General features: G+C 42.2%; 1 protein-coding gene across 2 annotated transcripts; it reads right to left on the bottom strand.

The window, feature by feature from the left end:
• Positions 1-14105: 14105 nt before the first annotated feature.
• RAMP3 (receptor activity modifying protein 3) lies at positions 14106-69416 on the bottom strand. Of its 2 annotated transcripts, XM_074575653.1 has the most exons (5): positions 69216-69414; positions 51921-51950; positions 49065-49197; positions 19647-19747; positions 14106-15501 (listed from the first exon to the last, which is right to left on the bottom strand). In XM_074575653.1, the coding sequence occupies exons 1-4, from the start codon at positions 69265-69267 to the stop codon at positions 19687-19689; spliced, it is 276 nt and encodes a 91-aa protein (XP_074431754.1). In that variant the 5' UTR covers positions 69268-69414; the 3' UTR covers positions 14106-15501; positions 19647-19686. The 2 variants fall into 2 exon arrangements, with proteins under 2 accessions (XP_074431754.1, XP_074431753.1); XM_074575652.1 differs by lacking the exon at positions 19647-19747 and having other exon boundaries at positions 69216-69416.
• Between the last annotated feature and the right edge of the window lie 2673 nt (positions 69417-72089).

The raw sequence follows: 72089 nt of genomic DNA, 5'->3' as shown, positions 1-72089 counted from the left end.
TTTTTAGAAATGCCTGAGCTGTTTCCTTTGGAAAAAGATACTGAAACACAAGAGCCTGAGACCATCGGTGCTCCCTCAGAACGAAGGTCCATGTGGCCCAATACTCTTGTCTCCCAAGTGGTCACCCATCAAAGCCCCCAGGGGGGCGTATGAGCAGCGCAAGCCTCCTTCTGCCAGGGTGCTGGGGGTGCTCAGAGGCCTCCCCTGGGACCCCCACCCCCAGCGTCTGCTGCCCAGGGCCCAGGGGCCATGTCTCAGCTCCGCCCGGGGCCGTCAGTCCCTGCCTGGGGGATGCTGTAGGTGTGCCCGTCTCTGCCCCTGTCTCCTGGGTGGGCCTGGGACCTGCCCTGCAGAGAGCTGCTCTCCTGGATGGAGCCCTCAGGCCTAGGTCAGGGCCCCTCATGCACAACTCCAGGTGTAATAGAGCGTAATTGCTCTGTTCCGTTCCGTTCCGTTCCATTCCATTCCCTGTGCTCATCGTGAGTCAAATAACGACGACACTGTTCTTTGCCCGAAACGCCAGGGGTTTTGCAGCTCCAAAAACACTTTGAAGGACACACAACACAAAGGTTACAAGTGGAAACAGGATTTTATTTTATTTTGTTTTCTTTTACTTTGTTTAATTTTATTTTATTTCTTGTACTTTCTTTTACTTTGCTTTCTTTTTTGTTTTATGTTCTTTTATTTTTTGTTTTATTTTGGGGGCATTCTATATTTTGGGGGTTTTTTTGTTTTATTTTTTGTTTCGTTTGTTTGGGGTTTTTTGTGTTCTATTTTTTCTTTTACTTTTGGGGTTATTTTATTCGTTTTATTTTTTATATTATTTTTTGTTATATTTTTGGGGGGTTGTGGTTTTTTGTTTTATTTTTGTTTTATTTTATTTTTGTCTGCTTTGGGGGTGTTATTTTTTGTTTTTTGTTTTCTTATTTGTTTTCTTATTTGTTTTATTTTGGGGTTTCTTTTTGGTTTTGTTTTCAGCTCTGTTTTTTCTTTTGTTTTATTTTAGCTTTTAATGTTATTTCTTGTTTTATTTTTTTATTTCTTTTTTTGTTTTAGTTTGGGGGTTGTTTATTTGTTTTTTATTTTTTGTTTCATTTTCAGAAGTTGTTTTATTTTATCTTTTTTTTTTTTTTTTCCTTTTTGGTATTTTATTTTGTCTTTTTTATTTTATTTTTTATTTTATTACATTTTGGGGTTTTTGTTTTATTTTGGGGGTTTTTTTGTTTTATTTCATGGTGTTTTCTTTTTGTTTTCTTTTTTGCTTTATTTTTTGTTTAATTTTATTTTGAGGGAGTTTCATGTTTTGTTCACTTTTTAGGATTTTTTTTTTTATTTTGGGGCTGTTTTAAGTTTTAACTTAGGCTTTGGGGGTTTTTTTGCTTTATTGTTGCTTTCTTTTGGGCTTTTTTTAATTCTATTTTATTTTGTTTTACTTTTCTGAGGCTTTTTGCTCAGGTTTTTGTTTTGTTTGGGTTTTTCTTTTGTTCGGATTTTTGTTTGGTTTGGGGTTTTCTTTTTTTTTATTTTGGTGGTTATTTTACGTTTTATGATTTATTTTGTGTTTTATTTTGGTTTTTTGTGTTTATGTTTTATTTTATGTTTTATGTTCTATTTCTTGTTTCATTTTGGTTTATTTATTGTTTTTATTTTTATTTTTTATTTTATGTTATATTTTAGATTTTATTTTATGTTTTGTTTCATTTCTGTGGGTTTTTCTATTTTCGGGGGGTTTTGTTTCATTTTAGCAGTTTTGGTTTTGGTTTTGGTTTTTTTAGTTTTTTGTTTAGTTCTTTTTGGGTTTTTGGTTTTTATTTTTCTTTTCTGTGTCTTTTGGGTTTTTTTGGTTTAGTTTTTGTTTTGTTTATTAACATATTATTTTTTATTTTTATTTTATTATATTTTAAGTTTATTTTATTGCATTATATTTCATGGTATATTTTATTTTAGTTTTATTTTTCTGAATCAGATTCAGGGATTTTTTTGGTTATAGTTTCAGTTTTATTGTTTGTGTTGTTTTATATTTTAATCTTATTTTAGAGGTTTTTGCTTTATTTTGGTTTTTTTCTCTTGAGGGGTTATTTTAGGTTTTATTTTATGGAGGTTTTTTTGTATATTTTGGGGTGTTGTTTCTGTTTTTTATTTTATGTTGTACTTTATGCTGTGGGGGTTTTTTCTTGTTTTATTTTTTGTTTTAATTTTACCATTTTTTGGTTTGGTTTTAGTTTTTTGTTTAGTTTTTTTGTTTAGTTTTTGAGTTTTGCATGTATTGCTTTTTTTGTTTGTTTTAGTTCTTCTTTTCTCTGAATCCATGTCAGAGCCAATGCTTGCAAGCATGAAGACAATGCGCAGGTGTAGCCAGGAGCAGGCTGAGGTACTCTTGAGTTGAGCTTGAAGAAACATCCCTTGCAGCCTGGCAAAGGGAAGCCCCAGGGGCACGGAAAGAAGCAGCAGGAATACAGGCCCAGCACTCCCTGTTTCCTGGAGAACGAGAACTTGGAAGAATGAGCATCAGTACTGACCACACATGAGAAGAAGAAGAATGTGTGTGGTACGGTGGGGTATTTTCCAAAGTACGACCGTATCAATGACAACTATAATTTTGCCTTCCAAAACTCTCTGCGCCGCTGTGCTTCTTCTCCAGTGATGCCCGAAAAGCGCTCCCGTGCCTGCCCTGCGCTTGTATTGCCCACGGGGAGAGCTGAGAAGTGGCAGCTCCGGATGGTGCATCAAGCCTGGAGCCCTTCCAAGCAGCGTCTGTTTTGCCCAAGCAAGAACCCCATGGAGCCAAGGGAAGAGCGGAGCTCGCTCCTGCTCCAAGCTTGCCGTGGGCAAGAGAGCCCGAGAGAGCCAGGGCACGAGTGGTGCCTTGGAGGTGCAAGAGCAGCAGGCAAGAACCGAGCCGAAAGGGCCCCAAGGAGCCCTGACAAGGGGCTGTGCTCAATGCCACAGAGGACAAGAAGCAGCTCCAGGGGGCACCCTGGGGGCCCCCTGGGAGTGTAGAAAGCATCCGTGGAGCAGGAGCAGCAGGCTCCTGGCCAAAAGGGCCCAAAGGAGCCCTGGCAAGGGGCCCTGCTCAGTGCTGCAGAGGAAGGCAAAAAAACCCCCGGGGACATTTGCTAGCCCACCCTGGGGGAAAAAAAAGCCTTCCTCCCCCCAGCTGCAGGGCACGAGAGGCCATCTTCATGGTGCATGAGCAGCAGGCAGTAACCTGGCCACTATGGAGCAGAGGGGCCTGACAAGTGGCCATGCTCAATGCTGCAGAGGAAGGCAAAAAACCCCCGGGGAGCAGTGCCAATCTGCCCCGGGGGAAAATTCCTTCCTGACCCCAGTGCTGGCGATCGGCTATTCCCTGAGCATGTGAGCAAGACCTGCCTCCTCGTCCCGCAGGCTGGTCACGCCTCCCAAGAGATGCCCAAGCCCTATTCTCCCTCCACCTGGAGCCATCTCAGGGGCTTCCGAGAGTGGCCACGTTCCCCCGGCCTGATCGACCTTGGGGGCAAGAATCCTTCCTGTGCCTGGCAGGACACCAATGGGTGCTCCAAAGCCCTGGGACCCCTGGCAACAGCTCTGCATCCCATTTCTTACAGATACTGCCCGTGGCTCCAGGGGGATGAGGACAGCGAGCTCTGCGGTGCTCCTCAAGAAGGCATTCCCTTGTACTTGCCACTGCTATCCAGCTGAACAGGATTTCTGTCCCTCAGATGAGCTTTGAAGGTGGCCCCTCCGGGAGCTGGCCTTGCAGCGTAGAATGTCGAGCAGCCTTGTCCAGCCTCTGGTCTTCTCCCTCAGTTCCTCCAAGTAATTCCACCAACATCTCAAGGACTTCCTCTCAGATGTCTTCAGGCTGCCCCCAGGCCGTCTATGGCAGTGGGACAGAGGAGGATGCTCCCTTTTATCCTGCCCCGGGGCACTGTGACTGCTGCGTTGCCGGGGGCATTGTGACTGCTGCGTTGCCGGGTGGTGTCACTGTGACCTGGGGGTGATGGGGCCACACCTTAGGAAACATGGACTGTCAAAAAGGAGGAGGTGATAAAATGTGGTTCCTGTTGGGAAGACTAAAGCACTCTAAAGGACTTTTACAGGACTTGGAAGAGACTGAGCTAATGTTATTCTGCCCCTGACTTGAAAGCACGAAGACGCACAAGTTGGTCAATCTGGCGGTAACCTCTCCCCGTGTGTCAGGGAACACCAGAGGGCTGTCAGCTGCACTGTGTGGAAAATTCAATTCTAGCAGAAATTACAGGGGTATAGCCAGCAACACTAGTGAGACTGGACACGGACCAAAATATTAGAAAAACAGGGGACCTCAAAGCACAGAGAATTCTCAGGCCCACAGCACACCAAAAAGTGCTCCAAAGCAGAATTGATTAAAGCCATACACTCTTGGATAGGAAAGTGCCCAACTCTTTCGAAGGCCCTTGAGTACATCTAGCGTTTGACAGAGCATCAGGCCAAGCAAGCCCACATTGGGCTTGCCCAAACGCATCCTGATGATGTAGCCTCTTCTCTCCCTGCGATATCACTGAGTGGTTTAGCAAATGCACCAAATGAAGGGAGCAGAGAGGCTCCACACAAGTCAGTAAGGTCTGGAGCAGCAGGAGGGGCGATAAGTGGGAAAGGATGCTCTGGTGCTACCCTGATTTTTCCTTCCTTGTTAAGAGCCTGATTCTGCGATTGGCTACGTCTTTTCTCTGGTGCTATGGGGGCATCTTCTCCTGCCTGCACTATCTTCCTGTGCCATCATCTGCTCCCAAAGCAGCAGCTCCCCTCTATGTTTCCTGTGCCTTTCCTGCCACATGCCCTTCTAACAGCCCTGTTTCAAGTCTGTCCCTTAAAGTTGGAGAGAGGGAGAATTGGAGAGAGGGAGAAGAGCTGTAACTCTAAAATGGATGGCTCTTGCTTACTGCCCCTTCGCCTCTTAAAGGCAGGGAACTTAAATTGGAATTCTTCAATAGGTGGTGTGTTTACCCTATTTTACTCTGAAGGAGGTCAAACACTTTCTTACTGTGATTTGCTTTAGTAGGACTCTTGTTTCATCCTATTCGCTTCTCTGTGCATGCTAACATCAGCCAACATACAACGTGCTTGATTTTCATAAGGTTGAACAACACTTTTGTAAGCAACTTGCAGATAGTGAGATCTCCCTCAAGTGCCTTCCTGCTTAAGGTATCATCACCTTATGTTACTGCCTTGTTTGTCTTCCTTTGCATTATAAGGGAGTGAAGGATTTTAATACCTATGAAGGATGCTGGTTTACCTAACTTCAGAGAGATGAACCAAGCAGGGTCCTTGAAGAGGCCATAAGAATGAAAGCCCAGCCTTACAGAAGGGGCAACAGTTTGAGATTAAAAATCTCCCTCTAACCATCACTTTTGCCCTTCTCCAGCTGTGATTAGAAGAATAGATTCTGAGTGCAAATTTCTATCACAGAGAGCATGGTATATTTGGCACATTGGTTCAAGCCTAATCTTTTCTACATCTCCCTGCTTCTGTTTTCTGGGTCTGTGGCTTGGGTTTAACTGAGCATTTTTTTGTGCATCTTTTCAGCCCTTCAGAATGGGGTCCAGCACTGGGAAGCTTTTGGTGCCGAAATAGTCTAGCCCCTGCAGTGATTGAGTGCATGGAGATCAGGAACGGTTTTTAGAACTGTCTGCTTGACAGTTAATGCCCACATCTGTAGGCACTTAAAAAACCCAGCCCAGATAACTGAAGCCAATGTTTTCATAAAGCAGCTACAACCCCTCGGAGCGAGAGCATCTAACAGCACTGAGCTCAGCATTCCTACAGGAACAGTTTGTTGATTGAGGGTTCTAGAGGAGCTGTGCACAGGTGGGCAGATTTGTACCGAGGTTGAAGCTGTTCCAGCCACATGCAAGCTGAAGGGATATGAACGTTTTGGCAGCGATAACGTGGGTCTCCTTTATCATTTGCTGTGTTTGGGTGTAAAGTTCTGTTGAGTAAAGCAGTCACAAGTAGACGGAGAGATCTGTTGCTATAAGGAGATGCAGTGTGCTGGGTTTTTTAATTGAACCGGTGAAGCAGAGAATACGAGTGTGAGGATTAGGAAAGACTGTTTTTAGGAGTTGTGAAGGAAGAGCTTCTCGGACCTCACGAGCTCCTGTGGTCCCCACAGCTGAGCACCACTCACTACCCAGCGTGTTCAGCCGGGCTTGAAATGCTGCTGGCCAAGCCTGCCGTGCAGCTGGCCGTCGTGTTGCCTTGTCTGCGTGGCATTGAGGGGAAGCTTGGTGTATTGGGTTTACGTGGCAAGGTTTTGGTTAACAGGGAGGACTGCAAGTGTGGCTTCTGTGAGAAGATGCCAGAAGGTGCCCCCATGTCAGACAGAGCTTGTTCCAGCCAGCTCCGAGACGGAGCTGCTGCGTTCAGAACTCATCTGTGACTTTAACCTCGCTGAGGGTCATTTGCCTACCTCACTTTGTGGGAAGATGTTCAAATCTTGTCTTAAACCCTTGAAAATGTCTTTTGCCTTTAGGATTTGTTATTTTGAGTACCAAAAGAGTATGGAAGGCACTGTTCTTGCCCCCATTTTATACGTTAGTGCCAAAATTCACCTGTACATTCAGCCTCTGTAAATAAGGGCATTTTTACCACATACGTTTCTTTTGTTGTGCTGATGCCAGAGGTGAAAGAAAGGGGTTTGGTTTCCTCTGCATGAACTTTGCAGAGGTGTCGGGAGCGTGCAGGATTTCCTCACCATTCCTTAGCAATGCAGCAAGTGACATTTGCTGCTACACTCTTTATGGTGAGGTCGTCTCCTTGGAAAGAAGACCTGAGTGGTTTTGTGTTCGTGACCATATTTTCCCTTGCACTTCAATAGCTCTTTTCCTCCTCTCGGCTTCATCCTTGATACCTTTCTTGAAAGTGGTGGCAGCCCTCTCAGCCTTAGTCTTGCTCCTTCCAGGCATTGTCGTCTTCTGTAGGCCCTCTATGCCCCTAATCCACTGCTTAGTCTGTGTTCGCCTTCATCCCAGATGGAATCGATCTTTCTGGAACCCGAGGAATGAGAAATGTCCCTAATGGTGCAGGTGAGTTCTCACCAGGGCTTTGCACAATGCTCGCCTTTCCTGTGGAAATCTCTTGCCTGACACACCAGCAAGCATTTGCCTGTATCACATTTATGTCCCGTAGTCACCCTGTGACCTCCTCATGTCTCCAGGAACATTTGCCTACTCCAGTGTTTCCAAACGGGAGCAGAAACTCATGACACTCCACCCGACGTTGTGTTACCTGTTTTTATCCTGCAATTCTTCATATACGGTTTCTTGATGTAGGGGTTGTCTCTTTGGTCAGAGCTTCAGCTGGTAGGGATTATGGGGGCCGTAAACTATACCATGAGATAGAGCTTTTTTTCTGGCTCATGGATGCCATGAAATCCAGAATATGATGTGGAGAAGGAAGCCTAGATGTCTTGAAGGATGCTTTTCTGCAATCTGGATTCAAAAGACCTGACCGTGAACTTCACTCTTTCATGGATTTGATGGCACCAAAGCGTGAGGGGTGGAGCCTGAGAGATGTGCTAAGGGGGCTTTCACCCCCCAGTAGCCTGCTGGCGTCCAGCTCCACGCAGTCACGGCCAACAGATCCCGCCCTCCACCAGCCAGCTGAGCAATGGACAGGCTGGTGGAAGGCTCTGAAGAGGAAGCTGGTGCTGTCAGTCCAGCCACTTCCAAAATAAATATCTGTCTCTGAGGGAAGAAAATATTCACCCCTGGCACTAACTGAACTTCCCTTTTGGAAGTTTTGTTGGAGAAAGTGCCAAATCAGCCCAGGTGCTGAAGAAGCTCCAAGAGAGGAGACAGCGTTGGGTCAGTGCGATGCAGCGTGTGGCACTGCAGTCTGTGGGGATGTGCTTCACTCTCCCGCAGCGGGACTGAAGGTTGCTGATGGTTTTTTAACTGACTTCTGCAGGCATTTAGTGAAGAGGAAGGTTGTTGCTGGTGATGCTGGCATGGATAAGGAGGTGGCTGGCCAGGTGGCTATCCAACACTCTTTAAGAGGCCTTATGCGCCTGTAAGATAGCTGCAAAAAAGGACTGGAGATCTTGCTTTTTACGTGCCCACCTGAAACCATAAGAAAATGTTGGTGTGAGGAAATTGCTGATGATGTCATTCAGATACAAAGGAACTTTTTTTTTTAATTAATAAAAGAAATTGTGAAAAACAATCTTCTACCACACATGGTAGTTTGCAAAACTGGTGCAATGAATGCAGAAAGCTGCCAGACTATGTCTGTTCAGTTAAAGAATCTCAAAATCGTGAAGCAAGCTCAGTGTGATGAGACAGGCCCTTGCGTGTGTCCAAACGTGGATCTGACAGATCTGAAGGACTTCAAATGACAGGGGATTTATGAGCTAAGACCTGTGCTTCGAGTTATGCTTGAATATGAACTGGTAGCCAGTGCATTTCAAGGCCATGCTTTCCTCTTCGCAAAGGGCCACGCAAGGCAAATGAAGGCTGAAATAGCACCTCCTGAAATCATTAGTTAGAGCTGTACTAATTGCACTCCCGTACTGCGGGGGATTGATCTCCACAATTTAAAAAGGACGTTAAGGTCCTTGAGCGCATCCAAAGGAAGGCAGCAAAGCTGGTGAAGGGGCTGGAAAGAATGTCTTCGGCAGAGTGTCTGAGGTCTCTGGGTTTGTGTAGTTTGGAGAGGAGGAGGCTGAGGAGCGACCTCACTGCTCTCTGCAGCTTCCTGAGGAGGGGAAGGGGAGATGCTGAGGCTGATCTCTTCTGCCTGGTACCCAGTGCCAGGACACCTGGGAACGGCTCACAGCTGCATGCGTCAGGGGAGGTTGGGACGAGGAAACATTTCTTTACCAAGAGGGTGGTCGAAGCCTGGAACTGGAGAGGTTTCCTGGAGAGGTGGTCAGTGCCCCATGCCCATCAGTGTTTAAGAGACATTTGGGCAATGCCCTTAATGCCATGCTGTAATTTTTGCTCAGCCCTGAAGTGGTCAGGCAGTTGGACTAGATGGTTGTTGTAGATCCCATCCAACTGAACTGCTCTCGTCTAGTGTATTCTTCCTACCTCCTCCTTTCCCTACCAGTACCTGCTGAGGCAATCTCTGGTGACATTTCTGCCCAGTCCTGCACTGGCAGGAGGGATGGAATGGGCAGCCATGTCCCATGCTAGGCATTGGCTCTCTCACCCTGTGGGATGGAGGCACGTACCTTCTCATGTGGGTGAGAGCTGTGCATCACCTTCAGATAATTGGGTCATGTGAACAAATTTGAAAGAAGCGTGTGTGAAGTGTGGTTTTCAAGTCTTCTGTGTTTATCCAGTCTAGTTGGGTTTGCACAGGGTGGCAAAAGCCCACACCTCTGACCCTAGCGACGCTCAAAGCCCTCACTCTGAAGCAGGACGTGCTCCTCAACTGAGTGGTTGCAAATCTTTGGGAGGTGAGCAATACCTGTTCATCTCCCTGTGCATTTTGCTTTTCTCCTTGTACTCATTTTTAGAAATGCCTGAGCTGTTTCCTTTGGAAAAAGATACTGAAACACAAGAGCCTGAGACCATCGGTGCTCCCTCAGAACGAAGGTCCATGTGGCCCAATACTCTTGTCTCCCAAGTGGTCACCCATCAAAGCCCCCAGGAGAGCATATGAGCAGCGCAAGCCTCCTTCTGCCAGGGTGCTGGGGGTGCTCAGAGGCCTCCCCTGGGACCCCCACCCCCAGCGTCTGCTGCCCAGGGCCCAGGGGCCATGTCTCAGCTCCGCCCGGGGCCGTCAGTCCCTGCCTGGGGGATGCTGTAGGTGTGCCCGTCTCTGCCCCTGTCTCCTGGGTGGGCCTGGGACCTGCCCTGCAGAGAGCTGCTCTCCTGGATGGAGCCCTCAGGTCCAGGGCATGGCTTGTCATACAGAACTCCAGGCATAGCACAGCATAACCTATTCTATTACTCTATTCTGTTCTATTCTATTCTATTCTATTTTCTATTCAATTCCCTGCACTCAGCATCACTTGAATAATGATGAGACTGTTACTCGCCTGAAATGCCAGGGGTTTTTCAACTCCAAAAACACTTTCAAGGACACATATCATAAATGTTACAAGATTTGATTTTATTCTGTTTTTCTGAATCCGTTTCAGAGCCTATGCTCCCAAGCATGAACACAATGTACACATGTATCCAGGAGCAGGCTGATGCATTCTTCAGTTTAGCTTGAAAAACATCCCTTGCAGCCTGGTGAAGGGAAGCACAGAGCCGCAGAAAGGAGCAGCAGGCATACAGGCCAGTCAGACCCTGTTTCCAGAAGAGTGAGAACTTGAAGAATGAGCATTATTAGCAAACACACACAAAAGCAGAAGAAGAAGAGGTGTGTGGTACCTTGGAATATTTTCAAAAGTATGACACATACTAATGACAAGCACACTTTTTGCCTTCCAAAACTTGCTCCGCCACGGTGCTTCTCGGCCAGTGATGCATGAAAACCTCTCTCATGCCTGCCCTGCACTTGTATTGCACGAAGTGAGAGATGAAAAGCAGCAGCTCCTGGTGATGCATCAAGCCTGCAGCCCTTCCAAGCACAGACTGTTTTGCCCAAGCAAGAACCCCTGGGGAAATGGAGCCAAGGGAAGAGCGGAGCTCGCTCTGCTCCAAGCTTGCCGTGGGCAAGACAGCCTGAGAGAGCCAGGGCACGAGTGGTGCCTTGGAGGTGCAAGAGCAGCAGGCAAGAACCGAGCCGAAAGGGCCCCAAGGAGCCCTGACAAGGGGCTGTGCTCAATGCTACAGAGGACAAGAAGCAGCTCCCGGGGGCCCACCCTGGGAGTGTAGAAAGCTTCCTCCCCCCGGATGCGGGGCACAAGGGCCACCTTCGTGGAGCAGGAGCAGCAGGCTCCTGGCCAAAAGGGCCCAAAGGAGCCCTGGCAAGGGGCCCTGCTCAATGCTGCAGAGGAAGGCAAAAAAACCCCAGGGACACTTGCTAGCCCACCCTGGGGGAAAAAAAAGCCTTCCTCCCCCCAGCTGCAGGGCACGAGAGGCCATCTTCGTGGTGCATGAGCAGCAGGCAGTAACCTGGCCACTATGGAGCAGAGGGGCCTGACAAGTGGCCATGCTCAATGCTGCAGAGGAAGGCAAAAAACCCCCGGGGAGCAGTGCCAATCTGCCCCGGGGGAAAATTCCTTCCTGACCCCAGTGCTGGCGATCGGCTATTCCCTGAGCATGTGAGCAAGACCTGCCTCCTCGTCCCGCAGGCTGGTCACGCCTCCCAAGAGATGCCCAAGCCCTATTCTCCCTCAACATGAAGCCATCTCAGTGGCTTTTAAGCGTCCAAATTCCCCCGGCCTGATCGACCTTGGGGAAAATATCCTTCCTGTGCCTGGCAGGGTACCAGCGGGTGCTCCAAAGCCCTGGGACCCCTGGCAACGTCTCTGCATCCCATTTCTTACAGCTGCTGCCCCTGGCTCTGCAGGAGATGATGACAACCTCCTCAGTGCTCCTCAAGAACGCATTCTCTTGGTCTTGCCACTGCTAATCCAGTTGAAAAGGCCCAATAGCCTCAGGCACTTCCAGATGTTGGTGGTTCTTATCATTCCAGCTGCCTCATTCAGCCTCTCCTGGTCTTCCTGCCTCAGCCTCCTCCAAGTAATTCCACGGGTTTCTCAAGGAATTCCTCTCCAGTGTCTTTGGGCTGCCCCTGGGCCATCTCTGGCAGTGAGACGTGGGAGGATTCTCCCTCTTATCCTGCCCCGGGACATTGTGACTGCCGCGTTGCCGGGTGGTGGCATTGTGACATGGGGGTGACGGGGCCTCCCTGTGCAGCCCCGCCCACCACCCCTCCACCCAGCATCCTTCGGAGGAAGGCCTTTGGGGTGCTGGCCCCAGGCAGTCCCTGTGCCCAGGAGGCCCAGGGGGCTGTCCCTGCCCTTGGTGGCCATACACTGGGCACAGCTGCTGGGTGTCCCTCTAAATTCATCTGGACGTTCAGACTATGTAAATAAGAGCATTTACACCAAATACATTCATTTGGTTGTGGGGACGCCAGAGGTGAAAGGCAGGCTTTTGGCTCCCTCTACAAGAACGTTGCAGAGATGTAGAGAGCACACAGGATTTCTTCACCATTCCTTACCAGTGCACCATGGGACATTTGCCCCTGCTTATGGTGAGGTCATTCTCTTGGAAAGAAGTCACAAATGGTTTTGTGCTCCTGACCATCTTTTTCCTTACACTTCAAGAGCTCTTTTCCTCTCCTTTGGCCTTCACCCTTGATAACTTTCTTGAAAGTGGTGGCAGCCCTCTCAGCCTTTGTGTTACTCCTGCTAGTCATCATCTTCTGTCAAGGTCTTTGCTGAAGCCCTTACACCCCACGTAAATAAACACTTTCCCAGTTATTCTTGAATGAAAAAAATTCCACAACTCACCGCAATTAAGCAATGTCGGCTAGCTGCTTAGCAAGCCTGTCACATCTCTTCTGGACTAACCGTTACTTGGGGTCAACCACGGTTCCAATTCTAGGAAGGATTTTAAACCAGTTACTTGCTTTCTATTTGAATCTCTGCCTATTTTCCTCTGAGACTCTGTTGTGATGTAGAATTAATTCACAATTACAAAATGAGCCAGATTCCTGGTCCCAGATGTGATTTTCTTGGCAATGGAAACAGGCTTTGGGGGAAAGGTAGCAAGCTCCATGCAGCAGAAAATAACCACTAACTCTCACTAACACATAGTACAAGTTATGTCAAAAGATCCAACAGTTACCATTCTGGTTCCCTATTAATGCACACAGCTGTTAAGACCTGGATACTGTGGTTGCCTTTTTCCTTAAAACACTATAAATGTTTCTCCAGATTTAACCACTGAGGCTGCATTAAATTAGCAGTGTTATTTCCCACGCACTGTTTCAACTTCTCTGCCCTTCTACCAAGGATATAAAAAAAAATAGTTGAAGATCATAGTTTGGACGAGGAAGACACTCCAAAAAAGATGAAGTTTTCACATCCAAAGCACACAGCAGCAATACAATCCTTCCCCTGCCCCCACGGCAACATGAAGGAAAAGCCACTACCTTTTATTCTTCGAATCTTACATTTCTTCGACTCTTTGAAAAGCTCACACTAGATTTTATTTTCAAATTAAACATCATTTGCTTAAACACAGCATTTTCTTAAAGACCACAATACACATTTAATAATATGATGTCATCAAGATGACAGTTTCTTCTCCACTTAGTACACAAGGCCAATCTATTTTATAATGAATTAGCCTGGCTGACATCTCTCAGATGACCTGTTGATCAGGTGAACGCAGTTTCAAATGAGCCAGAACTGGTCAAGAATTCGCACCAAATACAGCAATTAGATTGAAATTAATATGGTTTTGAAAAAGTCAAAATGTTCGCTATGTGGTTTCCAAGCTAAAGTTTTGAAACTTGCTTTGAAGCTTGTTGAAATTTAAAGTAAAATGAGGATTAAAATAAAACTCCATGCAGAAAATAAAATATTTTGGTTTGGGCCACAAAAAAATGCTTAGGCAAACAATCTTTTGGATCAAATGAATGGGTTTGGTTTGGCTTTTTTTACTTCACCACTAGTTTTGGTGGACCAAAACATTTTAATGCAGAAAATAATAGTTAAGTAGAAAACTAAACCAAAATCCTTAGTATATATGTCATTCCTCTTCTACAAAGAGCAATTTTCTGCTAGCACCTAGAAAACAAAAAACTATCTTTGGAAAAATACACAGGAAACACCTTAGAAAATGAATCATTCTAATATTAGGGTAACGAAAAACAAGCCAGTGCCTTCAACTCTTGTGAAAGGACGTTAAACCAAACCAGTATGGGTGTTACCTACCTATATATAAACAATTCTAGCAAAGAGCACACTTCTGGTTCAATTCAAGCCTGGAAATGCTTCTCATACACACAGACTTAAATCTCAAACACTGGGACAGAATCTTAAAGGAGAAAATCTAACTAGCAGAGATATGAAACACCATTACTTGGCCGTTCAACCTGTATTCTATTTGTGTGCATAAGGTATGGAAAACTGAAGAGTCACTTGTAATGGATATTGCTCACTCAAAACAGAAGAACGTTCAACTGAAAGGCATTTTGTGAAATGGCAGAAAAGAAAGGTTTACAACACAAACATACAAGTTGTTTTATTTTGGGCATATGAACTTTATTTAAATTGTTACATAGGAATAGCTTTATAGAATAAGATTTCTGAGAAGAATTTTTTGTCTTTCCTCCTATGTCTGTTCCAAGCTTTGATGTTCACACTTTAGTTCCCACACTCTTCATGGGACCAAGAACTGTTTATGTACAAAATTATACTCTGAAAGGCACCTCAATCAACATGATACCTTTATGTTTATTTGTAGGATACCGCTTGCACAAATTGAAGTAAGAGTGGGAAGTATACAGTGAACACAAGTCGTCAAGAATAATAACTATAAAAAAGGAAAAATAAAGAGTCTAGCATATGAAAATTTCTTCATTACTCCTTATAATCAACCAATGTCATCTCACATTTTCCAGCTCTGTAAAATAAGACCTGTATATCTTCCCAGAGTTTGTTTGTAAGCCATACAATTCCAAGTAGCCATGCTTAAAGGCATTTTATAAACTATTTTATAACGTGGTGTGGTATTTTCCCTGTGGGGATAATCACTGGACACATAAATTGTTCCTTTGCCAGAACAATACTTCCAATCCTTGATAACGATGTTCTTGACTAGCTTCCGGGAAAAGCTGCCACCTGGTTACGTCCACGTTCAGTTCCTTTGCCAGTGATCTTCTATCCAAGTCACAAGGTTCACAGATGAAAGCCTCAAGCGTCCTGCACAAAAACTCAAGAGATATCATCTCCCCCGCAGTCGATGTTACACCACGTGCACATACACTTATATACAGCTTTGCAAAACTCTGCTTACCAACCAGCTTTACCAACGGGAAAGTAACTTTACCCCTTTTACAGCTAAGGGGTCCATTTGCCTGGGGACTCCCCTGTTTCTGGGAGCTGCCTGTGAATTCCATGACAATGAGGCCCAAAAGGAAGCAGAGAGCTTTGCACCAGCAACACCGATGGCCAAGCTCAGAAGCAAAGACTTTTGGAAGCAGCAGCAGGCGGCTCTTTGTTCACAGAGGCATTGCCTCTGTCTCAGTATCTCACAGGTTCCGTTTTGGCAGATCTGAAACCTTTGTGTCAAGTTTCTCTCTTCGTCCCCCTTTCTTAGTGTTTTTGGAAGAAGGAAATAGAGGAAAAGAAAGCCCAGAGGAACAACTTACACCAGGATATCACTCCTCTTGCTGCACCATACTACCAGTGTTATCATGGCACATGTCAACATGACTGGGATCAAGATCAGAGTTATGAGAATTTCATCTGGTGGATCTTCCCAGTGAACCTTTTCTGAAGTACAGTTTGAAAAGAATTGTTTATGAATTCCAGTGATAAAGCCCTCTGCCAGGGGGTTTGGCCAAAAGCAATTTGCGTCGTTGGCTTCACGTTCTGTGCACTGGGTAAAGTTGTCATAATACCTAGGAGAAGAAGAAAATGATGAGAAATTTAAATAGAACACATATGCATATTACACTTACAGAAAGCAACATAGGGTGCCATATAGAATCTATAAGAGTGGGTGTATCATGTAGCTGCTCTGCTGAAGGACCTTTAAGGGAAGCTGTGTGTACCAAATACTACACAGTGAGCCAGAAGGAGAACTGACTCACACGTACTCACAAGTAGTGAGAGATTTCACGTGAAATCCTCAGATCCTGGATGGACAGTGTTCAAAATCCTGTCTTTTGGGTGCTGTTACCACAGCCAGGACGTCCTAATGCCACTTAAGTAAAATTAAAACCCCCTCAGTAGAGACAACTACAGTATCTTTAAAACACATACACACAAATGTGCCAAGAACAGGACATTTTGAGCAAAATATGGATAATTCATGCCTCATCTATCATTGAACGTGATGCTGTAGTGAAAATGATGATGTGACGCTGGGACAGAGCCACAACACGCATTACTGTGTAACAATTTCAGTTCTGTTGTACCCTCAGGCCACAAGAAGATAATGGGAAAATAAAAACACAAAGTTAGCTTTTGACGACCTTTATCTTGTTCCCAGCTCCAGCAAATGCCCAGCAGGAAAAAAAAAATAAATTCCTAATTACACACGTTCGCAATGCTCATGAAAAACTGGGAATGCCTTGTAATGTCTGACACTTGATTTCAACACAGCATGTGCTGAAATTTACCTGTCCACGGATAACTTATATTTATGAGAATTGGCTACCTCTCAGGACAAAAAAAGGAAACAATAAGCCTAAATGAGTAATCGGATGGGGTTTGTGGTGTTATCATAAGCCAAAGAAATTCAGGAAGCGAATGGAATATGGGGGAGGAGATTGGAAGTTAAGAAGACGAAGTGTGTCTGGTCAGTACATGAATAGGGCAAGAAATAAGGAAGCTGAATTATTGTCTGCTGTATTTTTAAATATTTCTTTGAGTTCTGTGTGACTCAATAAACTCACTTCAAAGGGAAATTAAAAATAGAAAGGAGAGAGCAAGAAGCCACATGACACCTCAAGGGATAGCATCCTGCACTATTATCCGAAGGCCCGACCCTGCCTTTCAGTACGTATAAATAAGGTAACTCCTCATGAATGACTCATTCTGACATTAAGTACCATAAGGGACTAAAGCTGACTCAATCTTTTGCTGTGATGTGCTACAGACACTCAGTGTTTAGGTCCAGACTGAAGCCCACTGTCTATGGCTTGCACACCAGGGGAAGCGTCCGCCTGCCCACGCTACAAGGACATAGTTGGGAATACAGGCTGCAGAGCACCTCTGTTCTCAGGGCCGCGTTCACGGAAGAAGAAAAAGCCTCACAGAAAGGCCCTTCTGCAGCCTCCTCACACTTCTCATTCTCTGGGAGTCTGAGTTGATACCACTTTATTTATAAGCAAATAGACCGGACGATCTGACAAGCCCGCACCCAGATGCTCTGGCACGCAGATGCATATATGCACAATGTACATATATTTTAAGCAAAGCAACTAGAAAGGAAGCTTTTGTGACAACGTCAGCAGCCACAGAGAAACAACAGGAAATAAGCTAAAAATAAAATACAAATATTAGCTGTTTATTATTTTAATAGTGCCATTCTTCCACGCGAGCCGCTGGCATCCATTCTTTATGACCTTGGACTAAATTAGAAGCTGAAGATGTCTAGCTGAATACGGGAGAGACAGTCCCAGAGGACCTGAAGAATAATACATCTAAAGACCTGCCTACAAGGTTCAACAGACTACAATGCGGGGACAGCAGAGCTAGTATCCAGTTGTCCCCAGACAGGTCAGTGCTCTGTCTAGCACAGGCACCAGGCAGGGCTACAGAAAGCATCGGGCTCTGCTCCAGCCCTGCTCTATGCCACGCGCTGGTGAGCAAGCTTGTCCCATCAATGGTTGCTTCGGCTCCCCGCTGCCACAGATACCTCAATTTGCCCATCCGTTCATGCAGAATAACAAAAACAATGTAAAGTCTCAGTGACCTGAGCAGACTTGAAAGATTTAATGATGTAAAACCTTTCTTTTTTTCTTTTTCTTTTTTTCTTTTTTTTTTTTTTTCTGGGTAGTTATCCTATAGAAAGTTCGCTGCTCTTCCAAGAATTCTGTAGAATTTTTTCATAAATGTTAGATGTTGTAAACAAAAACATTTCCCACTGATTTTGCATTTCAAGTACAGCATAGCTAGAAAAATCTGGTTAAATGTTGCCAAAAGGCCAAATAAAAATAATTAGGGAGTTATATTGTATTTGAAAGACTGAATCCTTAAGAGCCAAAATAGAATAAAAACGTTATCTTAATAGTTTGAATTCCTTACAATTTTCCCTTAATACCCTTACCTGCACTAAAACTGTTTTTTTTCACACAATTGTGAGAATGTAGATAAGAAAAAATCTCAACTATTTGAGAATTACATGCCTGCCAGGAAAGCTCAATTCACTTAAATATTTATGTACTTCAGTAATTTGGAGTTTATGCACTGCAACAGAAAGTTCACGTTAAAAAAAAAAAACAAAAAAAAAACAAACAAAAAACAAACACCACCTCTGCATGGTAGTGTGCAACAGCTGCCTCAGATGGGAGCAACTGAATCCTCATTACTGTGGCATGGGCATTTTATAGTTGATCAATTGCTTTGCAAGTTGTTGGGCTTTTTTTAAGATGGAGGTATAGGTTAATAGATTATTTAATTCCAGTTCGATTTTCCTATGCTTAATTCTTTTATGCATTACGGAATTCTCTTTATTCAAATCGCAAAGGCTAGAGTAGGCTAGTATTTTCATTCTGTATAATAAAATGCCTACCTCAAAGACACCCTGGCTTTTGACTGGAGGTACTTCAATACAAATGCATAAAAATTACACACTTCATGAAAGGAAAGAACACGAAATGACATTTTCTACTTATTCCCAGAACAAGTAATTTGAGAGCAGTAGAGCAGCACGAGTTATTTCACCTTTCGTATTATAAGGAGGTGTGGGAAGGTTATTATTCTCTGTGCTGAGTCACATTTTCATCTCTTTCAGGTTAGCTACAAGGACCCTAGTTAGTTAACGCTCAGAAAAGGTATATTCACTGAGAGCTAGGTCACAAGTTTTGTGATCAGTGGGCTGAAAAATTAACGTAGCTGTGAGTTTCAACTCGGTTCAGTAGGCCAGTACTGAAAAACAAAAACTAAGCATAGCCCGAGCACCAAAATTCATATAAAGATAGGCTTTCCCCTAATATGCGCAAGAGAATCATTGTAAGTTTTATTGAGGAACCAGCTACTTGGTCATACTGCGTATTACCGAAAATACTCACTTTCAGAGAACACTAAAAATACTTAATTCCTCTATGGAGCAATATCTGAGCTGTAACACATTTGTCTTGAAAGACAATTTTCAATATTCTAGAATAATACTTCATTTTCAAAGCACAAACACTTTTTTTCTCCTGTACTTTATGTTTTCACTAGAACAGATAATAACAATCATGTGTTTAGTTTTTGTAAAAACGGTGGGGAAAAAAAAAATTATTTTGCGAGTTACTTTACCCATGAGAAAATGTGTTTATATATATTCACGTATAACCAAGGACCTGGACAATGGGCAATTATCAGGGGTGCCAGCGCACACATGTGCCTTAATGGGACAGCATTTCACAGAGCAGCCACTCAAGCTATTTAAACAGACAGCTGGATGTATCCCATCTCATCCACCTCTGGGTACCCAGCTGCCTACCACTCAGGGCACTGCTCAGTGTAATTGGGGGCTTAAATCTCACCCACAGTTTCCCACATACCCAGGGAAGAATGTGGTAAATTCATGCTTTCTTCCTCAACGTCCCTGCACAGAAAAACTGCAGAGATGATTGGTTTGCGAACACAAAAAAAAAAAAAAAAAAACAAAACAAAAACCACCACAACTCCCTCCTCCAAATTTTCATTACCAATGAAACCAAGAAAACAAACAGATTGTTTGTTTCATTAAGAGTTTCAACAAATTAGCAGTTTCCAAAGAAAAAAATGTTCTTTCAAAAAAACAATTCTCGAAAAGCTGAGTACCATATATCATGTTACTGAAGACACACTTTTGAAGGCATTCACTGGCTGCAGCCAGTAGACTCACCGGCAGTTCCAGGAAGAGAATTTTGCCACTTCTCCAGCACTCATGGATAGACCACCCCAGAGACACTCTGCACACATGCAGTCAGGGATGTTTTGCCATTGCTTAATGAGATGGTTCAGGAATTAAAAAAAAACAAAACAATCACCAGACTTTCACTGTCCCATTTTACATAAATCAGCTTCATGATAAGCGATATAATTCTGGAAGGGTACAGTATACAGTATGGTACATACATTATGAGTTAATTTTTGTTATTTTGAGTCCACTAAGCATACAGAAAACACAGGGAAAATTCTGTCTAGTGTGAACAAGTCTTGATATAAATCATGTAATAGATACTCCAGGGACACTCACTCCTCCTGCTACTCTACAATCCTGGATGGGAATCTAGAGTCACTGTTCCAGGATATTACAAGTTTTGTGGCGTGTTTTAATAAATAAAGATGTTTTAAATCTCTTTTCCCCCCCAGATTTCTTTATACATAGTCATATATTAAATTAGAGTTCAAAGTGAATGATCATCCTTGTAGCCTCCACCCAGTCTGGAATTAGAAATGCTGTAATAATAATAATAATTATAAATATCATATGATGAGAAAGGCTCTTCTTACAGAATTTCCAGATGAAGCAGAGGCAGGAAGTAACAAACAACTTCACCAAAAAAAAAAAAAAAAAAAAAAAGTGCGCCTATTCTTGTGTGATATCCAGCCAGATTTTATAGAATATAAGGGTGTAACAGCCTGGATGAACTTCAAATAAGGATCCAAACCTTAAGATTATTATCTCCTGAGGTTTCACCATCACGCTAAAAGGAAGACTTTACTTTTATAATCAGCCGTGAGCCTACAAATAGGGTGGAACATTTCTGAGCTTTTTTCACTCAACATCTCTCCAAACAGATTTGTGGCTGTATCTCACCATTCCTTTAATCACCGATCTTCTGCCAAGAGGAGTATTCTCACAGACACACTTTCACCTCCCTAATCAGATCAGATCTGCTGTTGTGCATCTCCAATATAGACTTCTGCCAGAAGAAAATAATGCAATACAAAACATAAGGAAGGAAATGAATGTGGGGGGAAAAAAGGCAAAACAACCCTTGCCGGTGTAATGACAATATATAAAGCATAGTTTATTCCCATACCACCAAATGACGGGCATTATGACAGATTTACTCACTTGGGTTGAAAATAATAAATACATTCTGGTGTCCTTTGAAATAATTACAAATCTCCACCCTTGGCTTCACATCAACAGCTGTCTGGAAAATGAAAAATAGTTGAATAAACCTAACTGGAAACCCTGAAATCTACAACTCTTACTAAATTTATGTTAATTTCCTAAAGATACAGCAAGAAAATGTAAATAAAAGAGCAATTGTAAAGGTAAGCACTAGTTTGTATACCTAATATCCATCTCCAATGAGCAATAGAAGCTACTACATTAAGCAAATGCAGAACAAGGAGGAAAATATAGCCTGACACCAGGTACTCTGTTATGAAGATCAAAAATTTAGTAGCACTGGAATTTTACCAAGCTAGAAGCTTCTACTAGCAAGTGGCCTTTGCCTTCCACCACTCCTGAGCTACATTTTAATGATGACTTGGTTGTAAACTCAGCCCATTTTTTGGGAACACCAGTTCAGAGGGGAAGTATTCTCTAAAGCCATCACTATGCCATGTCTACACGAGCCAGTCCCATAACTCCCTGCAATTAGACAAAAATCAAAAGAGTAAGCAGAGGCAAATCCTAATCCCACAAAAAACTAAGCATATGTACCCAACTCTATATGCACCACCTCTTGGTCATTGCCATCAGTGATGACATGTATACAAAGTATACATGTATATAGTATACGAAGAGCCTGCACTGGGTCCCAGATGTTGTCAGCCACCTCATGAATTCCCACCAGAGGAACAGAGATACAGGGAGCGCACTGTGGAGGGTATTCAGGAAAATGCAGGATGCCAGAGCAGCACACGGAACTGGCACCCTACAGTACAAACACTGAAACAATCTGCAAACACCTGGCTTGCAAAAGTTCATTCATGTACTGTATCTTCCAGACAAAAGTTTGGTTTGCTCCTTAGAGATGATTACAGTGTTGCAGTATCACTCTGCTCTATTGCGTCTGGCTCAAGAGCTGTGGCTTTAAAATAATTTGTCTAAACCATTATTTACTATGCTATCGCATGAACAATGAATTACGTCGGAATACATTACTCCATGATGAACTCATCAGGGACAAAAAGAAACATGAAGGCTGAACTCCAAATAAATGCTTCTTAAACTAACTTTCAGAGTAGCAATGAAGAAATATGTGCTGTTTTAGTGGTGAACAAGAATTGTCCTGGAAGTTGCCAAGTTGAGGTAAATCCTTCACCACTTTGACACAACAAATATGAACTATATGATCTTTAAGGTCCCTTCCAACCTAAACCATTCTATGATATTAAGCTGCTATACTAATTAACACACACATCGGATGCTTTGCATTTCTGGCTTGAAATTGTACATTTCTTTACTGTAAGAGTAGGGTCATCTGTGACTCACGGCTTTTAAATTATCACTGCTCCGTGTCTAAAGTTGACTTGAATTACAACTTTGATAGAGCAGCTGATAGAGACCGCAGTTACAACCGCAGCTCATTTCTGCGTAAGCCCCTGAGACAGTGCAAAGTTGCCTGTTAACAAGTTCCTTGGTAAACAGACGTCCCCAGGTTTGCAGCAGCAACCGCTCTATCTCAGCTCAGACTGAGCTTAACATGTAACACTGCCAAGGGGACTGAGGATTCGGTACTATTTTAGGAAGTCTGATGCCTGCTCTCTGCTCTGGTCCAACACCAGCAGCTATTGTAGGAACACTGACATTTGACAAAAAACAGAGAGAATGGCAAGGAGGAAAGAAGGGTCATTTGTTATTCACTGAAAGTTGAAAGAAAGCAGAGAAATTTTTAAAACAGAGCTGTGAGCTAAAAAAGACACTTCTAATTCCCAAACCTTGAGAAGAAAGCTAAACCAAAAAATCGGCATCAGGAAATAGAATGAGACTGTATGTGGAGGAGAAAGAGGATTAACCAAAAACGTACCTTTTACTACATCGTACCTTTCATTTTAGAAAACTATGATATTATAGTTAATGAAGATAACAGTAATTCCAATGCATTTTCTCACTCTTCTGTTTCTTCTGTCTTGTGTGAAGAGTTGCTTTGTGCTTGATTTTATTTTATGAGCAGAGCTTAAGTGTGTAGTGTGGGTCTGGAGTGACACGAGCCATTATGAGATCTACAGCAATTGTTTAGAGACAGATTTTTAAAACTAGTGAAATCCCTAAAAAGAGTCGTGTATGTTATTTTGCAGTCAGTAGAAAATAGATGACTGGACACACATTAATTCCCTGGGAGGTATACGAAAATCCTTTTTCTTTCCTCTTCTTTTGGTGACTAGTAAAGTCTCTGTAGCTGAATTTCAGCTGCAATCATTCCAAAACTATTTGGGAATTGAGGTTGTATAGCCAAAAAGCAAGGGCGTTTAACTTGGCACAGACGACAATGTTTCTACACTTTGCTGTATTCCTCTTCCTCCAGCACCATGCTATGCACTCTTCTCAAACTGGTTTCTGAATCGTGGCACCATTCCGCATGATGCTGGAGGACCACAAGGAACTGTGGTGGTTTGCCCTGCAGATGCTCATGAAGAAGAGGTGTTGCCAACCCAATCTGCATGGGCTCATCAGTTAGACATCTCTGTTCCTTATTTGCCTGTCTGTAAAACGATGCTAAAGTAGCACTGTCCAACCTCACGACAATACTGTGTAATAAAAATATGGTCTCTAATGACTACCTTATGAGAGACCATATGTGTCATATACAAATAGCTGGCACCCAGTTTAGATGTTCGATAACTTCCCAAGTACATAACAACAATCCCTGCGTTGTTTGATTGATTGCACTGTAAGTGTTAAAACGAAGCCCGCGGTAGCTATCTGTTTCTCATTCTCAGTCCTGTTTGCTGTGCTGCTCAAACTGGAGGTAGCAGGTTAAGCAAACCGAGGAAAGCTTTCTCTTTACAATTTCTGCTGTAAAAGAGACAGACAAACGTGGCATATTTTCCGTATCACTCCACAACATCTGTACTCAAAAACTCACACATGTAAGTATCCCTGCAGTGACAGTGAGAGACCACTGAAAAATGAATAAAAAAATAAAACCAGTATGGATGACTGCATAGTTTTGGTTTCAAAGTCAGAGAGCGGTTATGAAATGCTAGCTAAAATAAAACAACTGATTTCTAAATAAGGGATGGTAACACAAAAAACCGTGCAGGACCGCTATTTCAGACACTGACTTCTATACACAAACATTTTAGTGGTTTGTGTTATTTACTAATGGATATAGGCAAAAAATATATTGCTAATAACGCCTGTGTGTCATCGAATACCTTTCATTCATTAATTTGCAAAGGAAGAAAACATCCTTATTGTTTTCTAGATGACAAAACTCAAACGTAATATGGAATCACAATTTGCCCGCAGCAGAGTAGTTCGTGGCAGAACTGGGAATACAGCATGTGTCTCCTGGGCTCAGGACCATGCCCTTAGATACAACCCACACTGCCTTCGAGGACTCTGATTCTTATCCTGCAACTGGGGGACTGAAAACAACCCTCTCCTTGTGGAATCTCCAGCTTGATCTACACACATCCCCCCAGCATGCCTACATATGACTCAATGTCTTAGGAAACTGGGACAGAAAGTGGCCTGTCTTTCACAGAAAGTGGAGCTCCAGAAAAGCTCAGGCTTCAGGGATCACTTGGACAACAGAGCACCAGGTCCACCAAAACCTGATGGAGGGGAACGGAAGGATGCCCTGAACTTCTTTCTGCTCTTTCCTCTGCACCCGACTGACACGGAAGGGAAACCCTGTCGACGCTGAACTCAGGAACAGAAAACAAAGCACAAAGTTACACCTGAGCAACTATCTCAGACTATACACAAAACTGCAACAGCCTGAAGGAGATCCACGGGTGACTGAGACCCGAGCTGCTCATTTGCAAATAAAGAATATATGAAGTACCACCTTTAATTCAAAGTATAGAAGACACCCTGTACCTCAGTTCTGAGCAAATGCAAGAGGCTCTGCTCCCAGAGAGTTCATGCAAGCGTTGATATGAATTTCAATTTCATTTATGTTACTGAAGACTGCAACACGGTTCCCAGGCTAAGGGGAACTCAGTTACAAACTCATAGTTATCCACCTCCTCTCTCCTTCGGTTTCCACAAAAAGCAAACCTCAGCACACAGGCCAGATGAGACCCCCGACATGCTACAGCAGAGCCCTAATAACAGGCTATCAGAAGAGAAGGCTTCTGGAACATTGCACAGCAAGTGAATCACACCAAAATACCAGAAATCAGACACAGACACAAAATGGAGGTGGGACTCATTACATCCTGCTTTCATCTCGCTTCATTCCCCAGAAAATGCTTCAAGTTTGTATTTTTCACCTGAAGATCAAACCCCTGTCTACATTCAACAAATGGCTTGCCAATTTTAAGTTCTGCACAGATCCTGCAAAGCTCACTAAAAGAAATTTATGTTACATAGACTTGCATATCCTGAAAACGCAAAATTATACTTTTGAGACATGCTGCAAATAAGTCCATAAAGGTGAGGAGGTAAAACATTCTCACAAGATCTGTTTTATAAGCCTGTTTCTCCTAAGATAGTATGAAGTACTGTTGTGGTGGGTGTTACCAACTGATACTGTTTTCTACTCTCTCCAAGTGCTATTGGCTTTATTATTTTTTTTCCACAATGCAGGAGCAAGCTTTGCTTTTGGAAAGACACAATGTGCTGCTAGCTTTAAAGTACGCAAAACGATGCATACGAACAGTTTAAAAGACGGAAACCTGGATGAGCAGCAGGTAGAGTTTGCAGTTTGTCTGAAGCCCTGGTTAGAGTCAACTCCACTGAATAACTAAGGCTCAACATCAAAACAAATGCATACAAAAGCACAGATACCTTCCCTAACATTGCAGTCCCCAGCAAAACTCCTGCCAATTTGCAAAAAAAAAGACGTGCTCTTTTCCATCAAACTCTGCAGCAATGAACTAGCCCCTAATCCTTTAAGAATTAATCCTACTATTAAATCAAACATATTAATCCTACTACTATTAATCTATTTCAAAATGTAGATTAAAATCTAGATGAGCATGGACATTAACTGCTTTACTGGCAGACCAATGTGGGAGTGGTCACTGTTAAACTGCAGCAACGTTCAGCTAAACTTCGGTCTAACAAAACATAGTGTTCCCGTAGGAACAGAGTTCCTCCTCCAGCCAAATCACCGAACACACTGAAAAATCCTAACCCTCAAATTCAGCAACAGGAAAAACAAAATTACAGCTAAACCACAGACCTAGAACGGAATTCCTCAACAGTAATGTTTTATTGCTATTTAAATCATCGCTTCCAGACCCAGATAAAGCAGGTGGTGTTCTAGTGGGAATGGCAGTAAAAAAGCCTCCCTGTAAACAGCCTACATGATGTTGTCAAAAACCTCTTACCTTCAATACCATAAAGTGTCGAGGGACTGAGCTGTATTAATCTGGCCAAGCAGTAAGTTAATAATTTTTTTACTAATTATTCCCTGTAAAGAACTTAGGTAACTCTAAAACCAGCAACTTTCCCTATAATTATACAACATTAGTCCATAACCTCTATTCCTATGGCAAATGAACCACAAATAAAAAGATGCTAATTCAATCAGTAGCTCAGTAAGCCACTAAACCAATGCAATGCAATACAATTACACCACAGTAACTTTCAATTTGCCAGCCTGAATATTAGGAACAGTTTAGCCTTACCTACGTGCATCTCAGAATAAGCTCGTGTATCTCGTTTTTACAGAGAGCTTTGCTCAGCTCCGTTCTCCTGCGGACTGGACTGGTATCGCTCCCAATCTACCTGGCTTTAAAGGCAGGCAGTTGAGCTGACATTACACTGCAGCTGGTGCTGGAGCTTTTGCGTGGAGACGACCACCGCAAGACTCCTTTTCTTCTGAAACTCAAAGCACAGGTCCCTGCTCAACTCCAAAAGCAGTAATTCATATGAATGAGAAGAAAACTTCTTTGCCCTCATCTGAAGAATGAATTTGCAGAATGGTAGCCAACACCAAACATCATGACTTATTAGTAAAATTATTAGTACTTTTATGCTTCTGCAAAGTGAGTCATGTTTTCAGCATTTCTAGGAAACAAAGAACAGCAAGACCCGCATCATCTAGACAAATGGTAAGTGCTCTTGTTGATCAAGTCCTATCCCATTTATATTCAAAGCAGTATCACTGGGGAAGTCTAAGGAATTCCTCAGCAATATCTGTACAGGATTACTGAGCTCCTTTGTTCCAAGATTTCGATAGACCCTCCAGCTTCTTTCAAGAAAAACAAAGCTGAATGTAAACGAATCTAACAACCAAGGGAAAGGGTTAACATGTTCCTTGATATCTTCATGTAAGCTGAGTCAGAGACAACAAAATTAAAGGACCCCGAACAATGTCCATGAAGGCTAAAATTCTCTTATTGTTACAAAATCGTTATTTTCCTTCCTGGAGTATTCTGACTGCACAAAGCACTATCTGTGTGTAGAAAACCTCAGCTGTGTCAAGTTTACAAATTGGCTGGTGACACTGCATCCTCAAATACCACCACCCCAATCACTAATGAATTCTTACATTTGTCACTTATTTCCTGCTCAGCGTTGCTCTTCACCTCTCAGCTGAAATGCCATAAAAGGTGGCTGTGGACCTTCCACGCACAAAAAGGTATTTTCTTGCAAACAGTCAGCAAGAAAAAAAATACGACTTAACAGCGTGCTGAACGGAGAAATTGTACAAAAGCACAAGATAGCTCAGTGGCTCAGAGAATTTAAGTGCCTTAAACATCCTAATTGAGGCCAGTTATCTTGACACAAGGGCATTATACTGAACAATTCAATACTGTTCAGCAGTGATTCTTCTTTAAGAAAAACAAACAAACAAAAAACACACTTCCCCCAAAAATCAGCTTAATTAATTCATATTAGCGTATTACTTTGAAGTAGAATGGGTGTGAATGCTGCATTTTGTAAAAGGACTAAGTACTTCCAAACCTGTGTGACATGGTTCTTGAGGAAAAAAAACATTTCATAAGGATAATTCTCTCAAAAAAATGATGTTCTAGCTGTATTTTGCTGTCTCTAGAATGGGAAAATTTTATCAGTAGGAAACATCTCCAGTGCACGGCAAGCAATAAATTTTCAGTTTAGTAGCAAGGACATTACATAGAATTGTTATTTTATTCGAGGTATCACGTGCTGCAGTTTTGTTAGACACATCTCTAATGAAGGGGAACAGCCAATGCATACAACAGAGAACGGAATTCTGTTCTCTGAACAGAACTATACCGAAGCCTGTTCTCTCACTTAACATTTAACAGTCTCCAAACACTGAATACTTTTCATGGGAAGCAGGTAACACATTTCTGCTTGGCAAGACCTAAAAGTAAAGCTCTTCTGCCAGCAACAGAGAGCTGAAGGGACTGCTGCTAGAAAACAAGCTTTTTCATTCACACGATATACATTACTTTCTTCTAGTTTGTATGGGGATAAAGACTGCTTCCAGTGATGACTGATGTCCCCCTAAAAAATTAAAGAGGTCCATGTCAGTTGGCATCGGTTTTCCTGTCTGTCTTATTGGGGGGTGGGGGTAGGGGGCTGTGTGCGAACATTTTCTTCAGTCTTGCTTTTCTCACCAACATACCTGCAGCCCTTATTATTCTTCGCATCCCCTGCCAAATCCAGCTCCAGCTATGCCTTAGCTTTCCTGATCACATCCCTACACATCCGGGCAGCCTCCCTATATTCTTCCTAGAATAAGCTTCTCTGGTTCCACTGCCTGCGCATTTCATTCTTACACTTGCTTTTGACCTGGAGGTCCCTACTTAGCCATGCTGGTCTCCTGCCTTCCTTGCCTGATTTTTTACAAAAAAGAATCCAGAGCTGTTGCGCTCTAAAAAAAATATCCTTAAAGAGCTGCCAGCTCTGTTCTGCTCCTTTATGCCTGAGGGCAGTTTCCCAGGGAGTCCTATCCACTAATTCCTTAAACAAATGAAAGTTTGCTCTCCGAAAATTCAGGGTCCTGACTCCACACTTCATCTGGCCTGTATCCCTCAAGACTCTGAATTCCACCAGGGCACGATCACTGCAAACCAGGTTGCCACCAATCTTGGCCTCTAACATGAACATTTCCCAGTCTGCTTCCAAAGGCCTTGTGAGCAATGGTACAACCAGAGCAGGTACAGAGATGACAGCAGAGGCAATACTCTTTGTTAAGCAAAAAGTGAGGGATGCAATTCTGTCTTGAGCGAAAACAGAGTAAATCAGGAGTTGCTTTAGAAAGGCACTCAAGCTACTGCCTATTTCAGCAGCCTCCTAAGTATTTGCATCTCCTCAAAGGCTGAGGAGTTTTTCTTCTAAAGTAGAATAGATTGTCAAGATAATGCTGTATTTCAGACTCTCACATGCACACCTGCAGTGCTGACATGGAAATAATATAAAATATAATATAAAAAAAAATATCAAAATCTTTACAGAACCACATAGGTTTTGCTTCCAAAGAGATGTTTTAATACGGCTGTTTATCTTCCCCTTTCTAGTTTGCTTTCCAAGACCCCTGAAATGCTGAGTGGCTACACCAGTGCGTCCCTTAATCCTCAGCTTTAACACCTGCAGTTTGGATACAGCCTCCAAACAACTCTGTCAAGAATTAAGGCCTGTGCTTCCAGCGCTCATCAAACATCTTGTCCACCACTCCTTAGTGCCGCATGTTCCTGTTGTCTGGTGCAAGCTTGGAAATGCTTTCTGTGGTAACACAGCAATTCTAAAGCTATGTTGGGGCCTGGCCCACGTCTACCGAGCTGCTGTCCAGCACCCTCAAAGGGGCAAGAAGGTTTCCTGCTCTGAGGTCACGCAAACAAGAGACGGAGAAGAGTGTCTTGCTCTGAGGCCACACAAATGGGCATTGAGACTAAGACACAGACCTAACCTTCAACTCTAATAGTTGCTCCTGTAGTCAAGAAGAAACAGCGGAAGCAGAGGTCAGCTCAGTTAGTAAGAGGAGAAGCAGCTCCTCCTGAGAGGGGGAGAGAGGAAGAATCAGAAGAGGCAGCCTATTCTGCAGCAGGACAGGAGAAGAGAGAGATATAAATCATAAAAGAGGCAAAAATTATCCATGGTCCCTATCCATAACCAAGCTCCGAGGCAGGCAAAAACATTTCACCCATCAACCAGGTGGGCGAAATTCTACCTGGTTGCTCCAACTCTGGGAACATAAGAGAGAACTATTTATAGCTTGGTGGGCCCATGTAACATTAGGACATCCCAGGAAAGACGCAATGTACGTTTGGGCTCAAGGTCAAGGGGCGGACGTAACCACTGAAGCCATTGCACAGATTATTCATGAATGTGAAACACGCACCGTAATCAAGCGAGCTACACGAGTAAAGCCTCTTTGGTGTAAAGGACGGTGGCTACAATATCAGCAAGAGGAGGCCTCGCAGACTGCTTAAATCACACTGCCACAAACCCACCAAGGCAATGGTCATCTGCTTATCATGGTAGAAGTAACAACCAGATAGCTGGAAACATACCCTATAACCCAAACCACTGCCCAAAATCCCATCCTGGGCTTTGAAAAGCAAGTCCTGTGGCAACATGGCACCCCAGAAAGAATTAAGTCAGACAACGGGACTCATTTCCAAAACAACCTCATTAGCACCTGGGCCAAGGGACATGGTGCTGACTGGGTGTACCACATTCCCTACCGCACACTAGCCACTGGAAAGACAAAGATACGATGGACTGTTAAAGACCATGCTGAAAGGGATGGGCGCTGCAACATATAAGCAGCAGGATGCAAATTTAGCAGAAGCCACATGGCTAGTTCATACCACAGAATCAGGTAACTGACCAGGCCCTGACCAAACAAAACACCTGCATATTGTAAAAGGAGATAAAGTCCCTGTAATGCATGCGGGGAACTGGCTGGGAAAGACAGCAGATTTGCTTCTCCTTTGGGAAAAGGCAAACCTATCCGTGGGATTGCTTTTGCTCAAGGACCCAGTACACTTGGTGGGTAATGCAGGAGGATGAGGAAAACCTGTGTGTACCTCAAGGAGATTTAACCTTGGAGGAAAATTATTTGAGTTGTCTATTTTAGAAAGTGCCACAGTAGGAATCACCTAAAGCAGCAGAGAAAGAGCCATGCAAAATCTGAACAAGGGCAACAGTGACTTAACCTGAGCCGATTTTGGTGTCCAGTAACCCAACACAACTCTCCTGTTCAGAGTGACCACCGTAACAGAGAGAACCCAAGTCATGGACTAAATGAAGTCAGTGGACATGTTATGGAGATTTCACAGGGATGACCTATACACCAAGGGAAGATTTCTCTGTGTAGATCAAAGGATGGGAAGGGGGCTGCTAGTTAATGAGGATGTATTGGATAGCGTAGCTCCCAAGCAGGATATAAATGATACGGAATAAGGGGTGGAGATTGTACTGGGCTTGGCTAGGATAGAGTTAATTTTCCTCATAGCAGCTCACATGGTGGTGTGATTTAGAATTTTGATGAAAACGGTGCTGATAACACACTAATGCTCTAGCTTTTGCTGAACAGTGTTTGCACAGCATCAAGGCATTCTCTGTTTCTCACTCTGCCCCCCCGCAGTGAATAGATTGGTGGGTGCACAATAGGCTGGGAGGGGACACAACCAGCCAGATGACCCAAACTAACCATATTCCATACCATATAACATCAATATTCCCTACCGTATAACATCATGCTCAGTAATAAAAGGGAAAAGAGGTGGGTTTAGGGAGGTTAGCCATCTTTTTGCTTGGGAACTGATTGGGTATTGGTCTACCCACAGGAACTGATTGCCTTTGCATCATTTGTTTTGTTTTGTTTTCTTCTCTCTCTTTCCACTTATCCTTCACTTCTTAAACAATTTAATTTTTTATTTGTTTTATCTTGACCCCCAAGTTTTCTTGCTTTTATTCTTCCTTTTCTCCTTCCCTGCCCGACTGGGGTGGACGTGGGGAGAAGCATCTGTGTGGTGCTTAGCTGCCCACCAGGGTTGACCCATGATATCTTTAATATAAATTCTCCCCTCCAGTTCAAAGTAGTATCTGAATTTAGAGCATTTTCTTTAGAAAACTGTTTTAAACTTTCCAAAACCATATATCCACAAGACATTTCGTATTTGAAGTACAAGAACTGGAAAATGAAGGAAAGGGCAAAAAAAAAAAATGAGGTTCGGTTCTTAAATTAACAGAGTTAATGTGTGACAATTGCTGCCAGCTGCATAATTGAACTATCACCTGGATAAGAATACAATTTGCCAGACAACATACTAGGGAACACCCTGGACTTACAGATGTGTACTTTCTACCAGACCACACACATACCTGTCAAGTGACATTGGTTGACTACAAGTAGCATGAATCACTACATACCTACCCTTTACAGTCAAACAAATCAGGCTTGTGTTTCTCTAAGTGAAATGTAAACTTTAAAACTTCTTACTTATGGGTCAAGTTTCAAACGTTTGTCAGGTTACTACACTAGTGAAAACCCTTCATCCTCTTGGGCTTCTCATGATAGGAGACGGTATGGTTCTGGGACAAACATTCAAACACATCACTTTTTCTTTTTTGCGTGTGTGTCATTATACTTACCAGTATTTAAAACCTTACATCTAAAATTTTAATCCTTGTCCTAAAATATGTGATGGGAAGCAGGAAGTACTCCAAAATTCAGACCCTAATGATCAGATCATCTTTTAATTTCTAGTAAATACTTCCCAGTGCTGAAAATCACAGACGCACAATCTCTGACACCTCACCTGCTTTTTCTCTATTACAAGCAGATATTTCTCCGTCCAATTCAGATTATTTCACAATATATCAAGGTAAAGGCAAAACCAGACTAAGAACTGGTATATTTTCTTTCCCATCAGCTATGCTTCTCTGTTCAGTCACATTAAAAAAACCATTAGCATTTTCTAACACGTACCCTCCTTCAAAGGCCAAGCATGAAGGAGATGAGAGCCCTGAGAAGCTAACACCCCCACCCGGAGGTGCATTCCCACTATTTCTTGTCAGGTTAGATTTCAAAGCAAACTTCTGCACGCTTAGAAATGAGGCTGCCTTTATAGTCAGTGGAGACACTGGAACAATTGTAGGGCATGATGAATATGATCTTTTTTAAAACACCTTCCTTAAGTTTCCACTGACTAGGAAGAGAGTCCAGGACAACTGGTACATTGGACAGATGAATCCCACACCTGTTCTGTGTATCAAAAAAGAAGCATCACAAAAAAAAGGAAGCTAGCCAAGAATTACACTCAAATATTCCACTGTCAGTGATGGAGAAACATGCGACCAATATGCTAACATTGGATCTACCTAAGCTCAACTCCTTCCCAAAAGTATTACCATCATCATTGGTTTGCACAATCCTCCCTCCAGTCAGCCCGAGTGCAAATGCACTTGGTGCATGCAGGTATTCGGGTTAGTCACTAGCATCAGTCACCTGTTGAGGCAACTTTGCTTTCTCCCAAACACATCAGTCACTTTCTTCATTCACCTTGTAAAGCTTGCTGTGAAGAACAGCTTATTTGACATCACTTTTCTCAAAATGTTCCCACTCTACGCTAAAACTATTATTCCACCACTGCTTCCAAAATGAAATGCTCACCCAGCTTCAGTCCAATCCTCCAACACCTGGGGAGGAGCCAGAGTCAGGAGGGAAGAGCCGGTCCCCAGCCCAGAGCTGCTCTGAGCTAGTCATTTGCGGCACACTCTCTGTATCATCCCAGCAGCGAAAGGCTTTTCTTTCCATCCAGATGAACCGAGCTGACATGCAAGCAGAGGAAATACGGCTCTAATCCAGATGAGTACTACACAGCTGGGCCTCCAGACAGCCATTCAAAACAGGTACCTGTGAACACAGTCATTTTTCTGACCAGCAGAGAAAAACTCACAGGGAGAGAAATAGCAGAAGAGGCACCCTCGCTCATTCCAGCCTACATCTACAAACAACTGCTTCGGATTCCATTTTTAAAAGGATATTAAAGTGTCATCTGCTGAGTGGAAGCTGTTATTAGATTCCACTTAGTCCAAAGTAGCACAAGCCTTTTATAACACGACAGTGTCATTTCTTAAAGTGGAAACAGGGGAGAGAAATGTCTGACGATATCCAGCTGTGAAACAGAAATCACAGGTCAACCAGGCTTACCCTTTGAGAAACACCCACTGCAGCATGTGCGCAGAGTGAAAAATAAATAAAAAAACAGTTCATCTGCTTCTAAGTGGAACTTTCCATCATAATTTCCATACCCCTCCTTACTTCATTTTTCTGAGCGTGCCAAGAATGTAGATTTTTTTCTGATTGTTTATGGAAAATAGGTTTTATATACACTGATAAAATTCCTGTAATTAAGAAAAAACATTTCCTTTGGGAAGAAAGCGGCAGTTGTTTTCTGTTCCAAGCAGAACACAAATAATGGGAGTCAAAAATCAGGCGACTAATTACAGAACTTAAATTTTGGATCACATCAACTACTAGTTAATGAACATATGATTTTTGTAGTTTTGAATAATAAACATATTCTTCAAAATTGCAATCTGCCCACAGAAAGTTCACAAACAAGACCAAAATTGATGAAAAAATTAACTACAGGATCAGAGGGACAGTAACAATATTAGAAAACAATTTAAGGTATAGCATAAAGATCTGACAGGGGAAGCAACATGTATAGAAAAGTCCTGCTTAACTACTATTCAAGTAGTAAATTCATTTTTTTGAATGAATTCAAGTAATCATTCATGATTATGTTTTAACATGACTTTGACAGTACAGCCCATACACCATTGAATGTGGACTTCTTCCCCTCTTACGTCTTCCTTTCTTACTTGCAGAGGTAAAGACACATGCCCTGTCCTTAAGTAACTTCTTGTTGTGCTTTTTGGCTTCCTGAGTCTGTTCTGACATCTCATACAGACAACAGAAGCAAATGGTGGATCCAAAGGCCCCTACTCCATCTCCAGAACTGTTTATGGAAGGCTTGAGTGTTGCAACACTCTCTGGAGTTGCTTAAGGACAAGTCATCACCCTCCTAAGCAGGTGCAAAAAATACTACGGCAGGAGATTTTGGATGACATTCAGAAGCAGGGGGACCCAGCATCTTGAGGGTGTCACCTGAGAGAGGCAGATGGTTCTCAGCTTCTGGCTCTGCTCAGTTTACACACCTTCTTCTTGGGTCCTGCTAAACTCTACATTAATTTGAGAAAGGCTCATCACCTGTGAAAGATTACAATCCATAGGAAGGCTATTACGGGGACTGTTCATTTTTAAGCACTGTGACTAGCCAAGTAGTGGTTTTACTTTCTGAGCCTTAATCTAATTCCTCTGTGGATGATGAAAACACTGCCTTATTTTCACACTGACAGTAAAAAAAACTATTTTTTTTCCATGCACACCAATACAGCTGTGCACTTTTGTACCTATTTTTTCATGAGTAATAACATTAATACCTTACAACTCTATACCACATGTCAGCCTAGATACATATTATGTATATGTACTCCCCTGTAATAAGATGCAAAAATCCATGATAGATTACAGTGCAATGTGATAAATTGTACATAACATAGACCATCTCAAGATCATTCTGCTTCTTAAGCTACTTTTTTGCAAATAAAAATCAGACTGAGGGCCTCAGTGATAACTCCCAGTCCCACAGGCTCCATAACGGAGGCAGACGCAGAACCTGGTTCTAGATCCCAGAACATCCATTTTAACGTTTCCCTTCCCAAAACCCATCTGTGTTATGAACTGATACTCACGTTAATATGAAATGGTCCATTTTAGCAGCCATTGAAATGGGTGAAAGACATTTGTATACCCAAGAGAAATGTAAAACAGCAGTTTCATGACAGCTGAAAAGAATGATCCTCTTAATTGTTCACCTATGCACTTCGTCCTTTCCGCTCCTTACGCATTCAGCTCTTATCACAGAAAAAAATCTTTGACTTTACAAAGCTGCTGTACCTCTACCATTTTTCATAAGTACTATAGTCATTTCATACATGGCCGTCAAGTTTATCAATGCAAATAGCAATGTATATGTCTGTCGTTTGCAAATTACACGATAGGCTGAAGAAGGTGACTGATGTCTTTAAGAGTACAGAACACTGCATTTTTTGTTTTGGATATACTTTCCAACATGGAATTATATCCTGTTTTGCACGGGTAAACAGAAATGCCAGAGCCTTGTCAACTAACCATGTAAAATACTTTTTTTAAAGTATCGTTATGTAATAAACTTCTGTAATTGAAACAAGACTCTGAATACAGAACAAATGGGTAGTATTAATTCATACCTCGTCATGCTGTCAACATTTAACCACATGACTAATACCACGTGTAGCCTGAAGCAAGAAAATCTATTTTTTTGCCTCTGCTAAATTAATCTGGGTTATTATACGTTCGTGGTTGATCCGTTCCAAAAACAGGAATGTAGAAACTGTCTTGCAAACCAAAACAGAAGAACCACAAAAGTTCTTATTAAGGATTCATTTTCATAACTTTTATCTTCTTTTGCATTTTCACTGTCTCTAAAATATACTGTCCGTGATATTTGCATTGCATAATTGATACCAGTCTATCATTTATGCCGTATTATTTTACCACCAAGTAACTTTAGACAGAAATCTTATGTATTACTTATTTTGAAATAAAATCTTTAACAATACGCTCCAGGAAGACTGTTTTCTATTACTGATCTTGCCATAGTAACATTCGCAGAGGGCATGAAAGGTGTTAAAAGGGCCTATCAGCTGACAGTCCTGAGATTTAACAGATGAGTGCTTTCTAATGTCACCTCTAAATCGCTTTCGTTTGGGTTTTTTTTGCAAGTGATTTTACACATTAGGATTATTATATTCTTATATCTTGAACTATTTGTTGTTTTACTTGGTAAAGTAAGCACTGATATACTGATCCCATATTGTGGGTGCAAGCTACCAGCCATTAGTCCAATGCACCTGATGTGGTACGCATCAATTTGACTCACGGCACCCTTGTTAAAATATTGTCACTGGTGTCTTCTGGTGACCTTAACTTCACTGGTGTTGAGAACTCAGAACTGTAAGAAGTAATTATCAATATTTACATCGGTGACCTTTCGGCAAACGCCAGATTTCACTCTCCTTTTGAAAACGACGACTCATGACAAATGTAACAGATGTCAAAACTTGTCAAAAAAAGGACTTGAAAAACTGAAATCTGATATTAAGAATTGAAGAGTTTTCAACTATTGGTAATGAAAAGCTGATTTTTATTTCTACTTCGTAGCAGGCTCAGAAGATCCCTCTCTTGCACTGGTAACAACTTTCATAAAGATTTGCAAAATTATCTGTAAACTGAAGAACAGGAAGGTCTGGGCTCTTAAAAGCCTTGAAAAGATGGAGAGTGGGCTGCAAAAAACACATTCTTTGTCATGAAAAAGTTATCATCATTTTCTTAATGGCAGATCCAGAATCTCCAGGGGTTTAACAAGAAACAAACAGTTATCCTTGATGAAGAACAAACCCCTATCTATCCTCTCCTCTTCTCCCCATTCCTCAGCAGTGGTATCCCTGAGTGGAGGAGGCTTTTGTAGACTGCAGTTACAACATGTGTTGTGGTAAAATAACAAATAAAATTGTTTCACTTCACCAAATCTGAGCTCTTGGAAGTTTGTGTACTTAATTCAACAGCCTCCCAAAAGACTGGCCAATTTCTCCTTATCCTGTTCATTCAAACAGTTTACTGGTTTCAAGGAAGCTCTTCAAAGCAAGGTTTTCTTTGTGAAAACCAAGATTTTTCATTGGCTAACGTGAAAACCCAAGAAATCAGATTAAAAGCTGATAAGGCTTTGCTAGTTTATAGCATAGCTATTTCTACAATATGCAGCAGAAAAAAGTGATGGCTTTGCATGTATAAGCAAAATGGTCTGCAGGTCTTCACAGAATTTATAAATGCCAGTGTCCTTAATACATCGTTAAAATTCAGAAGTCAGAGTAATTCATTAAAAATTCAATGTTCATGAATATTTTTCACTACATTCCTGTATCATCCAAGATGGTCACAGCAGACACAGATTTAGGTGTGTATTGCCCTAACTTTGCAATAAAGAGAGAAAAAATATTAGAAACAAGTGTCCAAAGCCATAAGCCCATTCCATCCTTCATCTGGAATTATCAAATACCGATTTCATTCTCATAGCCATGAATTGTATAAAATGTCCTTCCCTCTCCTATGCAGTAAAGGAGAAAAATTGTAACTGCATTAAGTAACCATATTTCAGCCTCTGCATCTATCAGGAGGAAAGCAATTACGTGGTAATGGAGTATTCTTGCCCGATGTGGAATCCTGGTCTCTGAATTCAAACGAACCCCTTTATTCACATTCATCAGGACATACTTTTATCTACACAATATAAAACAGAGCTAATATATCTCATATGGAAGTAAGGGAGATTCACCTGAAACGCAGTTCCTCTTAAAGATTTTCTAATATTGTCTCATTTAGGGAAAAGCTGTGCCTTTGCATTAACTTCACGGCAACTTTGCGGCTAGAACAGCTGATCCCAAACAGCAGGTGAACGTACACATTTTCAGCACAGCCCTGCATCTGGCAATCTGGTGAGACTTTATAAACTGTAGGGTTCTTTTATTTCCAATTTTTAAAATAATAGATCGCAAACATTATTATTTCTGCAATGATAAATTGCGGTTGTCAGCTACCAGCATGATGGCAACAAAACCGCTCAAATATGACATTCTTTTCTGTTGTTTTACTTGCTTGCACCTAACTGATTTATAAGCTGCTTTGCTTTGCTTTTAAAAAGAAAGGCATGAGTCACAGAAGAAAAATAATAGGTTCTTGGGGGTAATCATTACCAGCCTGGTTTTGCCACTGCTGCCATGACTTCTAGGAGTTTTTTGAAGGATTTTCTAATACAAAATTACTGTAAGTTTTGGTATGTGAAGAGGTGAAAGAAATACACAGGTAGAAAGGATGAAATACCAGGATTATCTGCATTTCATTGAGAGCTTAAAAAAAAAGCAACAACCATACCTGTATGGGAAACCCAAAGGAGGACCACCCTATTAAAGAAGAAAATGCTAGCATCTACCACAGCGGTCCTCATTTTTCTATACCGCACCAAACACTTAATAGTAAATAGATTACACGGACATGAGGCCACATAAAGTGCAGGTTTCTTCAACCTTCCTTCACAGAGGAAGCTGACAAATAATGTTTTCTCCTACAAAATCTGGACTGACAAAACTGGGAGGGGTTACAGCAGGCTAAATAAGGAATTTTGGTTCCCTTCCCCAGTAAATCTCTAGGGAAAAAAGGGAATTTTACTCTTCAGACACATTCAGACACATAAAAACACTGCAGAAGATAACCGGGAGACCAAGCAACAATACACTGAGCTTTTGTTATGCAAGCACTTTTGTGATTTGCAGCGTTTTACCATGACTTATCCAAGATAAAGCATAATGTACTAGTCTGTCTATGGGGATATAAATTCTAACACAGACACACGCACCCCCACATGGCACAACTGAGGAAGAGTGGAACTTCCTTTAAGCAGTACTATTCTGGATCTAAAATCACATGTGTGCTGGCCACTCAAAGGTCCAGCTCCAGGCAACCCCCGTTAGTCTTTCATGTGAGAAAATCACATGCAAAAATCCAGAGTTGAGGCTTTTTTGATAATGTTAAAGCGAATGAGCCAAAGGTGTCCGTTTTCCAAGTGTGAGACATGTTACTGTGGGAATGAATTAGCTCACACGAATGAGTACCTCACCTTCGCTGCAAAACAAACCCAGAGGTTTGTCTGAGATATTCACAGTACATTCCTCTTCTACAGATGTTTTGACATTAGCAGCTGGATGCAATCACCAGTCAGCATCTAGATCAGACTTCCTGCAGCAGTCAATGGGGAAGATGAAAAAACCTTATACAGCCAACCAAGAAAATGACTCAGTTTGGAGGGCTCTTATATACACACTCAGCCAGCAGAGGTTATTAGCTCCAAGCTTTAAGACCTGGGGGCATATAATTTCATCTTGGACTGCACGTGTTTCTTCCACAGTTTGTTTTCCCGTTGATCTTACCGTCATCTGGCTTTATTTTCTTTAATATTTTACTATGTTTCTTTGAAAAACAGGCACTTTTATGATTAGCTTAGTTGGGCCAAATTGTAACAGGCAAAACTCCCATTGACTTCAAAATTGAGCAACAGCTTTAGGATTATTTTTCCAGAAGATTAGATCAAATTTGGCTCAACTCATACACATCTTTTTTCCTTAATTCCTTTTTCAGATCTTCAACATCTGTATAGAACATGGGTGGACTCCTTCGTCATCTTCAATGGGACTGAAGCCTATTGCTTCTGTTTATAGAATTCATTTTTGATCTAAAGGGTTCTGGGAAAACTACGCTGAGGCTGTACAGATAATAAAACAGTTGTTCAGCATGGGGACAGACCTTGGACCATGCTCACAGCAAAGCAGAGAATTCCACCAGGTACACACATATGTGCAATGAATCAGCTTCAGACATACAGCTAAAGAAAAAATTTGCCCTCTCCTATTCTGCTACGGACTGAAATTTAAAACTTTGGAAAAATCAGAATTGTAACATCTTCCAGGTGCCATAGAGTGCCACAGAGCCACTGCTTCACAGCAAATCAGGGGCTCTCTGGACTGTGAAGACAGGTTTGATGAGGTAAAAAGAAATGCAGGGATTGCATGAAGCATCCTGTTACACTCAATTATTTTTCTGAAACAGAAAAGCCAGATGCATTGCACGCACTACTTTGCTAGAAGTCTCTTCCAAAGCACAAATTGCTATTTTACCCTTGGCCTCTCAAATCCAAAGCTATTCCTTGGCTGGCAAACATAGAATGAGCGGCTGGGAGCTCCCAGGGTAGCAGGTATGTGACCTTATACACTTGTGAGATGACTGCTGCAACAGTAGTATCGGCTTGAAATAACAGAATACCTTACACCGAAACAGATGACACTTGACTAAATGAAAGCTAACAATTCATTTCAGTCCAATAGCAAATAAACATTACTGAGGCTGGTCTGTGCCTTCAGGAAATGGTTGGAGGACTCAAACACTGGAAAGTACATATCAGCACTATCTTTTGGATATGGAGTTATCAACTGTTATTTCATTTATTGATTCAGCTAAAGAGAAGTACTCCATAGTTTGCTTTGGCAAGAAATTAGTTTGGAGATGCACTCCTTAGACACTCCAAGGTGGCATGCCTATGTGGAGCCTAGGTTTAAGAAAGGACTGTTGGAGTGACAAGATGCGTAAGGATACAAATCAGTTAAGTGTGCAGCAAAAGGCACGTACGAAACATGTAGGCATTCATTTCTCTCTGGTGAAAGAAAGCCTTTGAAGGAAGATCACTTTCTGGGCTCATTTGACATCACTGTCCCTAAAGACATTAGAGAGAGACTCATCAGCTCTGCTCAGAGACAACAGGGTGCTCTCTTCACTACATCTTTCCCTGTCCAGAATAACGCAGCACCCTGCCCTCATTTTGGTTTCCCGATACACTTGCCTGAGTGATGGCAATAGGGGTTGCGTTCTTCAGTGGCATCTGCTGCCCAGAGCCCCAGCCACACAATCTGCATCTTCCACCCAAAAGAGGTTCCTTCTGACAGCTGAGTAAATTAAGCATCAACTCTTAACATTTCAATCAAAGAAAGGAGGTGGCCTATGACTAAATATCTATGTTACGGTCATCTTTGCTCTTCCTTTAGTAACCCCTTGATTATTTCTCTGTATTCCTACAGCCTAAGAATTTTTATTGCAGAAAAACTGCAAACCCAATTCAATGTTAAGGAGGTCCACATACTTCTAAATGGACAAGGTGCTCGGTGGTACGTCAACAAAAAGAGTACGTGAATATCAGAGTGCAATGCTGTTAGCCCTATGGCTACCACTGAAAGTACTTTATTTCTAGATATAACGATGTAATAAAATCAGGAAAGCCGACTCGCTTGTGCTACAGTATAGTTCAATTTGGACAGGGGTTTTATTAAGTGCTGTCTTTGAACGGAATTACTGGATGCCAATGCAAAAAAAAGTAGTATAATTGCCTATAATGAATGCAATACAGTATTAACCAGTAGCAAAGATTAAAGTTAACCTGATGTGACTTGATTTCACATACTAAGTAAAACTTCATAATTAATCAAAGCCCTTTACTTATGTCTCTTTTTTTGGTATACATTGGTAATACAGCTTTATGCACTGACATGCCACATAGATCTGTATTTCTTACCTCTATAGTGTTTGCTCTTAAGCAGCCAATTAACCAGAAATGCATATATGGCATACAAAAGTCTTATTCTTATGGATTTTTCAAATTAATCTTTTTGGACTTTTGTGTGAGCAGATACCACATGCCTCCTTATAATCACTGTATTTTGCTCATTCATGTTTAAAGACTGAATGTTTTATCAAACTTTGTTTAAAGCATTTTGATGAAAAAAAACCCAAAACAATTAGAAATCATGGTAGCCCTTGAAATGAAAACAGATGGAACTTGAAAATTAACTAGAAAAAAGCAATTGCCATTCATGGAGGGCAACTGCAAAAGTTTTGTCCCAATATCTTAATCAATCAAGTGAGGCAAACAATTTTTACTTAACTATGTTAATAGCACGGTAAATGGTGAAGAAGAAGATGTAGGTGTAGTTACACAGACTGTTTTAGATGACTTACAAATGTGGGCTTATCTAAATCACATGCATTTTAACACTGGTGAATGCAAGATCCAGAAACAAACAATATACGTCACACAAGTCCCTCTGAGAAGGACTTAAAATCTTGTACAGGTCATAGAGCCTGTCCTCCTGAAATTACAAGGTAGCTAGGAGGCTGTGGTGGTGTGCTCTCCTCTTTCCCCCCTCCCCGGCTCCTGCTCAAGCCATAACCATCAGTGGGAGTTGTGATGAGTTGCACCTGGGCTTTGGGGGATGGCTGGCAACACAGTCAACACACTGTGGGAATGGGGACCTAGACATTCTGTTGCTAGGCAAATATGAGTATAGGTCAATTATCTCACTCTATAAATAGTGGACAGCCCAAGAGCCCTTTGAGCTCTCCTGCCCGGCAGCGGGTTGCACACCAGGATCTCCCCTGCAGTGGGGACACCCCCTCAAGGTTACTACTTGAGACTTAGGCACAACAGAGTCTCAGTAAGTGGTTAATAGCATGCTAACTTTGAAATCTTAGCTAAGCGATACAAAGGATTGATTGCGCATTATGTCCTTTAGACACAAACCGTTGACCAAGTCTGGGACTAGGATTGGATCCAGCCGCACCTAGACTCCTCTCTGAGAAGGAGTTTAGAAAGCAAGGGGGTCCTTTCTGAACCTCGGGACTCAACAGGAGGGCCTCCCTGACGGTTCTGTCCGACCCTGCCCTCTATGCAGTAACCAACCAAGCGTACCTTGCCATCAAATCTCATAAAACACTGACGCATTTACTATCAACTTTGTTAAATCGCTGTTTTATGTCAATAAATATTTCACTGCTTCTCTCCTGTTAATCACTCCGTCCGCAATAGAGGGTTAATGCAATACACAAATATTTTGGCAGAAGAAAAATGCTGAATACCCAGTAGGTTCAGAGGAAGAAATAGGGAAGTCTGTACGTAACACTATGCAAACTACTTCTGGGTGAAATATTCAATTCTAGACTGGAATCCACTCTCCAAAAGAAAAGCTGCCAAAACTTGGAAGGGTTCAAGAAGTCTGAAATAGATGCGTTATCATGACAAGCTGTAAAACTTTGACCTTAATTTATCAAAAAAAAAAAAAAAGTGATTGAGAGGTGACTTAAAAGCGATTTGGTTGTATTTAATTGGGAAAAAAGAATTTCTGACAACAGAAGAAATTTTACCGTATCAGGGAAATACATAAGAAGGTATAATCACTGGGAACTGGAGTCAGGCAAGCAGATGAGAAATAAGACACATTGTCTTCTGATTGTGAACAGTGAACCCTTAGGAACAGATGTATAACAGATCAATACTAATTTGGTATCTTTTAAATGAAGAGTTGATGCCTTCTCATAAGATACTTGTTCACTCTTACAGGGTTTAAACAATGACTAGTGGGCAGACTGCGTGGCCTGTATTAGTCAACAGTGCAGACCAGATGGCCATAGACATCCCTCTGGCCTGAAAATTACTGAAATGCTAGTAACTACACTCAGAAACATTTGGAAAATGGGGACGCAGAACAGAGAGGGGATATGAGTGCTTGGGAGCAGATCAAAAACTTCATGAGACACCGAGAACCAGCACAAGGCACACTGCGGTCCCATATTTCCACAGGGGTTAGGGCTGGGGGAGACACAGGGATTTGTTTAGAGACTGTTTGTTCTAGCTAAATTGTTTCCAGGATCTAGTTAGAAGTATTTAGAAAATCCTTTCATTAGCTAAGAATAGAAAGTAATCTACGCAACTACAATAAGCAACATTTGTTCAGCTCTGGGTACTCCCATCTTCATCTGGCCACTTGCTTCAGGAATTAGTCGTACGTGGCCTCTTGACTACAGCCCCAGTGTAACCAGACCAGGATTTATCACACAGAGCACGGTGAAAAAAATGTGACAATTAATAATGGGCTTAGGTTTGTGGACAGTAGCAGATTTTATATATTTAGCTGCAGTTGCTAAATATTAAGAAAATAATACAGAGGTATAATATATCTAAGTTATCTATATCACATATAATACAAAAATATATATGTTATTATAAATATATAAAACATAAGAGAAATATTACACATTAAGAATAAAAAGTTCTCTGTAATTTCCAGTCTTCTGGGGAACAAAAATTATATTCGCTTTTGATAACTCCTCATAGCTTTCACCCACACTTCAGTCTCGGCTTATTCACGTGCCATGTATCATAATTTCCTGTCATTTAAACCACCAAGTCGCATTTTCATCTTCAGGGCTCCCTCTGAACAGCCTAAAAGCATCAGCAAAACTGTGAACAGCTGATCTCCTCCTCTTTTGTCAATGAATGTCTCCAGCTGCTTTTTGAAGGTTATACCTTTCTGGTAAAGTGTTTCTGGTTGTCCTTCATATTCCAGTATCCCAGCAAGTACCACTGAAACCCACCACATCTAAGTAACTTATAATATTTTAAAATGCCATTTTGATCCCTCATCATATTTAAGCTTTCAAATACCTTTGGACAATCTGACCCAGAGTATTTGCATCCTAATTTCTGTATGGATCCTCGCAGAAAAATGTGAAAAATAAGAACGAAACTTTCTCCTGATAGTGCTTCTGTAAAGCTTTACCTGAAATTTTACAGTTTATATGCGATCATTAGACATTTCCAGCAAGATCAAAATCAGCTATGGAAGCTAAAACTCTTATACTGGCTTCCAGTACCAGTTGCCACACATGAAAGCCTCGTCTGTTTAAAATCTGTCAAAAGGCTGCTTTTTAAAGAAAATTAGTTTGTTAAGAATAAAGTTAAGAAACAAGTAACGGAGCTGTCAGAAAATCGTACTGTATAATTAAGTTACAGCAAATTGAAGTCACTGAAATCTCTCTCATGATTTTCTGTTTGGCCAAACAGTGAAGCAATGCAGATGATACAGGTGGGGCAGAGAATGGCTTGAGAGCAGCCATGAGGAGGACTTGGGGGTGCTGGTGGATGGGAAATTGGACATGAGCTGGCAATGCATGCTTGTAGCCAAGAAAGACAACCCCATCCTGGGCTGCATCAAAAGAAGTATGGCCAGCAGGTCAAGGGAGGTGATTCTACCCCTCTACTCTGCTCTGGTGAGACCCCACCTGGAGTATTGCATCCAGCTTTGGAGTCCTCAACACAAGAAGGACATGGACCTGTTCGAATGGGTACAGCAGAGGGCCACAAAGATGATCTGGAGCACCTCCTGTATGAGGACAGGCTGAGAGAGTTGGGGTTGTTCAGCCTGGAGAAGAGAAGGCTCCAGGGAGACCTTGTAGCAGCCTTCCAGTACCTAAAGAGGGCCTACAGGACAGATGGGGAGGTACTCGTGAGCAGGGAGTGTAGCGATAGGACAAGGGGTAACGGCTTTAAACTGAAGGAGAGTAGATTTAGATTAGATACTGGAAGAAATTCTTTACTGCGAGGGTGGTGAGGCACTGGAACAGGTTGCCCAGGGAAGTTGTGGATGCCCCATCCCTGGAAGTGTTCAAGGCCAGGCTGGATGGGGCTTTGAGCAACCTGGTCTAGTGGGAGGTGTCCCTGCCCATGGCAGGGGCATTGGAACTACATGATCTTTAAGGTCCCTTCCAACCCAAACAATTCTGTGATTCTATAATTGCTATTTACAATCCCATAACCAAGGACAGCCATTTAACCTGAAGAGCTAAAACTCCTCCATAAAACAAAGAGTTTAGAAAAGAAGCAGATTTCCATAAATGATTACATTTTGATATAAGATACAAAGCGAAATTTTGCAAGATCTTTGTAACTGAAAAGCACTATGCAGAAATTACTGTATGAAGAAACAGTTTGCTTCATACAAAGCTCACAGTTTAAACCCACCATCTGATCAGGTTGACTAATTTTTACTGCTGGAGGCCAGATGTAAACTAATACTACCAGGCTTAAATATCTGAGTTTTAAGCGACCATGGCTAGAAATACCATTTTTTCATTAATTTGTCAGAATACTCCAAATAAAGAAGTGTTTCAGTCCCATCTGTCAGGGTTCCTCCAATAAGCTGGAAGAAATTAGCCTATATGCTTATTATATAAAGCATGACATGAAATTACAATGTCGGTTCTCAAAAGAGTAAAATTCTTAAAGGCAGATGTAAATGTGCTGCTTCTTCAGTGCAATGAACCCTTAAGATAAGTTTGTAATCAGAGTGATAATGCTTGACTAATACTTGATTCAGGAAATAAATTCCAAAACAAATTCCTCCCTCTACTCTCTCCTAAGCTAGAGCTTGAAATACAAGTGACAGAAAGACATTTTTAAAAAACTATATTATATAAAAATGTGAAAGATTTTTGTTTTGGAAGAGGCTGCAATTCTACTTCTGGTACTGCACATGGGGAAATATGAGAAAAAGCCTCAGTCTGACCGATTTCTTCAGACAAAACAATCTCCTAGATAGGCAGGGATTTTCTTGTACAGGGAATGAAAATGACACCAAAGGGTAAGTGCGATCGGAAAGGATAAAAGCAAGGTGGATTCTGAACTCTTAATTGAAAATCAGGAGAACTCAGAGACTTCAGTCACCTCCAAACCTTGAAAAAAATCTCACACCAAAATATTTAAACTTTTGAAGACATTTTAGCGCAAGGCTTGCAAAAATCTGCCTGCTTCTTCACCTGCATTAACAAAGGCAGAGTTTAGTATTTTGACTCCTGTAGGTACCTTTCTTTCTCTGCTGCAAGTAGTCCCATTAGTTAAGGACACTTACCAGTATGAACAAGATATCAACAAAGAACTCTGTTTTCTGATTATAATACAATTATAATGAAGATCAGATGGAGCAAAATTACAGTGCTTCCTTCAAAATAAGTCAAACAACTTACACCTCGATGAGTTGCAAAATTAAAATTATTGCCCCATAACGCACAGATATTTGTTAAATACATTTAGCAGTACCTGCATTGCAACGATTTTCTTTTCCTTTGTATGCTAACAATTCTTTGTCAGATTTGAATGCAATTTCTGCAAGCTGGATAAAAAGGGCTTACCTCCTCTTGCTCTTCCCCACAGTTGGAGAGAGCTGCATGAGTGCATCTTTCACTCCAGTGCATGTGTTTTAAGAAACTATCTTTTTAAAGGTTGTAAAGTCATCTAGGGTGTGCAAATAAAAGCACTAAGAAGTAATCGCATCCAAGTTGTTAGTGTGCTGTCAGATTATGAAACATTATCAACATTATCAGGTGGGACATGTCAACACGGGTGTCAGCGGTAAGAGACACATGGGGAACTGCTGCAGCATAGCACAGCAGTCCAACATTTTGTTATCTATCGTATCTACTGGTGATCAGCTAGTTAAAATCTTGCATAAGGTGACTGCAAAATCTTGCATCACGTGAGGTGATACTAAATAGGAGACACGACCAACGATCATATGAGACAAGAACATATCCGGGGCTAAATGGCACCGTTACAGGTGTGGTGACAGCTAGCTTGTGGCTCCCCTGCCTCTGGGGCAGCCCCAAAAATGGCACCAGCGCAGCTTCAAATCCAGGAAGATGTTCTGCTTCAGGCTGGCTCGTACCACACCAGAGCTAATTCACTTGAGTCTCGTTTTCTGAAGTGCTGAACACCTGCAGTTTCCTCTGATTTCAGTTGGTGCAGAGGGTACTCAGCGCTTCCGAAAACCAAACATTATGCATGAGTAGACACGCTCTGAAGAACCAGATGCTCCACAAAGGCCAAAACTGCCACCACTCACAGAAGCCCTGTGAGTCTCCTCCAGAGCAGAGTCTGAAGTGTGCAGCTTCAGAGAGAGATGCTCAAATACCTCCAGCAGCTACAGAACAGGAATAGAGAGAAGAAAATAATAATGCCACCCTCACTACTGTCAGTCTTGCAGTATTTTAGACATCTGAACAAGATGGGCGGTGCTCACTCTCTCCAAGTTATCTGGCAGGCAAAGAAACAAACTGCAGCAGTTTCAATAGGCCGAATCGTTTTACATTTGGACAGGACAATTTCACACAAGAGGTGGATTGCTGAAACAGCGTATGAGGAAATATTCCTGTCATTTCAATAAAAGAAGGAAATCTGTTGCTACCATCAGAGAAAACAGAATAGCGTTAATCGTAAAAGCACATCGCTTCAGTGGTTTCACAGTAAAAAAAAAAATTAAAATTATTTAAGTAACATTTGCCTAAAATGCACAGAAATATCAACTAAATATAAACACAACTGTCTGAGGTAAAAAGAACAGCAGATAGTATCAATTAGCCCACTGCTTAGTTTTCATTGAAGCGCTCTATATTGTGCACTCTCTGAGTTAAGAGCTGGCTCTCTCTGTGCGCGTGAAGCCATTCTGCAGGGACTTAAGAACTACAGCTTAGCCCTCTGCAACTGGCAACCAAATACAGGAGGATTTCAATTTATCTGGAACACAAATGCATCAGGGATATATTAGGGATGCAGGCATTACGGTGTTTTTCGTATGTGATCCTTTTTTTCAAGGACAAACACCAAAAAGGTGAGAACGATCAAAACCAAAACTGACTCTTACATGATAAATTCTGTCAGGTTGCACCATTTTTTAGAGTCCACTTTCTTCATCATCTCTTCAAAGGATTTTCCACAGGCAGGCAACTTTTCTAACATGAGAGATTCATTGCAGAGATTAGTCTGTTGACGTGCACCTAGGTAAAATCAGAAAGCACCTTAAAACTCAAACACTGAAATAGAAGAAGCACGAACACATCACTCACAAACTCCTTCACATAATTCTGCTTGTCACCTACACTGTTGCAAACCTAACATTCAGCTTTCTAGACAATTTTCTAGATAAAATATACCTTTACATAAATTAATTAAAAACATAACTTAATATCACATACTATATGTTACCATATATAGTATCACCTTTTAGACAGAGCATAGAGGAACATACCTAGTCACTCTTCTGATCTTACTTAGCTTCTACTCATGCTAATTTATTACTGTCTGTTTGCATCTATAGTTAAAAGCTAACTGGAATTACTGATCACGTACTTCAGTGTAGAAAGCACTTCTCAAGCCTATACAGGTCTGTCCCACTGAACTAACCATATGACTGTAAATGAACTTGGATGTCGGAAACAACTGTATATCTTACCAGCTAAAGGGCTCAAAATCCCACAGTCACAATTAAGCTTTGTTTTTTAGTATATCTTTAGTATATATTAAAGGAATTCTCTACCATTATCTGATGTTGATGTTACAAGCATGCGGCTACTTGCAAAGAGTTAATCCTGACTTGAGCAAGTCCCTATCTTTTGCAATCACTAATGGCAACTCCACAATATTTAGAGTCAAAGTCAAAGGTCTTTCTCATCCAGCCTACGCCCGCATTGAAATACAAAGATAGTATTTTGACACCATCCTATGATTTCTTATAAAATTAAAACTCAGAAAAAATTCTATTGAGACTAACTAAAGCATTTGATTTTAATAAGGCTGAAACACTTTGTCTTGACTTAGTTAAATGTGTCTTGCTTTACCTTTATAATTTTCCTATTTTGATTGCTCTGTTATATACAAAATGCATACATTTTGTAAAAAATTACCTGTAAGCATATGTATATCAACATATTTAATATAAATGCCTAAATTAAATTAGTCAGAAAAAAACAGTGTCGTTTCTTCTTTTTACAGCAGTACAAATCTGAGAAAAGGATTTAACTGAACAAAACTGCAACCATAACAAACCTCTTAGGAGGTGTCAGGCAACCCTCCTGAGAACTCTGGAGGAACAGCTTTTTTTAAGAATAAAGCCAAGAAGAACAGAACACTTCGTCCTTTTTTAATCATACAGAAAACAAGTCTAAGTAGAATCAGGTCTCGCACCTTTTTCATCTGAACTTACATTTTTACTCAGACCCTATTTACGCCAGTGAGAGGAGGTATTTCTTTTCCTTCTATTAGTTACTTTGAGAGCAGGATCCCATCATTGCTGAAAGAGCTGGCGGTTTTAATTTTACCTGGTGACAGCCAAACACGCTGCCAGGTGAAGTGAGGTCAAAGGCATGCAAGCCTTCACTTGAAGAGAAGTCAGGCACAGTCCTCACCCTCAAAAGGGCCCCGTTCCTCACTATTTAGTCCAGAAAACTTAAGGCAAGATGACTGGTTTCAGGCTTCACATCATGACCCAGCCATCAATCAGAAACTTGAACACCTCCATTCGAAATGGGGCATGTGATTGCAAAACAGGCTCAAGTGCACATTAAGTGTCTCACCCATGAAGGAGATGGCTCCTCCGGAGCCCAGGCAGGAACACCTTGCAATTTAACTCCAACTACCGTAGCCGACTCTTTAGTTGGGGAAATCAATGACACAGTGATGCCATGTGCCAAACGAGAGACAAGCTGTCACATCTGACCAAAGAAATTACTTTGCTTTCACGTGCTTTCCAATGGTAGCAGACCCATAACCGGACAGCCTACGTCACCTCTGAAACGCCAAGCCTACTATTTCATACGGACCACAAACCTCTCCAGGCATATGGCCGACTCACTGGGACTTGACCCTACCTACCTCCTTCACCACATCTGATTGTCAGAGCTCTTAGAGCTGACACTAAGCCTTCATCCATGTCAGAAAAAAATCACAACTACAGTTAATCACCAGTGATAGAAATGATGAAAGTTACAAAACAGCGGCAGTGCAATTTTGTCCTTGGGAAGTTAACATGATAGCATGGACCCTGCCCACGTAAGCTTCCCCACCAATTCATCTGGCAGCTGCAGCAGTTATACTCTTCATGGCTAGATTTGCACATGAATGTTAAGGCTGGGCAGAATTCAAACCCAGATATTAAAATTGCATAGCTGGCAACCTAAATCCTACAATGATGCTTTGACAAAAGTTACGCAAAGCTGCCTTCCCTGGCAGGGTATTCTGAATAGCCAGCTATCACTTGATTTATATCCCTATAAATCCAACAGAATACAAGTTTCTCCTCCATTACGTCATGTGTGTTGACAATTTACTTCAGGCCCTTCCCAGCGAGGTATTTAAATGGATTTTCCATGGCTTTGGTATTTTTGGTTGGCTCTCTTTAGAGCTTCAGTATTTCGGAGGGTTATAGAAAAAGCTCTGATAAAGTCATTTGACGGGAACAATCTGATGACATCAGAGTTTCTGTCTGAATCCCTGGACAAAGGGGTTACAAATGATGAATAATTCTACACTTTTACCATCTCTATTGAGACTGACCGTTACAAAACACTACAACACTTTCTGTTCATGCAGTCGATGGACAAGACCAGTTGTAAAAAATGCATGACGGTTGCCCAATTGAAATGAGATAGGATGAAAGCGCTTCTCAAATGGCTGCCATTAACAAAACAGAAACTGAAGTTTGAATTTTAGAAGTAAAGCTCACCTGTGAATCCAAGCATCACTAGACCATTAACTAGGGGGGGAAAAAAAAAAAAAAAAGAGATGAGTTAGATATCTCCATACATACTATTATATAAGAGAATTAGTGCAGATACAAGCAAACTTCCGTATAATTTAGATTTCAACAGAATACTCAAATTGTTCATTCAAACATTAGTTTCAGTTTTATTACAGAATGTGCCTGAATGGGAAAATAAACATTTAGAGAAGGTTATGTTTATAAATTTCTTTTTAATCTATCTTTTAAATGGCTGACTCATGCAGAGTTGTTACGGGTCTGCCCACACCACTTCTTTCCTGTAGTTTACAATGTTAAGGATTAGGGACAGGGAAATTTTTACTTTAAGCTTCTTGAGGGTGAAAAAGTTGGAGAAGATAACACATTCACTCGCAATGTAGGTGAACCACACATTCTAAAGTGTAGAACACAAAAAAAAAAAAACATCCTTTTGCTATTAAAATTAAGCAAGCACAGAATCATAAACAAGCGTGTACTCCGTTCATTTGGAAACGTAACACTGTGTTTCATGGTCTCCACCCTTTGCACAGTGGAGTCATACATTTTGAAAAATGTTACACTGAAAAGCCATAAGCTTCTCATGCGGACATTATGCTAACACAGGTATGTCGAAAGAGCATCCGAATGGAAACGCAGGCTACACCAACAGAAGGAGTCTTCTGATCAGCTATTTGCAGTACATCCAGATGGACTAAATTAACAGAAGCCCAGTGTTTGCACAGCTCCAGCCACACTTAGGATTTTGCAAATATAGCCGAGGGATGTGGCTTTAATTATTTTTGATGTACCACTAAAAAAAAAAAAATTGCTGATAAATCTTTATAGTGTTAACCTTGCATCAGAAATGAAATTACTAATTTCACACAGACGGCGGCCTCCTTGTTTATACGCTATGCGTCACTCCAGTAAAATGAATCAAGATAAACGTAGCAGAACATCAGTCCCAATCATACTGATATAGACTGTGCATTCATTGAGATATGCCAAGCTCTCAACTGAGTTAACTGCAAATTGTTGTGTACATATATCTGAGAAGAATTTAAACCCTTTTAATGAACATATTTTTTCTGCTAGACAGGCATTAACCTCTGTCTTAGTTACTAATGAGCCAGAATGTACTGAAACTGAAGAGAGGGAATCCAAGTATCACAAAATTCTGCTGCATCCAAACTCACAGAGCTGAAACTCCATTATACACTCTGATGGCTGTATCTCTTTCACAAATAGAGCACTTTTCTTTCCAGGCTATTAGCTGTTATACCAGTAAACATACTTGAGTTGCTGGGTAGGTTTTTTTCTTTAATCCTCACTTGAAAATGTGCCTTATCAACTGCAGAAAACTGAAGTTCAAATTAAAACCACACACTTCAGGAGAAAGACAAACCCACCCGTTCTGAGGAAACAGTTTAGACACACGAAGGTGCCCCAGATGCTCCCATTGAAGACCACAGGCTGCACCCCCAATTCTTACTCTATCAAGTCACTGATCTCTAAATCCTTCACAGTTATTGCTGCAGTAATCCTCACAAGACCACGGTGAGGCAAATAAAACAGGATTTACAACACAAGAGAACCAGTAAGAAAAAACAACGCACCCGTGTTTTACAGAGGAGAGGCTGAGTGACTACCCCAGTGTCAGGCAGGGAAGCTGTGATAAACCAAGTACTGAATAAAGGCTCACAGGTTTGTGCTCACAAATCCCCCTGCTCACAGGAAAACGTGCTTTTTGTATTTTCTGATCCAGTCGTAACAAAGTAACACAGGATGTTTTGCACCTATCGTCAAACAAAAGAGTCCAGATACCTTCAGAGAAGGGTAAAACAACAATCCAGACCACCATTTGGGCCACCTCTCTGTTTTCTTTATTCCTAGATATTCAACGCATAATAAAGATTTAATCAGGAGACCACAGTTTGTTGGCCGTGATAGTTTACACAAGAAGTATGACCTTTCCAGAAGCTCTTTTAAGAAGGGGCAAATTCAGCCTATTCCTTCAAAGACTGATGCCAGATGCCATCACATTTTCTAGATACACGGAGGAGGCAAAGTGGGTCACCGTGTTGGAAGGTGTTGCCACCATGATCCCAAAAATAAACAGTTGTGATACACTCCTACCTGAACTAGCATCTAAGGGAGGGAAAAGGGGGTTCAGTTTAACTGTACCAGTTGCCTGCAGGTTTAACCATGTTAATAATGGACCACAGCCATGGCCTTTAACTTTTTATTTTCTCCATCCACTGTAGCAGCGTGTATGATGGCCCCTAGCATTAGTGGAACCAGACGTGAAGGGACCACCAAGCTTATAGCCAGCACAAGAGGTGAAGGAAAGCACCATCAAACGAAAGATGGGGAAAAACAGGTTTTAAGAGCCTTTGGAAAGAGAAAGAAAAAGAAAAGATAAGCAAAATAGGATAAAGTAACAGAAAATAAGGAGACCAAGAAAAATCCAAGTTTTTATTAACAACCTACTTCAAAATCTTGTATATGGAAAAAAAAAAAAGAAAATCCAGTCCAAGACTTCAGCCTTCACTTCAGCCTCTTATTATCTACTCTCTACTCTGTTTTTGTAAACAGACATTCTTCTGACATTAAAAAGGGAATTCAGAATGCAATACGTGAATTCTCTTTTGTGATACATGAGAGGAGTAACTGTCCTATAATTTTTCAAGTATATAAACTTCTGCTTTTCTGTGAAATGGATAAATATTTCTCAATGTTTATTTTTCTGTTATAATATTATTATTCACTGGTATTTTTTTTTCCAGAGGCTTAGAAGTAGCACTGAAAGTCTCTGTAATGCAACTACTTTATAAATCTGAAGCAGCATATGAATTGCTGTGGGTTCTTCCTACTGCACGTTCCTCCAAACACTTTGTAAAAATACTTTTGAAAACCTTGTGTAAGTATATAAGGGAAACGTTAGAATATTATTTAACCTTGCCTGAACATTTCTTCAGGGTGCTGCAATTACTGACAGGATAGTAAGCTTTCTGAGCGGCTCCAATACTTTCTCAGAATACAGGTATCAAATAATTCTGGTTTTACCTGACCACTGTATGCAGCTTTTCACAAGCAATTACAACAGTGTAATCCTATGTATATTCTTCTAAATTTGTGATGTCCGATTCAAAAACATATTTTTATCAATCATAATTTTCATAAGAAAAAAAGAACATATAATGACCTCACGTCAAGACCCTATTTCTATACCTCTTCTTAAAGACAATCCTGCCAATTACCATCATCTAATCTTTAACTATATGTCAGGACATCAGACCTATATTGGAAGTTATGCACTAAAAAAAAACACCTGTCAGTCTGCAGAATCTGAAGTTTTATTGATAGCAGCACGTTACTGTGCAAGAACTGCTCTGACATACAGTTCAAGAAAGCAATTAAAACCGCAGTTTTAAATGGCAGCTGCTTCTCTGCAGTCGTGCACCTATGATTTGTTGGAAACACAGGAGAGAGATTAATACTCCATTAATATCATTTTGTCATACTGATCAAATCTCATTACGCACATTCCTTTTATAAATCTGCTTTTAAATACTGAAGAGATCAACCTTACAGAAGTGTACCAATGTTTCTCCAGGTGTTCGGATGTTACATAAAGTTACCTATTGCATAGGTAGTATTAAAGATCATGTTAAATTCACCGATCTTTTATGTAAACCCCAAGTTATACCATTACAGGTTTTCTGGCAGGAATGCACAGACATTTCAGAGTATCTAATGCGCATGAGACTCCAATGGAAATAACCTCACCTATGCTCTGACACAATGTCAAGAGGCATCCCGCTGCATCAGAAAAACACTGGTTATGGTTGGGGTAGGGTTTCTTTATTATCTGTCTTCGGGGGCATTTACAACCTCAAGAGCCTCACACATCACTAGGGTCTATGAACACAGAAGGGAAAGATGAGCTACCACAGCCTGCCTTCCAATGACTTCTCTAAAAGCCCTCTGTGGGGAGCAAGTCCCAGTATGTGGCCAAGACACCTCAGACTCTGAAGAGGCTGAGCAATCCTAAACCTTGATGGGAAAGCCCACAAAGGTCCCACGAAGGATTGAGGCCCCCTGATTTGAATAATAGGACTGTAAGACAAAACAGTTTCTTCAAATATATTTCATCCAACTCACTTTTTTCCCCTGCATAATCTCTATACCTAGCTTCAGCCAAATACCATCAGTAAACATTTTTTGAAGGCACATGTCTCTCTTCCAATTCTGCATCTCGTTAGGGCACACAGTTTCGTATTGCCTGCTTGAGCACAGTGCTGGCAGGAGGGGCAGAGATGGACCAAGTCAGGGTATGGTCATGAAGATGGGAGTGCAGAAACTAGTCCCAACAGTAAGAGAAACAGGTGAATAAACTTACCATTGCTGTTCTTCCTGCTAGAAGCCAAGGTTTGCTACACCTGCTGTCAGAAGAAAAGGGGCTGATCCTTAGCTAGTAGTCCATTAAGGAGCTCGCTGACATATGTTGACTGACCAGACATGATAACTGAGTTACTGAAACAGATTTGGCTTAACACCCACAGCGCCACTGCCTGCAACTCAGAGGGAAGAGTCTTAATACAGATAGCTACCTACAGGGCTGCGGAAGCTTGAAGCAATGTATTACACAGCAGCCACACAAGAGACCTTGCTCAAGTGCCATAGGGAGCTGGCTGGCCCTCCCCCTGCTGCAGCCTGTGCTTACAGATCTAAGCTTTTATCCTTACAGCCCTTATAGGCCTACTTTGTATCCCCACAAACCGCAGCTCTGGGTTATTTTTTAATTATTATAATTATTTTTTATATTTGCTTCTCTGAGCCCAATTCTTATTCCAGCTAACCACAGCAGGGCTTTAAACCCTGAATAGAGATAATAAAGTGACAATTAGCACGAAACTGCTATATAGATGGGCAAAGCATAAACTGCTATGAAAAAGTCTGAAGCACACTCAGGAAAAAAAAAAAATAAAAAATCGGAGACAAGTGGTGATGAGCTGGGGTGACCTCAGCACCATCCCCCAGGATGGGCAGAGCCATGGGTGGGAAACAGGCTCCATCAACAGCTCCGACGTGGCAGGGAGTGCAGATAGCAGCAGCAGGAGATAGTGCCAGAGATGGGATGGGAGACAAGGCAACCCAGTACGTAGGTCTGGAGCACATACAGGAAAACAGCCAGTAAGCCAGGACCACTTATGGTGTAGCTCAGGGCACAATGGGGGACCCAGGTCCATACATGGGGGCAAAGGGGGACCCAGTTCAGGGCACTGTTAATGCACTGAGAGTCCTGATAGCACGTCAGCAAGCAGCCAGCAAAGCACAGCCTTCCACCCAGGCTTAATGAACATGATTCAAAAACTGGTCCAGCTGCATACCTCTGCTGCTACACAGTGAAATGCATGCATATATTTATAGGGAAAATGAAACATATCTTCTCAGGTAGCCCCCCCTCAGAGAGAAAGCACACGTGAGTGATCGTATTGTTTCAAGTCTAGAGGCTGTTGCAAAAGTACAGAAAGGATAAATAAGACTATTGGTACAAAACCTAAAGCCCCACCTGCCCATCTTTAAATAACCCTCACTACAATATATATGTCTCAGAAGGTCATCTTTTGTTCTCAGTTACAAACTGTCCCTTTGACACTTTTCTTTATAAGAGGATCAGGACAGGGAGAGGGGGACAGGACGCAAGAACGTCATCACATAGTGTGAAAGCAGCCAAGGAAATGAGGCAACTGAAGTTCACGGAGCCAGGCAATGACAGGAACCCAACACAAAGGAAGGATGCCAGGAATAAACAGAAGCTTGCAATAAGTATACTACTTGCATTCAAAATTGGCCCAGAAAAAAAAAAACGCCTCAGCACATGGAGGCAGGGGCAAGGTAAACCTGTTGGCAGGGTGGACGGATCTGTCCCCATGTCCAAGAACCTATCTAGAGAACTAGCGTAACACAGAAGTCAGCTTTGCATTATCCGCTGCTTTGATGCTGAATTCTTTTTAACACTTCTTTTTTTCTTGCGTAAACTACATGGAAGATGTATATTAGCCATGGAAACGTAATATTCAAAACTAAAAGCGCTGTTCAGTGCTGTACTTTTATCACAGTTTGAGGCATTACATTATTGCTTTTGAATTGGTAAGGTAATTCAGACAGTTAACAATTTTGGACATTAGAGTCTTCTTCCTGCAGAGCAAGAAAAGCATGAAAGGAAGCAATTTAAGCTTTTTCATTTCATCAGTGCAAATCAACGGGGAGCATTACTGAGGGCATCAACTGTTCCATCTCCTGTTGGTTCAGAGTTCCCCAGCTTTCCAGTGACTGCAAAGAAATGTGACAATTATTCTGAACTCATACTTCAATTGGGAATTTTTCAGAGCAGGAATACAAATAATTGTCCTTTACATTCCTTTGTGAAGTTCTTAAATCACTGCTGGCAGCATATAAATAACACTTCACAATTTCTGCACCGCCTATGTCTACTTCCAGAGGTGTTGGATGGGGTTTCTGCTACTTTGTTTGAAACCAGTAAGTTTTATTTAAATAAACATAAAACCAGTATATTCTATTTAATTATTTCTTTATTAAATGTTAATTAGTTATTTGTTAAATAAATATTTAAATTAAGCATACCGGTTCAACAACACACTTAGGGAGGGGATTACTTAGCAATCGACCAAATGCTAAGATCTGTATTCGAATAGAGGCTGTGTGACTCGACCTGAAATGTGATGTTTTCTTCACCTCTTTTCTGTCCTGTTATGTTTTTGATGAAGCACATATAAAATGGTATTTTTTACAGCCGCTGACTTTCAGACAGTAGATGAACTAGATATTCCAACAGCAGAATCAATTGCTTGAAGTAAACTCTGTTGACATTCTTTTAGAAGAGTGGTATAGACAAATGTGCTCCTTGATAGAAGTCCCAACTCACGATCCTTCCAGAGAGTAAAACTGAAGAAGAATAAGAGGAGTTCCTTAATTTTTAGACTAGAAAGAAATTTGTGGCATTAGCAACTCTTTAAAGATGACACTCGACAACAACGCAGGGACCACGACCAAAGCAACGGAAGAACATGATGATCTCTCTCTGCCTATAAGATAATTGTGAAATGTGTCTGTCGTGTAAGTCATGGGAAAGATACATCAACAAATGAGGCAGCATAGTTCAGATTTATTCCCCTCAAAAGGCCAGACAGCTTGCAATTACTGCAGAGGGACACACACCCCTAGTCCGCAAGCAAACTGTGACAGACACTGAAGTTGGTCATCCCCACGCAGGACCTCAGTCTGGCACTGTGCCACCTGATCACCTGGAAGCACATATTTGACCTAATGGCTGATCATTATTGTAACCCTGTTGCTTGCCGTTAGTCAAAAAGGTAGGAAAACACAAAAAAAAAATGTGATGTGACATAAGGTTTCCCTATAACAAGGACACATAAGGTCAGCACAATACTGACTTTACTCTATACCTATACTGACTTTACTCTATACCTATCCACCTGGGAATGAGTATAAAAAAAAAAAAAAGTGTCCCTCAAGACAAATAAGAACTCTAATATGTTCCTGTGGAGTAGCCTGAAAGAGAAGCCAAGCAACTTTTTTTTTTTTTTTTTTTTTTTAAATAACCTTGGGAAGGGGAAATGACCCATGAAGGTTTCACAGACGAGGGTCACGGCACACTCCCTCCTGAGGAAGTGTTTAAAACCATGGGATACTTGAAGACGTTAAAAGTCTCTTCTTCCCTTGACAGGTAGAACATTTAAATCAAGATACTGCCATCACAGAAGGCCTGGGAAAATATTTTTTTTCCTTTTCTGACCAGACAACAAAAATCCCCACTCTGCACATCCACCTTCTCTTGATGCTGCATGTACTCCTCTTGCAGACTCCTAATGCTGTTACATACCGTGTTATCTCATTACATCAACATAATTTCAGTGGAGTCATGCTTTCAGTGAACTCTACATCTACCCTGAAATACTAAGCTGGCCTGACCATTCAGTTGTGGGTTGTTTTTCTTCAGAGCTCTGGATACTCAACTACATGATCACAGAATATTTTAAATGACATATCGCCATGAAGAAGTCACAAGAGCAATAACACACTAACAAAATCTCAGAGCTTCACGTGTCTACTTATACTGTTATATACGTACCCGCTCGTAGTAGGTGTGCATGGCTCTTCACAATAGCATCCTTGTTCCAAGGAATAAACGCTGAAAACAGATCCTCGCCAGCCAGGCACGGCAGCATAATCCCTGCACACCGTAATTTTCCCTGGACAGATACCCACATAGGAAACTGCACAGCAGCAGACTGGCATAGGAAATTACTTAGGCCAATCCTGGAGTAAACCATTACTCTCAGTGGACCTGAGGAGCAGAACTGAACCCCAGAGTAGCACAAATTCCCAGGTATCCCCTCGTAAAGCATGCTGCCTAACCGGCAAGGCAGGACACATCTAGGTGCCCATACAGAACCCAGGGCTTCTCAGTTTGCACTTTCTGTATTTTCTTCCATTTCACATTTCTTAACACAGTTCTTTTGCTTTGTTTTTCAAATAGCATGTGCCACTAAAGGAGTAAGAGGATGTGACAGTGAAAGGTTTAAACTTCTCTTTCTTCCTTCTACCATCTACAATCTTCATATATTAACACTGTACTGAAAGCTGATTACAATTATTCATAAGTAATAGAATTATAGAATTGTTTGGCTTGGAAAAGACCTTTGAGATTATCAAGTCCAACCGTTAATCTAGCACTGCCAGGTTCACCACTAAACCATATCCCTAAGCACCACATCTACACACCTTTTAAATACTAGAAACAAAGCATTTACTAGTAAGTGTTCCACAAAAAAACCTTACAGTAACAAAGCCATACATAAAGTAACAAGACAGTAAAATCTTTGAATTAAAGTTCTCTTTACAGCCATTAGTAATCTCTGTCCTATTTTTCTTTCATGACAGTATCTTACTAAGAAAATTTAAAAAGAGGGTAGTGTGTCTGACCTTGTTTTCTCAACCAGCCCAAGACCAAAAGACATTTCAACAACAGCAGATCAGCAGTGCTTACATTTACATAGGAAAATGAAGATTGTGCTAAGTATATGCCAGTTAACAAGTATGGAAAACCAAAAGAAGTAAACACTGTATGAAAAAATGTTAAACCATATTTCTTCTTGAGCTAAGAGAATTGCCGGGGAGTGCAGAAGAAATCATCCATATCGCTATTTGTGGAGCCAGGTTGAAACAGTGAACACGACCAACCCTGAAGAGCAGGCTCCTACGAAGATCTTCAGATCTGCACATTTTTGAGCTCTGGGACAGCTGATGCCTAGCTTTGAGTCCCCTGCTGCACAGCCACCCTATTGTGGTCACTATCCAAACCTTCTTCACAGAGGCTTTTTTCTCAAGCTTTCACCCTATAAATAATAAAAACGCCTTCAATAACTTGAGAATAAAGCAAAAGTTCCTTTTGGGGGTTACACAAATAAACATCTGCATAAAGCCAGCTGCAAAAAAAAATTTGTGTCCCACTATTCAAAAAAAACCCATCAGAGTTAACTGTATTATTGAGTGACTGTCTCCTCAGCTAACACTTCTCTTTTGTAACCAGGACTTAATTAAAGTGGTGGTGTTAGAGCTGGCTGCTTAGTTCTGTATAAAACCAACCTCCCTGCACTGCTGCAGGGGCCTTTTTGTAACTCTCTAGTGATGCCCTGAGGAGCAAGTGATGCGCTTTAACTCACCCTGGCTTACAGAAAATAGCACTCCATACAGCTCCATACAGCTACTTCATTGCATATTCAGAACTTTCAGCCCAAAAATCAGGAACTAAAATGCACGTGTAGACACAATGTGACCAATATTGCCTATTCTCTATTGATCTATAGAACATAAGGGTTTAATTCAAACACCATCAGTGAAGCTGCAAAACAGTTTACCTAAACCTGACTGCTTTCACAGTCTCTTACAGCTTCTTCTTCGGCTGAAATTTTCTATGGCTTTGCTCCCATACTGGGGTGAACTGCTTTTCACCCTGAAGTCTGAGGAAAATCCTCCTCAGGATTTTCCAGTCATGCAAGAAATCAGTTAAAAAGGGGAGCAGGGAAGAACAAGGACTTCCCTCCCTCTCAATTTTGCACGTGTCAACAATTCTTTTCCTTACAAACTTACAAACATCTTTATTTTAGAAGGCTGTGGCGTGATGCACTCCAAGGCCAGAAGGAATCCCTCAGTTCATCCGGATCTACTACTTTTGTAACACAAAGCAAAGAAGTCTTCCAATAATTTCTGCACCAAGCCAATAACGTTTACTCAAATGACAAGATACTCTTCATAAACATTTCCAGTGTAGATTTCCAGACTGCAAGTGGTGAAGAATCCCCCACTTCTTGCAGAAGGTTTATTTTGGATGTTTTTTGCCAACACTTTTTATTTCTTCGACAATTTTTTTTTAGAATTCATTGCTTGATAAAGTATGAAATAGCTGGGAGAAGAAAAAAAAAACAACAAATATGTCTAAGGCATACTCAGCATGCAACAGCCAAAATCATCAGCAGACCAGTATAGGATCAAACATTCTTAGGGTGTTGTAATGCATATTCTACCTGTTCTGTACCGCCCCACCGGAAAGGTAAGAAAAAGAGGAGTCGGAACCTACTTTAATTATAACTCACTGAAAATACCAGGCTTAAAATGTTATGTTACTACACAGAGGGAGATTCCACCATCAAGTTATTAAAAATATTTAATTAAATGCAAGAAAAAGAGCATTTCCAAAAATCTTAAAATGCAGAGACCTGAAAACACAAATATTTAGAGGACCTTAATTCTCCTTTGATCTTTCCTCCACACTTTCTTAGTGTTTCTGGTTTACACTAGAGATCGTTAAAGAGAAACTGGACCAATGGTTATTCCAGCAACACTACCTATACTTCATTGTGCATCACAAAGTGTTTCATGGCAGAACACTTCCCACCCCAAAGGTACCCCTGCAAATACGTTCTGCAGCAATGTTAACTAATGGCAAAGGTTGGCGTACCTGAACACGAATCCAGCCTAGGTCCACTGGTCGAAAACAAGGAAGGGGATTTCTTTGATTTTTTTAATACGATGCAGTAAGTTCTAACTTTGAGTTATTTTGAAGTATGTACTTAGCTTATAACAAAACTATATATTGATCTGCTTTTCTAAAAATAAAATAGGAATAGAGGAGATTTCACACATACTGTATGACAATCAATGTTTCTATGGAAATATTAGCTTGGAGCGTCCCCAAATTGAAAGGCAAAACAGATTTATTTTTCCTATTTCACTTGAACATGTAAGCTTAATGCCTTATCACAGTAAGCGTTCATCACCTGTTGCTAAATACATTTAAAGAGATTTCTTCTAATATTCAATTGGACAAGTTACGTTCTTGATACATGGAGATCCTTGAGGAGTAAAGCTGGAATAGCTCATGAGCTCAAGGGGTGTGGAAGGACTTGCAGCAACTTGCCAAAAACAAATGTGAAGAGAAAATCAGCCCCATGTGGCTACCGGGCAGCAAAGCTCTGATGCCAAGGATGAGATACCCTTCGAGCAAAGGGCCCCCTCCACTCCAAAGGTGCCGAACGTATCTGGGTACCCCAGAAACAGCTGAATCTCTTCAGACAATGAGACTGACTGCAAGCGCTCCTGTGGCCTTTGCACTGCCACATCAGGAGGACACCTTCCTCACAGCCTCGAAGATATTCTTCTGTGTGCAGAGGGTGAGCAAGAGAGAGGACTACAGACCAAACCTGAAGTCCAAGAGCTTACGACTTGGAAGAAACCTGGGCTGTGTGTCCTATTGATGAACACTTGAATGACATCTACAGGGTGCTATTTCTGTCCCAGTATGTTCGCAATACCCTATGGCTGTGAACTCTCTTTCCTTTCTACCATAGGCCGGAGGGCCAGGCAGACCAAGAACAGCACACCCTGTCAAATCCTGAACCATGTATTTTGAGACAACAAAAATGCCATAATATTTTCCAAAGATTAAAGTCTTTAGCGTCAGTGTCTCTGTGCACAAAGGGAGGCAAAAGAAATCTGTCACTTCCAACATTTGGAAACAAAACTCTGAATTCCCATAAGCGACAGTCATTAGTGGCCAATGTGAATTACAGTATTTCCTCTCACACCGCCTGCAGAATTTTTCCCCAGATCACGCTCTCCAAAATAAGGGCAAATTAGTCACATTTATTGGGGTGTGAAAGTAATAAGACAGATGCTGTATTGTAGGGTGCGGTGCCTTCTACATAGTCCTTTGCTGACTCAGCTTAATCTGGTTAGATGTGAACAAGATGTGCTTTCGTCAGCCCGGTGCTGTGCTAGGGCCCCAGCAGCGCCTATCACATTGTCCTCTTCAGATCAGAGTCTGCCTGGCTTGGAGCATAGGTGGAGCAAGTGACACCCCATCTGCAGAAGGCCATAAATCAGGCTTCACACAGACAAAATTCTGTATTCCAGAGGATAAATTGAGGCCACCAGCTGTTATGCACACATGCCCCTTGTCCAAGCCAACATGGTAGGTCACGTCAAGCTGCTCTCAAGACGAAGGCTGGGATGCTCTCTAGCCTTCAGACCATTTCTAACAGCACCAATGCACTTTCTTTTAAAGCCGTTAGAGAGGAATGAAGCTGCCTCCTCTTTCCAGACTAGTTTCAGGGAGGCCAGCATATGAACAGAGATCAAGCCTAAAAACTTGTGGAAAAGGCAGCTTTCTCCTATTCTGCTTTCCTTCTCCTTTTTTTTCTTCATATCCACCCATCTTCTTCCCAAATGACTCAGAAGTTCTTCAGGCAGCTTTTTAGGTTGTTCTAAATATACAGTCACATTAAAATAATGTAAATTTTTTTCATTTATATTTTCCAGTTTATCTCAACGCAAGCCGCATTGTGAAGAGACTCTTATTTTAGAAAAAAAGCACAGGCCGTTTTCATAAAACACAAAATAATACACTTCTATTCTGAAAGAAGACGGTTCACGCAACAGCTTTTGCTAAAATAAAAAGGTGTGAATTAAACCAGACTTCATTGTGTTTGTAAAAATCAATCTCTTTATGAGCCCTAAATGAGAACATGGTTTGTTTTCTTCACACCTCTCTTAAGCAATAATTTCAATAGCAAAGACACAGATGGTAGCAAATGTTGTTTTGTAAAGGACTCCCTCACTGTATTTCTTTCCTTGGTAGGAGAAACTGGAATTTCATTCGTTTGCCTCCAATCCAAGCCGTGAATCATCTCTGTTATCGGCAGAGAGGTGGGAGAAACTGAAACAACAAACCGTACAAAAAACGCTGGTGCTGCAGTGTTTAAATACAACTTAACAGGCAGAACCTCCCAGAGTTCCCCTTGAGCCGACCCAGTCACCTTCGAGGCCCTTTCCTTAAAACCTCGTGGTTTTGCATGTATCTGTACCTATAGCAGTACCTGTCTATCTCGGTATATATTTCTAGCTTCAGTTCGCAGCCTCTGACAGTTTGCTTCACAGGTTTGGCTAAAACAAACCTAAAAGCCAAGGTCTCAGATCTCAAAGGTATTAAAAAAGCCTACCTACTACGTAGGTAGGAAAATCTTAATTTAAGAACAAGAGTTTATTAGCTAAATGTTCTCCAGGACTGGACCTCACGGGTGTAAATCAGGTTCAGAAGGCCCATTTTCTTCCTTCCCACCTTCAATCTGGAGTTACCTTCAAACACTGAGTGCCATTCCTCCCGGCTGCTGGGACCAGGCCAGCTGGAGGTGGCATTTGATGCTCTGTGCTACCACCTGCAGTCCACTTGGAGTCACCACAGACAACTGAGCCGGGACAGAACATACTGCGGTTTGCCCTGTCAAGCGCGCTGCGGATGAACCTGTCTCCTGCTGTCCGTGCAGACCTCAGAGCAAAGGCAACACCTTCCCAAGAAAGGGATCAGGAGACACAGAAAGGGTGAAGGGTGGTGGGAAGGACGTCTGGATCCAACAGCAAGTTGGAACAGAGGTTGCATTTACACTTGGCGCTTTGCTTTCGGGATGGATGTTGACGGGGTCTGCTGACTGTCTTCCTGTTTGCCTGCTGTTGAAAAATGCGTCTTTAGAAAACGAAGCAACGTTTTGGTAGAGAAGTGTTTTTGTTAAAACTCTCTGGTCTTCCTCAAAATCAGATGTTCTGCCTTCCAAAGGTTTATTTTACACGCACGCTCGCCTGGGTCTATTACATTCAGGACTCCCACAATGGTTTTCCCTTTCTTCGTTCCACCCTTTGCAACTGCAGAACAGCATGATATATTCATAGGAAAATAATGGAAAAAACTTTGATTTGCTTTTCAAATTTTAACCCAATAAAATTGTTCCCCTGCTTGTTTTTCTTCCTCATTAGAGTCCACACTCCCCAGGAGTTAGGGACACTACGTTCCACCCAAGGAGAGCTCGGAACCTTACAGAATCCAGTCTTTAATACATAGATTTTTCATGATTGTTTGCAGGATGAGATATGGTCTTTAAAATGGAAAGTAAGAACAGCAGCCTGGAGCCAGGCTCTGTTCCCAGCTTTCCAACTGTCTGGTTGTTCACCTCTGGCCAAAATCCTAAGCTTCTCTAACTGCTGAGAAACAGGATTATGAAAAGTGATCAACTATAGACTTTGAAATCTGCACAGGAAAACTGCTCCAGATAAGAACCACGCCATGTATCTCTCTGTGGTATACATACATATACTGAGAAAGATCCCCCTAGAATTTAAAAAAATATCCAGCTTTACTCTGGTAGCATCTTTCAACTCATATAGAAAAAGCACCACTGAAATGCAGGTGTTATGTAAAGGATGAAGGAGCAAATGTTTGAACAGGGATACCGAAACAGCAACTACTTGTTTAAAAGACCTACTTGGTCCGTTAAAAAGTCTTGGTCAAGCCCTCAAGTTTCTCCTTGCCTCAGTTTCCATGCATAGAAGCAGAATAAAAGAATCTGGTATTATGGTAAATACACTGATATTTCTGAGGTGCTTAGATCTTGCAGTAAGTAGGTATCTTCTAAGTATCTACAGCTCTGTTAAGCAAAGTACAGAGGATTTCACCTGACGGCTGGTGTTTCCAGCTCTGCATCTCACCCCATTCTGGATGTTATCAGCATTTCACAGGGGAGACCGTGCCGATGACGTGCCTGTGTACCAGGTACCTCAGTTCACACATTCCTCACCCCTGATACAGACACACACTCCCCCACACACACAGACACTCCAACTTCTCCTATAATCGCTGAGCTTCCAGCAAGTGAACAGACTGCCTTTTTTGCCATCCTCACTAAGGAGGGACTACACAGCAGATGGTTCTACATAGTGATAACGTTTCAAGAGCCCTGGACGGAAAGATACGCAGCAAGCAGTGGTCCGAGGTTACAGAAGTACAGCCCCGGTCCCCACCCAGACAGGCTTCCCACTGGATTCAGCGAGAGCTAACCCTGAGGAATCCTGGCAAGAGTTTTACCTTAATGAGGGAGGTCACGGGTCTCTGGTTAATCAAAAGAAGCCATTAGGAAAAAGGGAGGAAAGCACATTCAATTCAAGTAAAAATCCTTCTCAAATAAATATTAAAAGTGTGTTTGTATTACTTGAGGAAAAATTTTAGTTTTCTACCACTTAAGGCTTTCCTTATTAAAAACCTCAATTTCAGATCATAAAACTTTCAGGGCTTTTCTATTAGGAAATGAGTCTAATTTCATTAGTTCTTGATTATATCCATCCTTTCCAATTCCAAATAAAATAATGCATTATCAGTAAACAGATATCTTGAAAATCAATTTTTCTGATGTTATTAAGAAAGCAACTAGAACAGTCAAAAATGTCTAGCACAATTGATTTAACTGTGTCTCTCAGGTGAAAAATGTCTTTCTGTAGCTTTCTGAGCTACAGGGACATTGTCCCTCAGTCCACTTATTCTCTGAAAATAAATCTCCAGTGAGCAATTTTGCTTTGTAAAACTCACAGAAACATCAGGATGCCTCCACATACAAAAAGATTACTGCTCCGTTCCCTAAGTTCAAGACTGCATAAATCTTTCACGTGTCAAGACAGGTGTTGGCCATTTTTTTTTTATTCCTTTTCAGCTGGGAAATAACAAAAAATCTGAGCAATTAAGGTAAAATATTAGCAGTCCTCAAGCCACAGAGAATCAGAAAAATTATGCATTTGACATGACATTCTTTTGACAGGTCAAGACAACGCGACTGAATACAACTATCCGCTTCTTTGTGGGTCTTTTCATAGAAAGATGTTCAGTGTTTACCAGATTTGTAAAGGGAACGGGCATAAAGTTAGCAAACAAAGTTATAAAGTCCTCAGATAAACCTCCTAAACGTAGGAGGCCTGATTTTCTTCTCCCCTATCTGTGACTCGTGGGGAATTAACTACATCTCTGGGTTTACTATTGAGGGAAGATCAAAACTGACTTCTCCCAGCAACTCTTGACCCGGCTGCAACATATTAGATCTGGGAGTCATAAAACAAGCTACCTGACAAGGAAAAAAATAAATAAATAAATAGTTTTTCTAGCAGTAGAGTTACTATTATAGCAAGTGAAAGATCTGAAGGATATCTGCACTTTTACAACTGCCTGTTCGTAACTCAACCACTCTTAACGCGAATCAACCCCTCGCCTGCAACGGAAAGAAAACCTTCCCCAACGGCCAAACCTACCTCCCCAGCATCGGATTTGGGATACGAGACGGAAAGCCTGGAAGTTGGCGAGATGTTTTTCTCCCTGGAGGGCTGCGCGCCCTGTGCCGTGTTTCGGGGCTACCCCCCCTCCGCCTCCCCGCCCCTGCGGCGGGATGCTGGGCTGCCGCGCCCGGCTCGCGCTGCCCAAACGTTCCCGCCGCGGAGCCTCCACTCTGCTCGGGACGGAGAGCCCCGGGGGACAAGCAGCCCCCCGCAGCCCGGCTAGACCCACCCGCCGGGCCCTGCCTGCCTGCGCCCCGGCCGTGCCCGCGAGGGACCCCCCGGGGAAACCCCCCCCCCTTCCCAAGGGATGCTATTGCAAAGGGACGGGGGAGCTCACACCTCTCCCGAACTTCACCCCCCGCGCCCCGGCACAAACCGCCGCCCGCGGGGGCCGCGCACACGCCGCGAGGATGCTCGGCCGGTCCCCGCCGCCCCTGAGGAGGGCAGCCGCCGGCGTCCCGGGGCGGTAGCGGCGAGCCCCGCCGCATGCTGCCGGGCCGCCCCCGGCCAGCCCCCCCCGCCACTTACCCCACAGCAGCAGGACGGGGAGGCGCCGCCGGAGGCAGCCGGGCGCCTCCATCCCGGCGCGGGCGGCAGCGGCGACGAGGGGCCGCGGAGGACGGAGCCCGCATGGGGCGGCCGGTCCGCAGCCGCGCAGGGCCCGGGTCCGCCTCAGCCCCCCCGCCGGGGAGGCTCCTCTTCATGCCTCGGCGTCCAGCCCCGGGCTGCGGCGGCGGCGGGGGCGGGCGCGGAGGGGAGCAGCTCCCCCGCCCCCGGGGTGCTTCGGAGTCGGAGGGGGGGCGGACCCTGCGGCCGGGCGGGGGGCGGGCTGCGGAGTTGGGGGGGGGGCGGGCGTGTGTACGCGCGGGAAGAGTGCGCGTGCACGCGTGGGCACGCGAGCGCGAGGGCAGCCACCCCTCCGGACCCTCCGAAACCTCGGCGGGAGGGATGGCCCTCCCAGCCCACGGGGGCGGGTGGGCGTCTGAGGGGGAAGGACCCACGGGGAAGGGTCCGGCCCCGAGTTGCCCCCTCGTCCCCTGCCCCGGGGAGCCGGAGCAGCCTCTCCCCTCCTGTCACAACACAGCAGGGGTGAAGGCGTGAGGGGCTGGAGGGCCACCTGCATTAGCCCACCTGCAGCCCTTTCAGTTCGGCTTGCACTTAGAGCTGAACGCGGGCAGCGAGCTACCCTCACCCCACGCAGGGCCAGAGCACAGTAGCCAGGACCTCTGAGGAACTGCTTAATGTATTTTTATGTTGCCATTCCGTCTCTGCGCGGCTCTGTTCAGAGAGCCTGTACAGCTCTCTGCAGCTCCTCATTTTCATCAATATTTAAGGACTCTGTTCCTGGAGCTCTCTCTCGAGGAAATTAGCATCTCCAGCAAGAAACACCGGACCGAGAAGCTGCTAAGGAAGCCTTTTCTTAGCTAAAAATAATAGTACTGCTCACTAATAAAGAGCCAGAGTGTGTTTCTAGGTACATGGACACTCCAGCTCAGTAGCTGCCTTTCAGCAGAACATTAAATCACTGACATTGTTAAAGGTCAAATGTACTGTAAAACCTTTATATTTCAAAAAGATTTTCATGCCACACACAAGAACAAAGGGTGCTTTACGCATCAGTCAGGCTGTTCCCATTGACTTCCTACACCTGCATAGCAATGTGCTTCCAAACGCTTTTGGAGAGCCGGACCCCGACACAGTAGCAGAATTAACGCATTGCACGTGTCTCCGAAAGCAAACTGCTCAATATACAAACTCTGTTACCTAGGCCAACGGAAATGGAAAACTTGGGAAACCGCCGAGAAGGCAGGGAATCCGCAGTGTTGAAATAGCTTTGCAGACATTTAAGTGTGTCAGTTATTAATGAGCCTCCTATCATTTTTATGCCGCTTTTTTCCTCTTAGCTGAAAGCCAATCTTGTAAAATACCATAAACCATAAATAAACCATAGCTCAGGGAGATCATCCTTCAGCGGAGGGGCTGCCGCTTCTGCTTCGTAAGGAGCGTTTGCAAGCTGCCCCTGCCAGAAGGAACTACAGTGAAGTGACAAGCGTGAAGATGCATACACTGCAGACTTGCTATAGCATCCTTCCTAACAGTAAGATCTTGATTTCCCCTCATAAAATCTCTCGCGGGCAATATCTGAAGTTGCATTTAGCATTTTCAAGAATTTGGACTGGTCTTCAGGAGGTGTTACGACGTATTGTGCAATACTAAAAGTTGGGTAGATGTGGTGCTTGGGGACACGGTTTAGTGGTGGTTTTGGCAGTGTTAGGCTGATGGTTGGACTCGATGTCCTTAAAGGTCCCTTCCCACCTAGATGATTCTATGATTATACATTAAACAATATGCAGTATATTATACAATATACAGTATACAGGCAACATTTTTTGTCTTTTTGTCTTAACCTGTTTCTGGTGAGAAACTGACAAATGTTACAAGTGAATGCTACAGGTTCCAGCTATCAAGATTCAGCAAGAAACTCAGCATTTTACGCTTGCAGCAGGTAGTATGAAGGTCCAAAGAGGATCTTTGAGGTAGAAGAAAGCTAAAATTTATAGGTAAATGCACTAATTTAGAGCGTTGTATTGAATCACAAGCCAGCTATGCCAGGTGGTATCTTCAGCAATGTAATCTAAAATGAATAAGTCTGATTCACGGATGCATCTGAACAAAACTGTCACAGTGTTAGAACCATCAGCTGGATGGTTCCAGCTTTGGCTGTTTTAAGGTTTTCATTGAGACTGCCTCTCCCCCGCTGTTGCAGTAATGCCAACAAATTTACTTTACAAAGGCTTTTTATGCTGCGAACCTTTTTATTCTGCAAATCTGCCTTAGTAGCATCATGTCTCTACACCAGTAGTAGAAATTAAATTCACCCTCAAATAAAAAATGCTGTAAATGCCCTTTGCTGTGCAAAGCTCTGAATTCCATCCCCGACAACATGGAACAACAATAACCTCAAAACCATAATCTGTTCTAATTTCCAAACATACAACCTCCAGAGATCACACTAACCCCTTTTCCGGTACCCTGCAGACAGTGCTGCGATTGCATTACTTCAGGCATTGTTTCAGAATATTTAAATCTGCTAATAAGCCACTGACTGAAAAAAAAAAGAATAAGCGCAATAGACAGGTAGGTAGTTGTTTCAGTCTGGAAAGTTCCCAAGGAGTCTGAGATGGGAAGAGATGGAAGCAGTCCAGGACAGGTGTTATTATGATGAGTGCTAAACTGGTCAGGGTGGTGCAAGATAACGTAATAAACTCTCCTGCTCCAGAGGTTAAACTGATCCACCAGCTACTAAAAAATTTAAAAAAGAAAAGAAAATTAAAAAGCCAAAGACATTACTCTTTGGAAAGCAACATTGCCTTTCCTTGTCACCTCGAGTATGGGCCCGGA

This window comes from Larus michahellis, chromosome 2, assembly GCF_964199755.1.
Source record: "Larus michahellis chromosome 2, bLarMic1.1, whole genome shotgun sequence".
In the NCBI taxonomy this organism is placed as follows: Eukaryota; Metazoa; Chordata; class Aves; order Charadriiformes; family Laridae; genus Larus; species Larus michahellis.
The sequence above is the reverse complement of the archived record's forward strand: the minus strand, read 5'-3'. Positions and strand labels throughout refer to the sequence as shown.

Bases quoted from the DNA above. Each gene is read 5' to 3' on its own strand.
- RAMP3 (XM_074575652.1), bottom strand. From the start codon at position 69,267: ATGGAGGCGCCCGGCTGCCTCCGGCGGCGCCTCCCCGTCCTGCTGCTG. The intron at 51,951-69,215 runs GTAAGTGGCGGG...TTCCCCCCCTAG, and splicing joins CCCCGTCCTGCTGCTGTGGG to TTAATGGTCTAGTGATGCTT. The intron at 49,198-51,920 runs GTGAGCTTTACT...GATTTTACCTAG, and splicing joins AGTGATGCTTGGATTCACAG to GTGCACGTCAACAGACTAAT.